General features: G+C 41.6%; 3 protein-coding genes across 3 annotated transcripts; 2 read left to right on the top strand and 1 right to left on the bottom strand.

The window, feature by feature from the left end:
- The first annotated feature begins 17194 nt into the window (after positions 1-17194).
- LOC142498084 (nicotinamide N-methyltransferase-like) lies at positions 17195-20751 on the top strand. Its single transcript, XM_075606591.1, has 4 exons — positions 17195-17390; positions 18088-18103; positions 19166-19306; positions 20469-20751. The coding sequence occupies exons 1-4, from the start codon at positions 17195-17197 to the stop codon at positions 20749-20751; spliced, it is 636 nt and encodes a 211-aa protein (XP_075462706.1).
- Positions 20752-26627: 5876 nt separating this feature from the next.
- LOC142496449 (nicotinamide N-methyltransferase-like) lies at positions 26628-33106 on the bottom strand. The gene is made up of 4 exons (XM_075603144.1): positions 32781-33106; positions 30619-30834; positions 28730-28937; positions 26628-27095 (listed from the first exon to the last, which is right to left on the bottom strand). The coding sequence occupies exons 2-4, from the start codon at positions 30812-30814 to the stop codon at positions 26666-26668; spliced, it is 834 nt and encodes a 277-aa protein (XP_075459259.1). The 5' UTR covers positions 30815-30834; positions 32781-33106; the 3' UTR covers positions 26628-26665.
- A 20448-nt stretch (positions 33107-53554) lies between these two features.
- LOC142496450 (nicotinamide N-methyltransferase-like) lies at positions 53555-58448 on the top strand. Its single transcript, XM_075603145.1, has 3 exons — positions 53555-53821; positions 55304-55511; positions 57918-58448. The coding sequence occupies exons 1-3, from the start codon at positions 53620-53622 to the stop codon at positions 58345-58347; spliced, it is 840 nt and encodes a 279-aa protein (XP_075459260.1). The 5' UTR covers positions 53555-53619; the 3' UTR covers positions 58348-58448.
- The last annotated feature ends 13641 nt before the right edge of the window (positions 58449-72089 follow it).

Below are 72089 nucleotides of genomic sequence, written 5' to 3' on the forward strand. Positions count from 1 at the left end.
TGATGCTGTTAGTTAGTCATAAATACAGAACATACAATAACTGTATGTTCAATATTTACACATGTAAATTTACAACCTATGTTATTGTTATATAGTTGCCCCTGGAGGACATGTGTCACCTGAGGCGGAACAAGTGTCTTCACCTGGGTCATGCAGCTCAACACACCTGGAAGATAAGTGTATGAGGTGGTGGACATATAATATGTTCACTTCTAAATGTTATGTTGTCATGTTCATTATTTGTTTTGCACATGTTCTTTAAATAGGATTACTTAGTGTCAGTGAAAATGAAGTTTTTAAACACAACATGTATTGTGTTTGTGAAGTTAAGTATCATGTAGGAGTTGAGAGTTTTGAGCAACTTTTCATTCATTCTTATTTCATACTGAGACCAAACAGTATTCGTAAGTCAAGGTAGTTTTTAATGTGACGTTATTAAACGTATGGAAACATGTTAGGTGTTACTTATCACACAGTAGAATTACATAGTAAAACAGCAGAGATTAACATGGCATTTCATAATGTGTACATTTATTTATAGCACATGATGATGATGATGATGATGATAATGATGATGATGATGATTGGCACATCTCCACAGAGTCTTCATTGAAGTGCCTAAACAGATGCAAAAAATAAACACTTCATTAGAAGCAATGGTTGTGCAGCAAACACAAGCTAATTACTTGAGAATGACTACTGTACCCAATTTCAACTTCAACACCTCACAGGCAGGATCTTTACATGCTGGTTATTTTTCACCACATGCATCTGATCTTCATTCCCCAGGTCCGAATGTTACCGGTCAAGTAGCAGACATTTCTGTGCAGGTTCCTGACGACATCCTACCGCTGCCATCTGTAGAAAATCAGGAGCTGACACCTACAAAGGAGGCGACAAAAACAAAACAGCACAAGCAGTTACTACTGACCAGGAAAGATGAAACGGACCAACCATGTGTTGTGCACGGTGTACCAACTTGCTCACATGTGTCACTGCCCACAAGCCCTGTCGGTGAACAGTCACTGCCCAAAAGCCCTGTCGGTGAGTCACTGGCCACAAGCCCTGTTGGTGAGTCACTGCCCACAAGCCCTGTCGGTGAACAGTCACTGCGCAAAAGCCCTGTCGGTGAGTCACTGGCCACAAGCCCTGTTGGTGAGTCACTGCCCACAAGCCCTGTCGGTGAACAGTCACTGCCCAAATGCCCTGTAGGTGAGTCACTGGCCACAAGCCCTGTTGGTGAGTCACTGCCCACAAGCCCTGTCGGTGAACAGTCACTGCCCAAAAGCCCTGTAGGTGAGTCACTGGCCACAAGCCCTGCCTGTGAAGTGCCAGAGGCCACTCAAAGTGGCTCTGTTGTGGCTAAAGTTGTTGCAAAACGAAAAAGGAAAATCCAAGAGACAACAAGCAGGCCTGTTACTCGCTCTCAAAAGGAAATATATATATATATTTTAATGAGAGATATATATATATATATCTACATATACACACGTACTTAAACTGATGCAGACAGGGAGTTAACCAGACTTTCAAATACACACAGAAATTTATGGGGAAAAAAAATTACTTTTGCAGGTGAGTGTGTATTTCATTATATGGCTGTGTAAGCACTATTTTCAGACAGTGGTCAATGTTATTTTTCCTCAACCCACAATGTTTCTTAATTAAAAGTCTACCAATGTTTTGAGAAATAAGATAAAATTTGCTACATGTTGGTCAGAAAAATGGCTATCACAAACCACAAATGTGAAACCAATTATTTCTACACATCCAATTGGTGCTTCAAACAAGGAGTACAAGTTGAAACTTTTTCTGACCTTGAAAAGGAAAGACAGCAAATAGTTAGCATTTGAACCGTTTCATTCTTATGAGCAAAGAACAGAGAACTGCAGACATCTTTTCTGTTAATCTGCAATGGCTGATGAATTATTAAAAAATATGCACCCGCACAGAGGCTACAAATTCATGATAGCAGAAGCGATTTTGTCCGCTTCGGGACACAAAGCCAACACGGGACAAATCTATGATTTGATTAGAGCCAAGTATCCTTATTACCAAGAACCTGGGCATGCGTGAAATTTTAAATCCTCAGTAAGATTCACTTTATCAACTAATGACTGTTTTGAACGTGTGCAGGATAAGCTACAAGACAGGTATGGTTTTTGGAAGATTGCTAAGGAAAAACATTTCACCGTGGAAGAGGGCACACATATTGTGCTAAATGGCATATTTATTCCTAATGCCAATAGCAATGGATCCGCTACTACTGTTCCGTGTGAATCGATACCTGCTGCAATATCTGCACCCTCCATTCCTGAAACCCACATTGTACAAGAACATAACTACTATGATTATGTACCAAGCCTTTCAGCTGAAAATGCATTGGAATGGGTACCCGAAGAAATGAACCTACCTCCGGACCAATTGTTTGAAGAAAGCAGTGGCGATTCCTATGAGCCCTTCATGGAGGAGATGTGTGTCATACAGGATTCAGCGTTTGGGTCAAGCGTGGATGCAAATGCCTTGGTTTTCTGGAGCGACCAGTTGCAGGCAGACGAAGTGTTAATTCTACAAGAATGGTAAATATAACAATCGTTATGCGTTGACTCAGCGTTTAAATTTTTTTTTTTTTTCTAACCACCATTTTCACTTTAAATGCGTGGATACAGCATAACATTGCAGACTGCATAACATGTAGCGATCACAAACAAATTGTTTCATATTACAATATAGTAGAACCTGAAAGAGTAGTACACATTGCTGACGGAATAAATATACGTACTGTCCTATCCCTTTAAACATATTAGCAACATGTTACCATAACTCTAACACATACCTGTTTTGTTATCATGCAACATCTACAAAATAAAAAACCGGGTCCACCACGTATGACGTGGGACCCTTGTCATGTGCCAAGGCGTCCTTAAAAAGGATTACGGATGTAAGTCCCGCCCCCAAGCGACGTGCGCGCGTCAAAGCCTATTGGCTGTGTTGTTTTGTTATAGTTACGGTGACTGCACTGTGTCATGCGTGCGGCTCAGTGTTTGTGGGCGTACACTGGGCGTTAGCCGAATGTTAATTGAGTGGGAGGAGTGTTTGCGTGCGCTTCACGCTGGCTTAACATGACGTCAGACGTATTGCATTTGCGCATTGTGTTATCGGCCGTGCTTTCTGTCCACACACGTCTGTTTAAAAAGAATACAGATGTACTCGTTTAGAACGAATGTAGTTTCGCCTTCATTGTATTTGAAATAAATATTTTATGGTTAATGGTATTTTCAACATGTATTGAACGCACAACATACGCATTGTTTTGCGCATGCGCTAACAGTTAGTCGACCCAAGCGTGAAGTGCGTGCGCACACTAAGATGTGCGCGCACATTTTTCATTATACAGGCAACGTTAACTTCATATACATAGTTATGCCTGCTACTAATTTAATGAACGATTACATAATGATGTACACTTGTACTTCTAACATATAAGTGACTGACGTGTGTATCTACACAATCATATAGAGCTGTGTAACGCATTGTCACGGATACATATATAGTAAGGTGCCATCTTTGACCATCATGTGTTTGCTGTATTTCAGAGATGTCGGGGAAGATACAATCGGATCAATGTATGATTTCAGAAGAGTCTACCTTTATATGAGATGATTGTGAGGAGGAGCCACCGACTACCATACTACATATGGAACTAATTTTATATTGCTTGCAGCGCTTATTAACAAACAATTAAAAATGTGATACCCTTATGCCTATATTGCATAAGCACTTAATTAACATAATGATGTTACAAAAGAGTGCCTCATGAATTTTTCTTGAGTGTTCTTTAATTACTACTAACATTTTATGGTATGGTGTGTTTTATATATAATAACCATTCCCACTCTGCTAACACATATGTGTATTCTATTGTGTAATGGAACGTATGACTGTCGAAACTATGTAACAATAATAATAATAATAATAATATGAGCATGTTCATGTATAGCGCTGCTAGTTGTACGCAGCGCTTTACAGACACATTTTTCAGGCTCAGTTCCCTGGCCCGTGGAGCTTACAATTTATTTTTTGCCGCCTGAGGCACAGGGAGATAAAGTGACTTGCCCAAGGTCACAAGGAGCCGACACCGGGAATTGAACCACACTCCCCTGCTTCAAACTCTCAGTGCCAGTGTGTGTCTTTACTCACTGAGCCACTCCTTCTCCCAATGTAAAGGACACTTACAACCAACTAGCCATTTCGTGTTAAAAATCTATTGTTACATGGGTATGTTAATAAAATGGTTTGGGACTGTAGCAAATAATGTTATTGGCTAGATGTTGTGGTCCCCTACAATGCATGATGTTCTGAATATTACATCAACATCATGTAATGAAGTACGTTTCTGTGTATATTTCATTCACCTAACTAACTATAGTTTACTGTGTTTATTAAACGTTCTATAAATAAATAGTACAGTTAATATGATGATATAAGCTACCATAATAAACCTGCTGTTATCATTTGTCGATGTTATACATGGATCCTACACAAATTGATACAGACACAAACAGTTGTCTTAAAAAGTGTGCCTATGCTAATGTGCACGTGATTGACGTTTATATTTAGAGAATACTTGATAATTATCATCATGATAATGATGAAGTGACGTGAATGACATTCCAAATATATTACCAACATTGTCATTGTGGGAAATTTGAAATGCAAAATTACAGTAACATTTGGGACAAAATTGTGGTTTTGTTTACACTTTGACACTTGTTACATGTAGGTCACATCCACACACGTGTGACTTATACATACACATGTCACAAATTTTAATTAATGTTGACTATTAATTTCTAGCATTAATAATCACCTACATTGCTAAATATAAGATGTACTACGCATTGTTGTGATTACAGGCATTCATGCATGGAGTGTTATGATCAGTCAATTGCATCCGTGATGAATGAGCTCCCGTAAGTAAACAAATAAGTACAGTTATCCCCTTTTCTACAAACACCTCTATATTACATTAATGGAATTTATAAGGGAACATACATAAAATGTGATGAAATGGGAGTAATCATTTTCTAATACAATGCACATGAAACCTCAATAGTAGCTAAATGCATTTACATGATACAGAAAGTACATGTATGTTACATTTTTCTTTAAACCAATATGTTGGGTTTTTACTTCAAATACTTATACGAATATTGAGGTAGGCACATCTTATGACAGATGTCAGCAAATATACATACTGTACCATGATCAGTCATACTGGAGATATACCTATAATGCAATGGAACAATATATAAATTGCAAACATTGACATGCCATCTTCAGTACCGTAAGCAACACAGCAAAGTGTGTATTTGGTGTTAAATGTGCAACACCATGTATATTTCATGACATTCAAAATGTAAAGCAGCCTGGTGTACACATCATATGGATGTACATGTTACACTGCACCAATAACATTGTATGTAAGCATACTAGAAGAATGAATGACTATGGCCATACTATGTGTATTGTGTTTGCATAAGGAACAACACAATGCTAAAATATTACTGCTTTGTTACCCCAGTTGTATTCACATACACACAACTAATGTACAATGGAAGAGGGATTATATAACCTGTGCAACAATAACATACCGGTGCCACATCCCTTTGTGCACACAGCAGAGAAAAGAAAGGTGTGCAACCCATATTCATCTGTGTCCTAACAGAAGGTTATATAAAAAAACATTATTGTTAATATAACATAATTTAACTATAAAAGTAGTACTAGGAACATATATGTTTTTACTTACAAGAAAAAAATGAATTGATGAGATTCTGGCGTGTCTGGCCACCACTGGCTGTTTGTTCATTTTCAGCAGCTACATGGGGGGGATGCTCGTCTACCAAAGGCTCAGCTAGGTCTGATTGTACATTGTGCCTGAGTGCAACATTGTGCAAAATGCAACAGGCAAGGATAATATCAGACACTTTTTGAGGCTTGTATAGAAGAGCCCCACCAGTTCTGTCCAGACACCTAAATCTGGTCTTGAGTAGGCCAAATGTCCTCTCTATAACAGATCTTGTAGAGATATGGGCTGCATTGTACCTCTCCTCTGCTTCAGTTTGAGGGTTTAGCACCGGAGTCAAGAGCCACGGCCTAATTCCGTATCCCGAGTCACCTATAATCAATGGAGCACACATAAGCTTACATTAGTGATAAGATTATACAATGACAGCATTCCTAAAGAAAAATGTGTTTTGTGTTAGAACATCTAAATCTGTACTCACCCAGCAGCCAACCATGTTCAAAATGTCCCTCTTCGAACGCATGGAAGACTGAAGAGTTCCTCAGGATAGAGGAATCGTGACTGGAACCAGGGAATTTTGGTACCACATGCATTATCCTCATCGTGGCATCACATACCACCTGTACATTGAGTGAATGGTAGTGCTTACGATTGCGGTAAACATGCTCACTCTGACTAGGTGCAATCAAAGCAACATGTGTGCAATCGATTGCACCCAGCACACATGGTATCCCTGCTATATTATAAAAGCCATTCCTGACTTCCAGCCACTCTGTTGCCTCTGTAGGAAAATGAATATAATTCCTAGCGCGTCTATTGAGTGCATAGAGAAACTGGGTAAAGGCCCGCGAGAATGTAGATTGCGAGACCCCGCCCACTATGCCCACAGTTGTCTGGAATGACGCGGAAGCAAGATAATGTAATGAGCACAGCATTTTAACAAGCCCAGGGACTGCACGACCTCTGGCTGTCAAAAAATCTAAATCTCCCCTTATCTCCTCATAAAGAGATAAGATTGCTGCTGAACTCAAACGATAGCGACTTACTATCTCCTCCTCACTCATCCCATCTAACAGGGTTCTCTCCCTGTACACACGCGGACGAGTCACAACTTGTCTCCTCTGTCTTCTCCTCTGATCTCCTGTCCCTCTACCTCTCCCTCGGCCTGTCCCTCTCCCTGTCCCTGTCGTATCCGCGTGCCTGTCCCTGTCACTGTCCCTCGGTCTGTCCCTCGGTCTGTCCCTCCCTTGCCCTATATCATTCTCTTGATCAGCAAGCATGTCATGAAAAAGAATGTTCCTCTGTCTCCTAAACAATCGCAACATTTTGAAATGAGTAGCTGTGAATGAGCAGGTAATGGGCGTCCTTTAAATAGGTATGTGATGATGTCAGGTGACATAGTAAAATGCAAGGTGTTACATTAACATAATAAAGTACTTCTGTGCCAAGCTGTGTGCAGTTGATCTTAGAAGTATTTGTTGTGTGTATTCTGCAGCGAATGATGATATTTGACAATGATGTCACGTGAAGCTTTGTACAAACATTGCTTGAAAATAAATAGTTTAATGTGCAATGCATGTAACACTTCTGAACGCAACAGTCAGTCATGTAATTAGACAAAAAGGCTGAGATTGACGTGGGAAAAGTTTGCTGTAAAATGTGTAATTAGCCATGTTATTGTCACATGTTGACAACAATGAATTGTCGTGTGCATATGCATGCATTTCTGTAATGAGGATAGTTGCTATAGAATGAGTTTACAAGGTGTCACAATGATTAATTACTGTACATGTGTGTAGAAGTTAGGTTGAAGTGCTTGTAATGCAACGGTTACAATGTAAACATGCAATGTGATTGAGTGTCCAATAAGTGACGTCATGAAAATAGGGAGGACCCAAACTAGATGTAAACATGAGAAGAAAGATGTACATGAACGTTTAAAGATGCGTCACACATTACAAGCATTGTGTAATGTATGTATGTATGTGTGACATGTGTGACATGTGTAACATCATGTAAATAATTGTCGCTCAGTTCAGTAAAATGTGTGATATGATGTGAGGTTCTCCTTTAAGAGTTAAGTATAGTATTTTCCCTTGACACATCATCACATGATGAGTAATGTGACACGCAAATGATGAAAACATGTAAAAGTACAATGTTATGCAAATAATACACGTCAGCTGTGACACAATGCAGGGAATGCCCCCCACACTGTAATGCAAATCACGTTTGTATTGTGAGCAATGAAACGTAAACAGTACTATACTGTTATACGTCCCCGCTCCATTGACTCCATTGATGTACAGAAGATTTTTTTTTTCTAAGTGCCGTTCCGCCAGCCTTAGCGATCGTTCTCCCCTCCAACCTGCCAACTTTTGTTGGCGGGAGAAATTGGCCATAACATCTCAATTTCGTAGTGCCGATCAGCCCCGATAAGCTGATTTTGGTACTTGAATCCAGCCGATTTAAAAAAGTGGCGATCAGTGGCGAAAACAGGCTTATCGGCAGCCGACTGGCCATAACAAAATTATCGGCTACGAAACCTGCCGAAATCAAGCACTTATCGGCGCTTACTGAATCTCATACCCAATTTTGGCTATAAAATGCCGAAAAAATCCTTATCAACGCTTACTGCATGAGGCCCTATGTCTCTAACTCTATTCATATATCTCCATTTCTCCTTCCGTCCCCACTTCTCAGTTCAGATGAACTCCTTTCTTACCTGCGTCCTCTGACACCACACAGCTATATCCCCTGCACTAAATCACACCCCTACAAATCATCCGCACATATTCTTTTTCTATCCATGCTTCTCCTCCTTGCTTCTGGGGATATCTCTCCCAATCCTGGTCCCTGCCTTATTTCTACTTGCTCTCATCCTCGCCTGCCAAATGCAATCTCTACTCCTTCTGGTTTTAACCCCGCCAACCTCATACCCATCCCCTGCCACCCTCCCTCCTCTCTCCCTTTCTCTTGTGCCCTTTGGAATGCTCACTCGCTTTCTAACAAGTTCCTCTCTGTACATTACATTTTCTCTCTCACTCTCTGCTCCTATTTACTATATCTGAGACCTGGCTCACTCAGTCTGACACTGCTCTAGAAGCTGCCCTCTCCTATGGTGGCCTTTCCTTCTCCCACACTCTGCGCACTGATGGCAGGGGTGGAGGTGTGGGTCTCCTGCTCTCCCCCCTCTGCCGTTACCGAACCCATCCTATTCCTCCATCTCTTGCTTTTCCCTCCTTTGAGGCTCACACTGTCCAGATCTTCTCTCCTCTCCCTGTCCATGTGGCGGTCATCTATCGCCCACCTACCTCTACTCATCCCTCTTCTGCCTTTCTCTCTCACTTTGAATCCTGGCTCTCTTTCTTTCTCTCCTCAAACTCCCCTGTTCTTCTCCTTGGGGACTTCAATTGCCACATTGATGACCCCTCTCACCCTTGGGCTTCCCGCTTTCTTTCTCTAACCTCTTCTTTTGGCCTTCAACAGTGGACTGCAGCCAGCTACCACAAGGATGGCCACTACTTAGACCTGGTTTTCACTAAAAACTTATCTCTCCAATTTCTCCATTTCCCCTTTTCCTCTCTCTGACTATCAACTCATCTCATTCTCCCTATCTCGCTTCTCCCCTTCTCCACCTCCATCTACCCACCAGTTCTGCAGAAACCTGCGCTCTATTCACTTACCTGAGTTTGAGCACACTTTAAGCCCCTCCCTCTCCTCTCTCAGCTCTGCTACAGACCCTGACAACCTGGTCAGGAACTACAACTCTGTCTTGTTCTCGTCTCTTGATATACATGCCCCGCTTTCTCTCTGCCGCACTCACCCTTCTAACCTTAGACCCTCGCTAAATTCCCACATGCGCATGCTGCATTCCTCCACTCGTTCCTCTGAACGCCTCTGGAGGAAGTCTCACACTCTCGCAGACTTCCTTCACTACAAATGTATGCTATCCTGTTTCAATTCTGCCCTCTCGCAAGCTAAACAAGCCTACTTTTCTTCACTAATCAACATGCACAAGTCTAACCCACGCCGACTGTTCTCTGTCTTTGATACTCTACTCAAACCCCTCTCAGCTGCCTCTCCTTCCTCCATCTCCGCTCAGGAATTTGCTGACTATTTTAAGGAAAAGGTGGAATCCATACGGCAGAACATCCCCTCTGTTTTTTCCTCCCATCCTACACCTCTTCCTAACTCTCCTCCTGCCTTCCTTGACTCTTTTTCCACTGTCTCAGAGGAGGATGTGTCGCTGTTGATCGCCTCTTCTCACTCTACCACTTGCCCTCTTGACCCCATTCCCTCCCATCTCCTAAAACCTCTTGCTCCTACTATAATCCCTACACTAACACACATTTTTAACTCCTCCCTCTGCTCTGGAACCTTTCCATCCTCCTTCAAACATGCAACCGTTATACCATTACTCAAAAACAGCAAGCTTGACCCTACCTGTCTTTCTAACTATCGACCTGTCTCCCTCCTGCCTTTTGCCTCAAAACTCCTTGAACGTCTTGCATTCTCTCGCTTGCTCCATTTTCTCAACACCTATTCTCTCCTAGACCCTCTACAATCTGGCTTCCGCACTACTATCTCCACGGAAACAGCCCTCACTAAAATAACTGACGACCTCCATGCTGCCAAAGACAGAGGTCAGGACATACTTGAAAACGAGAGGTAACTCTCAATGTATTACTTCCTGGTAAAATATTTTATAAATAAATAAATAAATAAATTATACTCTGCTAATATTACTCGACCTCTCTGCAGCATTTGACACAGTGGACCACCCTCTTCTCCTCCACATTCTCCATACTCTTGGTATTCAGAACAAAGCTCTATCCTGGATCTCATCCTACCTCTCCCATCGTACTTTCAGTGTCTCTTCTGCTAACACCTCCTCCCCCTCTATTGATCTCTCTGTGGTGGTACCCCAGGACTCTGTCCTGGGACCTCTTCTCTTTTCTCTGTACACACTCTCTCTAGGTGACCTAATAACATCTTTTGGGTTTAATTATCACCTCTATGCCGAAGACACACAAATATACTTTTCAGCATCCGACCTTACACCTTACACCTGCTGTACAAACCAAAGTTTCTGAATGTCTCTCTGCTATATCATCCTGGATGGCCCTCCGACGCCTTAAACTCAACATGGCTAAAACAGAGCTCCTCATACTTCCTCCCAAACCTGGCCCTACTACCTCCTTCGACATTACTGTTGGAACTACAATCATTCACCCAGTAGCCCAAGCACGCTGCCTAGGGGTCACACTCAACTCCTCTCTCACATTCGCCCCTCACATTCAAAACTTTTCTTAAAATTGTCGCTTTTTCCTCCGCAATATAAAAAAGATACGCCCTTTCCTCTGTTGCTCGACTGCTAAAACTCTGACTCAGGCCCTCATTTTCTCCCGTCTTGATTACTGTAACCTCCTGCTGTCCGGCCTTCCAGCCTCTCACCTGTCTCCCCTACAATCTATCCTAAATGCTGCTGCCAGAATCACTCTACTCTTTCCTAGATCTGTCTCAGCATCTCCCCTCATGAAGTCCCTCTCCTGGCTTCCGATCAAATCCCGCATCTCACACTGCATTCTTCTCCTCAATTTTAAAGCTTTACACTCTTCTGCCCCTCCTTACATCTCAGCCCTAATTTCTCGATATGCACCATCCAGACTCTTGCGTTCTTCTCAAGTATGTCTTCTTTCTACCCCCTTTGTATCTAAAGCCCTCTCCCGCCTTAAACCTTTTTCACTGACTGCCCCACACCTCTGGAATGCCCTTCCCCTCAGTACCCGACTAGCACCCTCTCTATCCACCTTTAAGACCCAACTTAAGTCACACTTGCTTAAAGAAGCATATGAATAGCACTGTGGATATTCTGACCACATGATACATAAAGCTTGGCCCCCTGCAGACGCACTTACCAGAACTCCCTCCTATTGTCTCTGTACGTTCTACCTACCTACCAATTAGACTGTACGCTCCTCGGGGCAGGGACTCCTCTTCCTTAATGTTACTTTTATGTCTAAAGCACTTATTCCCATGATTTGTTATTTATATTATCTGTTATTTATTTGATTACCACATGATTACTACTGTGAAGCGCTATGTACATTAATGGCGCTATATAAATAAAGACATACAATACAATACAATATATATATATATTACAGCAACAACCACTATACCCCCCTAACATACACATACAGTACAGTATATGCACATCAATGATACTATAGGCCGGGAGGGGAACCCTCGGGTGTTCCCCGCAGGCCTGCAGTACCAATTCAGTGCACCCCAAAAAAATTACAACACAGAAATACACCACTCTTGACACATACAGTATAGTAATGTGCAAAATTACTATTATCCACATATGGATAATAGTGCATTTGCCCATTTGAAATACATAAAGAACAATAAATACAATAAATACATATAGTACTCACCCATATCCGGCTGACACGATGAAGGCCACCCTCATCTTCATCACCGTCCATGCCCCCTCTGATGCTGCAAAACATGACCTAGAAAAAAAACAGCCAATGTAATGTCCCCTTACCCTTTAATCACCATAGTGGTTATTAACCGCTACAGTCATTAAGGGGTTAACCCACCCTCACCCACCACTCGGGAGGCCTACATACCCTCCCCCACTACCCCGCACCCCGTGAGGCCTAACCATCCTCACCCACTACCCAGTCAGGAGGCCTACCCACATACCCTTGGGGCCAAAAGCCCCTTCCCCCACCCCCAGTACCCACAATAAAAACAATACACAGCCCCACAATAAACATCATTATATTTATTAAATACATAACCCACCCCCTGTCCCCCCCCCCATAAATACATGATATATTATTTTACATACAGGGTTCATACCCCAGGCCCACGTGAGTCCCCTGTTGGCCTGACAGGTCACCTCACAGACCTACAGGTTACTTGCATCATGTTTCACACAGGGTCTTGATGCCTGTTGGTGGGTCCTGCCAGGCACCATGGCCCACCAGGTGGTCTCTGCGGGTCACCGTGGGCCACAATTGGGTCCCCATGGTTAGCCGGCGGATGTCTGGGGGCCCCAGGTTAGACCCACAGGAGTCTGAGGGGCCTTGGGTGGTTCCCACGGGGGTCAGGGGACCCACAGGTGGTCCCTACGGGTCTGCGGTGCCCCCACAGATGTGGGGCCACCGGTTCTTCCCCGCAGTGTCCCCCGTGGACCCGTCAGCCTGATACCCGTGAGAAGCCGTGGATACCGCAAGTGGTCTCCAGAGGTCTCTCGCAGAACAAAAGGAACCAACCCTGTATGTAAAAATAAACCGGACCTATATATTAAATACATCAATCCCCCCACCCCCCAACACATACAGTACAATAATGTGCCAAATAACTATTATCCAGATAGGAATAATAGATTATTTGCCCATTATTAAACACATTAACAAGCATAATAAAATAAATAAAGTTCTACTGACCGCATCAAGAAGAAGCCCCCGCCGCCAGCAAAATCCTTGTCCTCTGTTGCCAAAAAAATACATAGCCAATACATTGCAATTACATTCAGATATCAATTAACCCCTTAATCACCATTATGCAACTATATATATACGCACATATATATATATATATATATATATATATATATATATATATATATATATATATATATATATATATATATATACACATACATACATACATACATACATACATACATACATACAGTATGTAACCATGCTGTAAAATGGCTGCAGTCATCTCTCCTGCTGACAGTAAGGCCTGGTAAGTTATGGGCATGCCAGCAGTTATCATGGAGGTTTGCCCTCACACCCTGGTGAGGTGTCATATGTCTCATAGGAAGTGACAACATGCTGTGTGTCCACGGTTAGTGACATCAGAGATGTGCCTGTTCCTAGGTGATATAAGACACAGCACTGTCTAAAGTTAGTTGAGTTCCTGATGCTGTGCTGCCTCTGTTCAGTAAGAGGCACATGGAGGTCTGCAACATTGTTGCAGTAGTCTGATGCAGAGCTGTGAGTCTGCCAGCACAAAGCAGACAGAGAAAAGCTGTTGGAGTGTTATGTAAGAGCTATGAGACAAGGAGCAAGTCTGAGTGCAGGCTTGGGATGAGACAGCTTATAAGACTGTGACCAGGGACCTGGCACAGGGACTATCTTCCTAAAGGGGAGATAGGGAACCCACCAATTAAGGGAAGAGATACCTTTCAAAAGGAAGTGCGGTGAACATGGGAGGCTGAATACACCCCATTGTGGAGGGCAGCTGGCCCACCGTACTAATAAAGATGCATCTGATCAAAGACCCTCTCGTGTGTAAGTGTGGAGTCATTGCACAGAGAGAAGCACCACAGAGGAGTTCCTCATCAGAATCATCCCCAAGCGGACGCCGGGATCCTGATGAGGTGGAGGCGCTGCACTGGATCTAGGTAGGACTCAGCACACTACCTCAGCTGCCTGTCTGGGTTGGCAAATCCCCAAACACCATCATGCGGGAGACTCAGGAGTCCTGTAGCCAACAGGTGCACCACCAGACATTACACTGTAACGGGGACTGGTTAGACCACAGGGGCCAATATGAGATTGGGTGGGTCAGGCCAGTTCAGAAAATCCGTTACACATACATACATACATGATGAACCAATATACAAATAAATGTGTAGGGGTTATCAAAAACATGTTCTAATAAAAATACCACTTCTCCATATCAGCCACAGTCAAATAAAATCCTATTTCCGAAACAAATCAAATCTCATCTTCCAATCTAAAGCATCAAATGCCAATCAAAACATTGAATTTACATTGTATACATGATTCATACAATCTATGCACCATGTACACTCTGCAAATCAATGTTAACAATAAAATATTCCAAACAAAATACCATTAAATCCAATCCAAACAAGTATACTATACTATTTAAACCAAGCAAGTCACCATAAATCAATTAGCATTCATTAATCACATCCCAAAACAATTAAAATACCATCCATAACAAGTACACAATTAACTAATGCAACAGTTAAACAGAACAAGTTACCATCAGACAAAATATAAATTCCAAAAAGAATACAATATACAAAAGCAAGCCTCACCATGACCTAAAGTACACCATACAAGACCAAAAATTACATCTATCTAATTCGAAAATACATTACACATACATTTATGCATAGCAGCATAGCCAAAATAATTTTAAATACTGCAAAACAAGCTTTTCAAACAAAATCATTTCTTACTCTGTATGTATATATCGATCTAGACATACATACATACAGAGGCAAGAAATGATATTTTAATTTTTTTTTTAAAAACATCTAAAAAACAAAAATACATACAAGTTAAAAAAAATAAATTTCTTTTGTTCACTTACCATTACTTGACCCACTCACCGACTCCCGTTGAACAGCTTACTCTCGAACCAATCAACGCACAGGAACCCATAAAATAATAAACCATAAAATAATAAAACATAAAATAATAAACCAAAACAACCCAGGGGTCTTCTATTTGTAATCCATCTTCATCTGTATACTTCTTTCTTGTATCTTGCGCTCTCTTCCGAGGTCTTCTTGTCTTCTTCGGCCATGCCCTGGTCTTCTTTCTTCTGTTGGAGGTCCTTCCTCCTCGGCGTCTGCCTTCAAAACGAGACGACATAGGTTTTTATAGGCCTATGACATCACATTTTCGTCGTATGGTTCCCACAGCTCTGATTGGGCCATGCAAACCATGTGATTTGGGGGCAAAAAATTAATTTTTATCACGTCATTTAAAGGCAATGACACAGGCCAATTAGAATGGCTGTACTTCAATTGCCTTTAAGATGACGTCATGAAAAGAAAGATGGCCGGCCTCACATGGTACGGTAGCCAATCAGAGCGTGGGAACTACATCCCTACTCTGGTTGGCTCTAGTAGACCATGTGACAGAGGCTTTGGGGAGAACGGATGTGACGTCATTGAAAGCCTGTCAAGGAGTATACGGGGGCAGGTACAAAGGCAGCTAATATTGCCCCACCTTCTAACAAACACACTTGATAACAATTAATTGATTATCAGATGATGGCATGTGCAAAGAGAATACTCCCCTTGTCTTGAAATGAAATCACCAGCTGTATTGGTTATATATCAAGTAAAGAGTAAATTAAATATCTATGTAGCTATTTAAAAAAATAGACCCATATCATTAGATGGTACTTGGTTATATTTGTTACTAAAATAACCCAATAGGATAAGCTGGTGCAATAATTCATAACAAGAAAAAATGGTAGTTTAAAAAAAAAACGTTGATACAAAGTTCTAACTGAAAAATGTGCCCACATCAAAATAATTTGAGAATAAAGACTAACATATATTAATAGACAATCATAATAGCCAAAACCCATGACTGCATCCCTCTGGTATATTATCACTGTGCATTTGTCATTATTTACTATTTGGTATTCCAGCTAGCGCAGCAGTTTTTTTCTCTCTTTATATATATATATATATATATATATATATATATATATATATATATATATATATATATATATATATATATATATATATATATATATATATATATGTATATATATATATATATATATATATATATATATATATATATATATATATATATATATATATGTATGCAAATGTAAATACAACTGCATGTCTTAGGCAGGTCTGCAACCCCGCCTGAACCTGAACCTGTTACTGTTGCTGCAGTTGAAGAACAAGTTTTGGCAGAGACTGTAAAACCCCATTATCACCCAGCACACAGCACTTCCACTGCAGCAAGGGATTCTGGGAAATGACATGCAAATGAGCACACAGTGCTACTTTTTTCTTCAAAAATCATTTTTAACATGGTTCCCTATAGGCTTAAGCTTTCTGCATGGTCACAGCTTTGAGCACAGCCAGGGTTAATGTGCATACCCAGAAAACTACCCACAGACAGCTGTTTCGACCTTAATGGGTCTCATCAGTGTGGGGTTGATTAACTGGGTATGCAAAGAAGCTAAAGGATAGGCCAACCATAATACTGAGTTAATTTATGGTGAGTAAAAAAAGTGACAAAAACCCTCCACAGCAAAGCAAATATGCAAATGTAAATACAACTGTATGCTCATCTCCATGTCTTCGGCAGGTCTGCAACCCCGCCTTTCCCCATTATCACCCTGCATATATATTGTATTTATAGACCAGTGGAACACATGCAGATGCACTCATGGGTACATTGCTGCACAAAATAGAGGATACCTTGTGACCTGAATATTTACAGTGACTGAGTGATTTTTATTTATCTAATAAAATTCAGCATATTCCTATCTCAATGTCTGTGTACCTGATTAGTCAGCTGCTCTTTCCAATCAGATGATAAGATTCTCACACACATGAAGTTTGGAAGACACAGAGTCAGAGCAGAAGAACAGAAGTTAAACCCGATGGAATCCAACCACAAACAGTACCACCATGTGGACATAGATCCAAGAATAATATTGGACACTTATGCTTGTGCTGAAAATAATGATTTGCAAGATGAGATGGTGGAATATCCACTAAAACAACTGTATAAGGCATTCACATCAGGTATGTGTGTTTATTTCTGTTCTGGAAACTCAGGACTAGATTCACTAAATCAGGGCAAATAACATACATTTACCTAAAACAAGAATGGGCATTATTATCCCTGAGACAATGCCCTATTCCCTGAGATAGGGATAGGCTATAACAACAGACATAATATACTTAAAGCATCTGCGCTTTAATAAATATGTTTTATTATTTCCCCCTTAGGTAGGAACCAGGAGGTCTCCGGAGTAAAACCGCTTTAATTTGGGACCCCCTGCTTCCCGAGATGCTTCCAAAGTTGATGCCGGTTTCTCTGTTCAGTTTAAAGGTCCTGTGTCACGCGGGTCCATATTAAGCAGTAAGGAATGATGTCACGGCTTCCTATTGGACAGCGGGACATGGGACCTTTAAACCACCATATTGGGTGCTCGGCCAGAGCTGCTACCGGCAGCCCCTTCCTAGGTAAGTATCTCCAGAAACAAGGAGTCCACAGAGTTTAAATCAATGTGGTTCAGTTCCAGAGACTCCTTTTTTCAGAATAACATTACAGTATTTTAAAATTACTTGATGTTACTCCCATCCCTAGATTTACTGATAAAAGTGAATAAAACAAACTTTTATCAACTTTTTAATGGATTAACCACTTAGTAACCCATGGCTAGCTGCACGGTTAGGAATAAAAGTTAATTAAATCGACTTCTATTAACGAATTTAGGTATTCACTTTATCAGGTCAGTAACAACTCTATATTTAGTTATGACTTAAAAATGTAACATTTTTAAGTCATACAGTAACTAAACATAGAGTTGTTACTAACTTCTGATAAAATGAATATCTAAACTGTAGCAATTCCAACTGTTGGAAACTAATAAAAAACTTAAGTAAAATAAAAAAAGTAACATTTAATCTTCATGGAGCTAATATTATGTTCTGATAACATCTAATTTGTATATTAATTGCATATTCTTTTCACTAACAGCCATTAATATTTAAGCTATGCTTTTTAGGGAATAATGCTGGGGTAGTAATGCATTCTTAACTTTAGTAAATTAATTCAGGGTTACTATTAATGATATGTTAACTTAGATTAATGTCACATTACAGCATCAAATCTGGGTCTCAGTGCTTTGCTATTTGCAACTGTTATTCAATACATTTGATTTTAACTAGTATGTTTTAAATTAAATCTAAGAGGGAAATACTAGGATAATAAAACATGTCTCCTTGCTTTTATGTGGTAAAGTTTTTGCACCAGATTTGAAGCTGGGAAACTTTGATACATAACCCCTCTAATCTGAGACAGTCAGATATAAGTTCAACTTTTCATTTAAAATATCAGTAATATTGTCTTTTCCAGAACATAGGAATTCATCTTGTTATAATAACTAATAAAGATGGGTGACACAAGGTGTGAGAAATCAGAACCTATCAGCATCTCACATTGTAAACCCACATCTAAAACCCTTAAGAGACAGACAGACAGACAGAAAGACAGATGTTTGAATGGACGGAAAGTTAGATCCCTCACTATTCCTTATGTGAATTTGAATAATCATATTACACATGCTGCAAGCAGTTGGTGATAGATTTCAATATAAATACAATGTGACACAGAGACAGATACATGCCATTGACAGAATCCTCTGACAAAAGATTAAATGAGAAGATACTGGATACATTAGTGTTTAATCAGTATGATGTTCTGGACCTTTGTCTCTATGCTTTAGGTGGTGCCGGTGGAGATTCACTAATTGATATCACCATGGGTCCGGCAATTTTTAATCTCTTGTCAGCAGCGAACTCTTCAAGGAGATCATTGTGTTAGAACCTGTGGAAACCCACCACGCGGAACTGGAAATGTGGCTGAAAAAGGATCCAGGGTCCTTTGATTGGTCTCATCTGTCTAAATATTTCTGTGACATGGAAGGCAAAGGGTAAATAGTCATTTGAAGTCCATTATTTATTCCTAAAAGTTACAGTTTCTGCTTTACATCTTGGGTAACGATTGGTATAAATGCCACAAAAGTCGCCCATGCTCAGAACATGTGTTAATTTCAGTTTCCGGTCCAATCAATATGTACAGTGATTGCAAGGTGCATACCCCCAAAATATAGGGAAAGGACACAGAAAGAATCATGAAAATTGTAATCAGGTTTGAAATAATAAATTTTAAAAAAGCCTTACAAATAAACTATCCACTTACAGTTTTTTTTTTAATTATTTTCTGTTCAGTCCTCAGTTATTCGGCAGATCTATAAATATTGAAAGAAATTTGCTGTTATTTTGAAAACTTTCTAGATCCTGTTTAATTTATTTGTGAAATAAATTACTTGTAAAAATACATAGATATTACTACATTGCGGCTTGGGTAGTAATCCTGCGTCCTTCGTTGCCTTGGCTCCTCGGATGTGAGGAGGGAAGGCTTGTAAGCTCATAAGAGGTCTGAGCAGCCCCCGTAACATCGTGATAAGAGGAGGAACAATTCTGAAGTGCCGGATGACGTCAGACCCGACCGTAATGCAGAAGAAGATAGTGCTGGAATGCAAGCGCTGGCGATGCATGCGCAGAAGAGAATAGAGATGAAGGAGTCCAACAAAGAAGGAGAAAGGCGTCACCTAAACGCAACAGCAGAAAGAGGCTCTCAGGAGCTATTGTGGTAAAAGCATGATGATTGGACTGATCAGGGGAGGCAGATTGGGGTCAGCTGGGTTGATTTTTCACTTGTTTTCCCCTGTTGTATTGTCTTTGGTTGAGGGTATACATACTAGGTTTATCCTCAGTTGTTTCATGCCTCGTCACTTGAGAAAGAGCTATTGGTCGAAACGTTGTGTGGCACAATACATTTTCTTTATTCAGAAATCTGTAGAGCGTTGGATCCTTCTTTCCTGAGTATTACCTTGGAATATACCTGACAGGTACCTCCTTGAACCAGCAGCACCAGTAAACTGTATGTATTTATCTTTTCATTGTGGAGTGCAGCACACCCCTTTTAAATCACATTGCTAAAATGTGACCTCACCCAAGCCAACCCACCAGAACCAGTTGTATTGCCCAAGTGGACTGTCTGCTTAGCTGTGGATGCTTGGATATTTTTAGCAAACACCAAGATAATTATCGCAGCATCCTGAAGAACATGTCATCACTGCTAAAAGTGAAGGGGTATCTCTTACAGTTTGGCAGTCTAATTATGTCATATTTCAAGCTGGGTGAGCACACACTGCATATTCTGACATACGATGAAGAATTCTTACATCAGGCTCTCAGTGACACAGGTTATATCATCCAGAGCTTAGATGTGCTTATCATTAAGAAGAAATCAGATCTTTTGGATTATGATCACCTTGTGTTTGTTGTGGCACGTAAGGAGAGGGAGATTTAAATGTAGATAAGATTGACCCAATAGCAGGGACATACATACGGCCTATAATCCTGATGTTTGATGCCTTTAAAAACAAAGACAAATAAAGCTTTTGAAAAATAAATTTTTAATTGTTGCATTCAATGGGTGATGGTATTATTCCATTTGCTCCATAACCTTTGTGTGATATTAATGTTCATTAAACAGGTTGAACCATTCTGAATTTTCCTCCCCTCTCCCTTTGGCACAGGGTGGTAGTTACATAGTTTCATAGTGGATAAGGTTGAAAAAAGACATGCGTCCATCAAGTTCAAACTATGCTAAATTTAGACGACAGATACGTAGTTCTATATCTGCACTTACAGTATATTTATCCAGAGGAAGGCAAACAAAACCCCCCGTGACATATCATCCAGTGATATCTCATAAGGGGAAAAATAAATTCCTTCCTGATTCCATGAATTGGCAATCAGATGACTCCCTGGATCAACATTCTTCCCGTGTCTACCTATTTGGTACTGTATATCCCTGAACACCTTTCCATTCTATAAAGATTTCCAACCTTTTTTTTAACAAATCTATTGTATCTGCCATCACAGCCTCCATGGGTAATTAATTCAACATGTTATCTGCCCTTACTGTAAAGAACCATTTCCTTTGTTGCTGGTGAAATTTCCTTTCCTCCAACCTTAAGGGATGCCCCTGAGTCATTTGTTCTGCCCTTGGAATAAATAGTTCTTCTGAAAGCTCCTTATACTGTCCCCGAATATATTTGTATACAGTATAGTTATTATATCACCTCTTAGATGCCTCTTTTCTAATGTAAACAAATCTAATTTAGCTAGCCTGTCTTCATAAATCAGATTATCCATCCCCTTTATTAATGTGATGGCTTTTCTCTGCACTCTCTCTAGTTCCATAATCTCTTTTCTAAGGAGTGGTGCCCAAAAGTGTACTCCATATTCAAGTTGTCGTCTTACTAATGCTTTATAAAGGGGCATATTTATGTTTACTTCCCTTCCATCTATTGCCCGTTTAATGCAAGATAAGATCTTGTTTGCCTTTGCATCTCCTGCATGATGACTTTGGGCACTATTGCTAAGCCTGATGTCTACAAACACTCCTAAATCCTTCTCCATCAAGGATTCCCTTAATTTATCCCCATTTAATTTGTAAGTCGCCTGTTTATGCTTGTTTCCCAAATGCATAACCTTACATTTATCTGTATTAAACCTCATCTGCCATTTACCTGCCCAAGTTTCCAACCTACCCAAGTCCTTCTGCAGAGAAATTATATCCTGCTCTGATTCTGCTAAATTACACAATTTAGTGTCATCAGCAAAGATGGAGACTTTGCTCTCTGCCACCTCAAGGTCATTAATAAACAAGTTAAAAATCAGGGGTCCCAGTACTGATCCCTGAGTCACTCCACTCACAACTTTAGCCCAACCTGAAAAAGTTCCATTTATGACAACTCTCTGTTGCCTGACTATCCTTCAACCAGTTTTCAATCCAGGTCCAATATGCTTTATTTTGTACACTGACCTCCTGTTTTGAACCGTATCAAAAGCCTTTGCAAAATCTAAGTAGACCACATCAACTGAATTACCTTGGTCTAAATTCCTACTTACCCCCTCAAACAAAACTAATAAGGTTAGTTTGGCATGATCTATCCTTCAATAATCCTTGCTGATTATTACTAATAATTTTGTTTTTCAATACTGTAGGTATTCCTGAATATTATCATGTAGTAAACCTTCAAGTAGCTTCCCCACTATTGATGTCAGGCTTACATTTCTGAAATTCCCCAGTTGTGATCTAGCTTTCTGAGAGGAACCTTTCCTCTGCCAAAAGGGCTTGAGGCCTTGTGATTGGATACGAACACACAACACCGCCCTGCTGCAGACTCCCCCGGGAAGCTTTATCACGCACTAGCACTGTTATCTCCAATCTGATGAACGTACAGGCCCGGGAAAGCGAAAGAACCGACACACAGACAGCGTGTCAATCCTTCCGCCTCAGTTTATTAAGCATAGGGTAAAGATTTTTATACAGAAAAAAGAAAGGTTTGGTTAGAGGAGTAACGTAGGTGTAACCAGGGTGTAGCTTGGGTGTGGTTTAGATTAGAGACGTGATTTATGGGCAGGACATACAGTATTAGGGGAATGATTTTGGGGCGTAATTCTCCCTATACAGGTCTAAATGCATAGCCTGTTCATTGTCTGTTATCAAAAACCTTGAATTTCTTCGAGCAACTACAGAGGCGGCACACTTTATCCTTAGTTGGCAGCATCCGATCACATCAGATGAGCAGGCTTGTATCGTGTAGCGGCATTTTGATCCAGACTATCACTAAATGTCTATTGTTACAAGAGGGGACTCTGTTATGGCATTGAAGGTTTTGCTTTATTACACTGCCCTGATATCGCTAATTGCAACAACTCCTATACATACAGTGGTAATGTTCCCTATTTTTTCACATATAGAGTGCTAATTAGAGGTGGTAAATATCCTTGCAGTAGGGGTTTCACGGCTGTATATTATGGGATTTACTAGGTTTCTCTACTGCCCGTGAATCCCTATTTCCACACACCACCATTAATATAGATGTTTGTATTTACATTCTATACGTCTATGATAATATCAATGCTCTACTGCTACATGTTTATGGTTACAAAGGAGATTTTGTTATAACATAGAAGACTCTGTTACAATACTATGCATATATATTGTTACTTGTAATAAACCCACACACATGCAGTGTCTCTATCCCTCAGCTCACACACATGAGAGCTAATTAGAAGTGAGAAACACCCTTCTCTAAGGCGTTTCAAGGCTGTAATTTTGGTATTTACAGAGTTTTTCTATTGTTTGTGATCACCCTATCCTTTAACATCATAACCAACATAGATATGGGCAGTTATTTAGGGTACTATCATTGCTCCTAGATAAAATATTAGCCTACCTCTGAAGTTTCCTCCATTGCAAGCTATTTTTGTTTGGATGTTAAGATATGAATGGTTGAAGAGACTAGCCAATTATACTTACCTTATTATTCCAACTATTCATATCGGCCACAACAATATGGGGATTTTTAATATTGCATCTGTGTTTTTAAAGGTCGATATAGACATAATAATATGTTATTGTTTTTGATTTCTGCGGTGATTCTGGAATACTAACCAGTTTGTGCAGCATTTCTGCTGGACCATTTACTGTGTCCATCAGTACACTATATATGATTTGAGTGCTGTTTATAGAGGGTTGCCTTTCTGATCAAATTCTTTTTTTGATCAACACTGTTAATATCATATACTAACCCTTTTAGCACCAGTCATTTCCTTCCATTTGAGATATATACATACTGTATGGGGATTGCGGTTTAATTTACATATTCAATGTATACCATTGGGACCAGGTGCCTTATTTACTTTAATTTTATCAAGCCGCCTATGAACTCCTTCCTCAGTTAACCAACTGTTTGTTAATATAGAGGTTGTGACTTTCTCCTGTGGCACAACTATTGCATTTGATTCATCCCTGGTGTAAAAATAATTCAAACTACTATATTTGAGGTCGGAAGAAATAATGATATTGAAGTTTATTTATGTAGCTACATGGTGAGATGCGTTCAAGCAGGCAGCTGAATAGCATTCTGCCCCGCTATACCCATACATTGGTATAAATAATATAATGAGTGCCACATGCTGAAAATTGCATTCAACGTCATTACATACACATACCAAAAAGTATAACTACCATATAAAGATAAATACTTTTATGCATAGGACATAGGTCAAATCCCTATCAGTCACTCCCCCCCTCCTCCTGAGTCCACAACGGAAGTTTAGCCAGACAAAGAAAAGGCAGTCAGCAAGGAAAAATACTTTAACTCTTTACATGCCAGACTAACGTGAAAACCGGCATCCATTTTCGTTAAGGCACATTTTACGTAACCACACTGGTAAACACAGAGGCAAATTATTTTTTTAATAACTCTGCTTTTTCCTTATCTCCAATAATCTGCCTGACCATCTCACACAGAAAGGGTCCTATATTTTCTTTTCTGATTTTTTGTTATTAAGGTACTTACAGAACTTTTTAGGGTTGATATTACTTTCTATCGCAATTATTTTTGGCAATTTGATTGCCCTTTTGCAACTTTTGTTACATTCCTTATAATTCTGATACGATGCCTCTATCCCTTCTGACTCCAAGAATCTAAACGCCTTCCTCTTCTTTTCCATTTCCTCACCTAACTGTTTATTTATCCACATTGGTATAGACTTATTTCTTTTATATTTATTACCCATGTGCTGTAAGGCCAGTGGGAGGGGTTAAGGAAGGGGTACTTAAGGCAAAGTGGAGGTATCTTAGCTTCCTCTTTCTTTAATTTACTGGAGCACAGTCCCATCCACCCACCCTGTTTTTTCGGCATGAGGGATGTCAGCATTGTAAGAAAAGATCAGGATGTTTGCTTTGTTTTGTAACAGCTTGGGGAATGTGTTGCCAGGAATAATGTTACTTTGGGAGAGGGACTCAGTCAGTATTGGTTCCTGGAGGGAGATCGTAGACCTCAGAAGTATTTAGTTTTGGAAGGTGGTACCATTGAATGGTCGGAATGGTGATGACCTTCCAGATGGAATTTGGGGAAGGCGGTGCAATTTCACACTAGGCTCAGTTGGTGTGGTGGTGACCTTCCGATGAGGGCTCTGTTCATTCAGACGAAGGTACTGAAGGGCTAGATGAGCACGAGCTGAGCGTATCACCCAAGCTCTGGTAGGTGTGAAGCAGAGCAATCTGTTCAGGTCACTAGTTGGGGATAAATATGAGATATTAATATGTTGTAATAAATAAAGCTGTGGCCGTAAATTTCTCCCAAGAACTTGTATGGTGCATTTATTGGGAATAGGAGAGGAATCAAGCTCGAGGCATGGGTAAATCAAGAATTCCCTGGACTTCTACGGAAGGGGCTGCATGACTTAAGGTTGAGGGGCCAATCCCTAAGATGCCATGATGTCAGGCCAGAGGGGGAGGGGGGTTAAGTAAGGGGTACTTAGGGCAAGGGGGAGGAATCCTAGCTTCTTTTTTCTTCTAGGATCTATTGGACTGAAGTCTAACACACCCACCCTGTTTTTAGGCATGATTGATGTCGACGTATAAATGAAAGATCAGGATTCGGCTCTGTTGCTGTCGTAGCTTGGGATATGTGTTGGCGGGAGTAATATTACTCTGGGAGGGGGACTATTTAGTTGGGAAAGATGGTACCATTCCATGCTGGGCGGCTGGAATGGTGGTGACTTCCGGATGGAATTTGGGGAAGGCTGTATCTTTCCAAACTAGGCTCGGTTGGTGAGGTGGTGACCTTCCTGGAATCTGTGCATTCAGACTAAGGTACTGAATGGCTAGATGAGCACGAGCTGAGGGTATCTCTCGAGCTCCGGAAGGTGTGAGCAGAGCAATCTGTATATCCCTAGTTGTGGAAACATATGAGATATGTATCTGTGTAATAAATAAAGCTGTGGCCGTTAATTTCACCTAAGAAGTTGAATGGTGTGTCTATTGGGAATGGGAGAGGGGTCCAGCTCGAGGCGTGGGTAAGTCATGTTACCTATATCTGTATACCCTGAAATTCTGTTTTTCCCAATATGCTGCTTCCTCCACCTTTGACCCAGCTGGCATATTATCATACGTATGCAAACTCATCACCTTGTGCCCAAGTGAGAGGGAAGGAAAATTAAGAATGGTTCAACATGTTTAATGCACATTAATATCACACAAAGTTTACGGAGCAAACAGATTTATACCATCACCCATTGACGCAACAATTAAAAATTTATTTTTCAAATGCTTTATTTGTCTTTGTTTTTAAACAATCAAATCAGGATTATACGCCTTATTTATGTCCCTGCTATTGGGTCACTATGATGCACATTTAAATCTCCCTCTCCTTACGTGCCACAACAAACACAAGGTGATCATAATCCAAAAGATCTGATTTCTTCTTACTGCTAAACACATCTAAGCTCTGGATGATATAACCTGTGTCACTGAGAGCCTGACATAAGAATTCTTCATCGTATGTCAGAATATGCAGTGTGTGCTCACCCAGCTTGAAATATGACATATTGAGAAAGCCAAACAGTAAGAGATACCCCCCCACTTTTAGCAGTGATGACATGTTCTTCAGGATGCTGCGATATTCATCTTGGTGTTTGCTAAAAACATCCAAGCATGCACCACTATACAGACAATCCACTTGGGGTAACACAACTGGTTCTGATGGGTTGGCTTTGGTGAGGTCACATTTTAGCACACGCTTCACTGCTCTTCTTGTTTTATCTTCCTTCTCTTGCCAACCCTCACTGAAAAACAGTAGAAATAATGATGTTAGCGTTAGCATATCGTCTCACCTCTTGTGTTACTTATTCACAGGGGTCAGGAAGTGTAGGACATCACAAAAGGACTTTAAGTGTTCTCCCCTTGCACACACTTAACCCATCAAAGCACCATTTGGTGAGCTCTGCTCTATATTATTACTTATAGCAAAAACATTGACAAGTTCTAAAATACATTTTCCACTGAAGGAATGGTGTTTTAGGGCAGGGAACACAGGGTTATACACACAATATAGTTAACCCTTTCTCTCCCAAGATGATTTAGGGGACACACCGTTTAAAACGCTTTGCAGCTCGGAAATTCAGCTGCAATCTGGGAGAAATACACATGGTGAAGGGGAATGCAAGTTATTACGCACCGTTTACACATTAACCCCTTAAGTCCCAACACTATGTAGGGGCTCGATCGTCATAGGCATGCCCATGGAATCACTTGTGTGGTTCACCCTCATTGGCAGAACCGTGCACGTGACCAGGGCAAGCACGACAATTTCAAAAGAATTTGTCTAGGGAGGCAGCTGAGCGTGGAGCGCTGACGGCCACCTGCACCCGCACACTCAGGACAAACACATTATCACAATGTGTTTGATCCCACTAAGCACGAGTGCGCACGTGCGCTCAGCTTCACCCTGGACAGGACCTAAGAAGATAGGAACATGAAAATATTGTATCTTGCAATCAGTTATAATTCTTTATCATTAAATACACAAATGTAGTAGGGAAATTGTTCCTTTCAATAAAACAATATATCCCTTTGTAATACAGAATGCCATACAGTTTTAATAGGATTCAATGGCAGTGATAACACAGAATATCACAGAATACTGTACTGTGTGCCAGCATAGTGCAGCAATGTGAGTAAGAAAGACCTCTACGTCTGTAGACTGGCGCGCCTGTGATCATTGTACACATTCACAGAGCCGTGTAACTTTATATCTAGGAGAAACAGGCACTTCATGAGTTAGGATCCAGTACATCCCTGCAGATTCATATGTGCATTTTCACATACTTCACCAGATGGAGTCATTATTACAGAGTTTTTAGGGATTACTTAGTGTGGCTCAAGGCTTGTACTGATTAATGAAACAAATCTGGTGTTCAGGTTTGTACAACAAATACAGCAGAAAAAGTAAATACCTGTATTATACATATACCATTTGTTGTACCATTTCTGTTTGGTATCACATTTGACTTACCTGAAAATGAGACTAATATCTAAATGTATTTTTACAGGTAATATATTTCACAAATAAATTAAACAGGATCTAGAAAGTTCTCAAAATAACAGCAAATTTCTTACAACATTTATAGATCTGCTGAGGACTGAACAGTAAATAGTCAAAAACAGCACTAAATGGCTAATTTATTTTTAAGGTTTTATTTATTATTTCAAACTTGATTACATTTTTCATGATTCTTTCTGTGCCCTTTCCCTATATTTTTATATGCACCACGTGTACGTTTTGATTGGACCCGAAACTTAATTTAACACGTTCTGAACATGGGCGACATTTGGGGCATTTATACCAACCATACCCTAAGATATAAAGCAGAAACTGTAACTTTTAGGAAAAAATAATGGACTACAAATGACTTTTTACCCTTTGCCTTCCATGTCACAGACATATTTGGACAGATGAGACCAATCAAAGGACCCTGGATCCTTTTTCAGCCACTTTTCCAGTTCCTCATGGTGGGTTTCCACATGTTCTAACACAATAATCTCTTTGAAGATTTCGCTGGCTGACAGGAGTTGAAAAATTGTCGGACCCATGGTGATATCAATTAGTGTATCTCCACTGACACCACCTAAAGCGTGGAGACAAAGGTCCAGAAAATCATACTGATAAAACAATAATGCATCCAGCCTCCGCTTATTTAATCTTAGAAATATGAAGCTTCAATGTTGATCTCTATGTAGTGATTGTGTTAATGCAATTATAGACCTTACTATAGAATATGTAGGGATTTTATTAACGAACATATATTGTGCAGTCGAACTATACCTGGGTGTAACAGGCAGCATAGAATTTAGAGGTAATTATTCCTGATGACATCTTTTAAGTAAGAGGATTCTGTCACTGACACGTATCTGTCTCTGTGTCACATTGTATTTATATTGAAAACTATCACCAACTGATTACAGCAGGTGCAATATGATTATACAAATTCAAATAAGGAATAGTGAGGCATCTAACTTTCTATCCATCCAAACATCTGTAAGTCTGTCTGTCGGTCTCTTAAGGGTTTTAGATTTGGGTTTACAATGTAAGATTCTGGTGGGTTCTGATTTCTCACACCTTGTGTCACCCATCTTTATTAGTTATTATAACAAGATGAATTCCTATTTGCTGGAAAAGACAATATTATTGATATTTTAAATGAAAAGTTGAACGTATAGCTGACTGCCTCAGATTGGAGGAGTATTATATCAAAGTTTCCCAGCTTCAAATCTTGTTGCAAATAGAAAAGCACTGAGACCCAGATTTGACGCTACAATGTGACATAAATCTAAGTTAACATATCATTAATAGTAACCCTGTATTAATTTACTAAAGTTAAGAATGCAATGTTTCCCCAGCTTTATTCCCTAAAAAGCATAGCGTAAATATTAATGTCTGTTAGTGAAAATAATATGCAATTAATATACAAATTAGATGCTATCAGCACATAATATTAGCTCCATGAAGATTAAATGTTACATTTTAAGTCATAACTCAACATAGAGTTGTTACTGACTTCTGATAAAGTGAATACCTAAACTCGTAAATAGAAGTCGATTGAATTCACTTTTATTCCCTATTTAATATATTAACCCTTAAGTAACCCAACCATGCAGCTAGACATGGTTTGCTAAGTGGTTAATCCATTAAAAGGTTGATAAAAGTTTGTTTCATTCAATTTTATCAGCAATTCTAGGGATGGAAGTAACATTAAAATACCGTAATGTTATTCTGAAAAAAAAAGGAATCTCTGGAACTGAACCACATTGATTTAATCTCCGGGTCTCCTTGTTTCTGGATATACTTACCTAGGAAGGGGCTGCCGGTATCAGCTCTGGCCGGGCACCCAGTATGGCGGTTTAAATGTCCCATGTCCCGCTTTCCAATTGGAAGCCGTGACATCATTCCTTACGGTTAATATTGAAACGTGTGACACGGGAAGTTTAGTCTGAACAGAGAAACCGGCATCAAATTTGGAAGTATCTTGGGAAGCAGGGGATCCCTAATTAAAGCGGGTTTACTCCAGAGACTCCTTGCTTCCTACCCAGGGGGGAAATAATAATACTGTACATATTTTTTAAAGTGCAGATGCTTTAAATATAATATGTTTGTTGTTTTAGCCTATCCTTATCTCAGTGAATAAGGGTCATTGTCTCAGGGAATGTAATGTCAATTCTTGTTTCAGGTAAAATCACCATGTTTGCCCTGATTCATGGAGATGAGTGAATCTGGTCCTGAGTTTCCAGAAAAAAAATAAACACACATACCTGATGTGAATGCCTTATGCAGTTGTTTTAGTGGATATTCCATTGTCTCCTCTTGCAAATCATTATTTTCAGAACCAAAATAGGTGTCCAATATTATTCTTGGATCTATGTCCACATGGTGGTACTGTTTGTGGCTGGAATCCATTGGGGTTAGCTTCAGTTCTTTTGCTCTGACTCTGTGTCTTCCAAATTTCATGTGTGTGAGAATCTTATAATCTGATTGGAAAGAGCAGCTGACTAGTCAGGTACACAGACATCGAGGCAGGAATATGCTAAATTGTATTAGATAAATAAAAATCACTCAGTCACTGTAAATATTCTGGTCACAAGATAGCCTCCATTTTGTGAGTGCACAACTGTATATATATATATATATATATATATATATATATAAAAGGAAAAAAAAGCGCCAAATCCTAGTGCATTACTGTGCAAAATAGATATATTTAATCCCCAAAAATCTCAATAAAAATGAACTCACAAACATAAAACAATTAAAAGCATTGTATGAGTAATACTCATGCTCCTAGGACCAGGAAACGCTGCTTTGCTGCTGTAGTCCCTCCGTGACTCCACTGGAACAGATCGCTGCCTCCGTTGTTCACTGCCTGCAGGAACTGACGCATCAGGCACTCCATGATGGTCTCTCCCCCGGTATACACCAAACAGTTGATCTTTAGTTCCCACCGGGGACGGTTGAAGTCGCGGACCAGCGGGTGACGTCACGGGAACCGTTCTAATTACCGGTTAGTAATTAGAACGGTTCCCGTGACGTCACCCGCTGGTCCGCGACTTCAACCGTCCCCGGTGGGAACTAAAGATCAACTGTTTGGTGTATACCGGGGGAGAGACCATCGTGGAGTGCCTGATGCGTCAGTTCCTGCAGGCAGTGAACAACGGAGGCAGCGATCTGTTCCAGTGGAGTCACGGAGGGACTACAGCAGCAAAGCAGCGTTTCCTGGTCCTAGGAGCATGAGTATTACTCATACAATGCTTTAAATTGTTTTATGTTTGTGAGTTCATTTTTATTGAGATTTTTGGGGATTAAATATATCTATTTTGCACAGTAATGCACTAGGATTTGGCGCTTTTTTTTTTTTTTTCTTATATTTTTCTATGCAGGTGGAGAGGGAGGTCGTTGTGCCCTTTTAAGAAGCTGCCTGTTGGTCCTAATAGTGCTACTGTCACTCCCCAATTATTGGACTTATTTGTTGGACTCTAGAGGACTATCTGCATTGAGCAGATTAAGGCAACGTTCACAGCACCACACAAATTTTTTTTTTGTATAATTGCATGTTTTTAGCTTTTTTTTTTATCATTGGACATTCACAGTGCATTTTTGGTATATTAATTAATTTCATTATTTAGGATATATTGCATTGGTATATCATTATATTAATTCATTAATATCATGCTGATATATTTATGATTTATTACCGGTTCAATTAATTTTATATATCCTATACTTCTGGCTTTCCACACACGAGCGCAGACCCTTATTGTATATATTATATATATATATATATATATATATATATATATATGTTTGTACTGTATACAGTGTTTGACAAATCACCCAAAAATCGATTCGCCCAACCAAAAAATCTACTCGCCACTTTCTCTCCCATATATATACACACACACACACTCTACACACACACGGAGGGGGTCGAAGAGAGGAAAGGCCGCGACCAGCACCACCACCCCGCTCCCCCTCCTCCCGCGCCAATCCCCTGCCCTGCGCAGGCAGCGGGAGAGCCGGGCACGTGGGGTCTTCAGCTTGCAGTTATTGTACTTGTAACACCTCTACCCCTGGCCAATAGAAGAGGTACCACACCAAAGTGTTTCACTGTCTCCTAAAGTGATATTGTGTGTGTGTGCAGGGGATACTCAGCAGTTAAACAAAAAATAGCTATTCATAGCTCAAAGGTAACTCATATAAATGAACTAAAACAAGTCCAGCAATGTAGATCATATAAAGGTAAGTAATCAGTGTGTTTTCTGCAGTCTTGAGATGCAGGTGTAGTGAAATTGTTTAGGGGGAACAGCCTGTTAGTTGTCGCAGAAGACAAAGACAACGCAGTTAGTATGCGGGATGAGCCCGGTGGCTCTATGTGAACGAGAGCGGGGATATGTATTCAAGAAGGAAAGGGATTAATTACCTCTGAAACCCCGCTCGAGATGAAGTTCTTTTCCTGTTCTCCTGTGGTCACGGCGCTGCGTCCAACTACTTGCGATGATCCACCGTCTTCAATCAAACAATTGGCACCAGTCCCCAATGTCCAATCCTCCTGCACAACCGCTGTGCGTCCATCCAATCGTGAAGCGTAACATAGAAAAACTGCAAAGCATTGGTTTGACAGCAAACACTCCGAAAAAGATCTCAACAACTCACCGGGTGTAGAAAAACTAAGAAAAATGTATTAAACTAGATGATTAAAAACAAAGACATACTGTGGACAAAACAAGGGAGCTCTCCTCCCACGAGTTTCATGCTTAGAGAGCTTTCTCAAGGAGTATACTGTGGCAGGTGCAAAGGTAGGTAATATCGCCCTACCCTCTAACAAACACACTTGATAACAATTAATTGATTATCAGATGATGGCATGTGCCAAAAGAATACTCCCCTTGTCTTGAAATTAAATCACCAGCTGTGTTGGTTATATATCAAGTAAAGAGTAAATGAAATATCTATGTAGCTATTTAAAAAAATAGACCCATATCATTAGATGGTACATGGTTATATTTGTTACTAAAATAACCCAATAGGATAAGCTGGTGCAATAAGTCATAACAAGAATAATTGATAGTTTAAAAAAAAAACTTTCATACAAAGTTCTAGCTGAAAAATGTGCCCACATCAAAATAATTTGAGAATAAAAACTTATATATATTAATAGACAATCATAATAGCCAAAACCCATGACAGCAGACATTTCTAAACACCTTAACATGAAATCATATATATATATATATATATATATATATATATATATATATATATATATATATATATACCCTCCCCCCTCCACCCCATGTATATTAGCTATGAGCTTGAGTATCAATTATTGATTTTTGAAGCCCCTAGAAGAAGCAAAGGGTGTGAAACGCCACGTCGGCCTTGTCTCTGTGTGTACTCCCCTTGGATCCCTTTCATCGTCTGTGAACTCTTTTTGCCCTTCATACAATCCTAGCACTTCATTACAAGGACATTATTCTCATGATTATCTGCAAGTATACATAATGTCTTCTTTATTTCATCAGTGGTGACCTCATGTTATTTATTTGTTTCCTTGTGACCTAGGTGGTACTGTTTTTGGCAATTATTATTATCAGCCATTAATACTTCACAGCATACAGCTGTTGTAACAATATTTTGACCGGTCGGTCTTTATATATCTCAGGAGGTTATTTCTCTTTTTTCACCTGAGTAGTAAGATCCTGTTTTTTTCTATATTTACTTAGGGTCATAGTATTACCCGGATATTCTTATATTTCTCCAGTTGTAGAGATCCTTGGGGGATTTTTTTATATTTATATCTGTCTAGTGTTTTCCATGTCAATAAATAAACATTTTTTCATAATTATTGTTGCTAGAGTGCTTTCAGTGGGACACTTTTCATTTTTTTTCTTTATTTTTATATATATTATATATATTACTATATATTTTTCAAACCACTGTATGCCTGTCTGTCTGTCCTGTGTCCCTAGGGGAAATCACATTGGACCTTTGGCCCGTCACTCCGCCTCAGGCCAATGAGATGGCTCCCTTGGCCCACCCGCCCCCGCACACCTCTCATTGGCTGGTGTGCTCTAACAGTGTCTCAAACACACCCCTGTGCCCCCCTCACCACAAACACCCCGCCACCCCTAACCACAAACACCCCCCCCTTACCGCAAACCCCTCCTCACCGCAAACCCACGCCTGTCCGCCGCCAAGCCTCCTCCAACTTACCTCTCGACACGCCGCCAGCAAAACTCCCGCCGCCTCTCACACGCCGCTGCCTGCCCACTCGGCTCTTCTCCTCGGGGCAAGGTATTACCGCCGGGAGCGCCAGCAAGCAGGTAACATCCCCCCCGCTGGCGAGCCGGGAGCACCGCCTGGCGCAAGGAGTTAACCTCCATGGCTCTCTTTGGCCACCCAGAGCACGCTCTCTCCTCCCACAGGCCGCACCCTTACCCGGCGCTCTCACCTCCCACACCCGGCGCTCTCACCTCCCACAACCGGCGCTCTCACCTCCCACACCCGGCGCTCTCACCTCCCACATCCGGCGCTCTCACCTCCCACACCCGGCGCTCTCACCCTCTCACACCCGGCGCTCTCACCCTCTCACACACCAGCCCCCTCCCCACACCCATACACACTGAGCACGCTCTCTGCGGCTCTCACCTCCTACACACCGCTCACCATCAACGAGAGCGCTCCTCCGGCTCTCTCCGCCCCTCCCGTGAAGGGCACAGCACCCCCTCAACAGAGCATCTCAGCCTCGCCGGGGGTCATGGACACCGCCCGAGGTGGAGGAGGAGGGCGGCCGGTACCCGGAGGAAAAGGAGCGTGGCCGGTTGCAAGGTGAGGAAACGCAGGGGAATGGGTCCCTGACTCCCCCTCCCTGCCCCCCCTCCCGCTTCCCTGCCCCCCTCCCCTCCCTGCCCTTCCTTTGCCCTCCCTCCCTGCCCTTCCTTTGCCCTTCCTTTGTCCTCCCTCCCTGCCATTCCTTTGCCCTCCCTCCCTGCCCTTCCTTTGCCCCCTTCCCTGCCGTCCTTTGCCCCCCTCCCTCACTGCCCTTCCTTTGCCCCCCCTCCCTCCCTTCCCTTCCTTTGCCCCCCCTCCCTCCCTGTCCTTCCTTTGCCCCCCCTCCCTCCCTCCCTGACCTTCCTTTAAGCGGCCCTTCCTTTGCCCCCCTCCCTCCCTCCTTGCCCTTCCTTTGCCCCCCCTCCCTCGCTGCCTTTCCTATGCCGCCCCGCCCTTCCACGCCTGCCCCTTGCCGCCCCGCCCTTCCATGCCCCTTGCCCCCTGCCCCTTGCCACCCTGCCCTTGCCCCCCCTTCCACACCCCTTGCCCCACCTTCCACGCCCCTTGCCCCCCTTCAACGCCCCTTGCCCCCCCTTCCACGTCCCCCTTCCACGCCCCTTGCCCCTCCCCTTCCACACCCCCTTCCACGCCCCTTGCTCCTCCCCTTACACGCCCCTTGCAACCTCCACCCTTCTATGCCCCTTGCCCCCCCGCCCCGCCCTTCTATGCCCCTTGTCCCGCCACTCCATGCCCCCTGAACTTCCACGCCCGGGCAACGCCGGGTATATCAGCTAGTATATTATATATACGCATATTTCTGCATTTGCGTTTGACAAAGTGTCCTTGGGCATTAGAGGAGGGGACTTGGAGAAAGCCCTCCTCAAAAAAGAATGCAGCTGGATAGTTCTCCTTAATACTATGCAACCCAGGGGAATGAAGGACTCCCTTAGTTTTGCATTGTTCTTATAGCTTCACCTAGCTTCTCCTTTTTTCATTTGTGCTATATTGCTTAGTGAGGCTGTAGGAACTTCTTTATGTACACTTTTCTTTGGTTATGACTCTCTTTCTCTGCGCTCTTTCAATTCATCCTATTTTCCCTCTTCTGTTTTTACTATTTATTTTTTTAATCATTAGATACTATTTTCTTTTTGCTCATAATGTCATATGTTTTGTGCTTGCTTTCTTACTCTTTGTGCCTTACTGTATATTTTATAAGGCATACTGTATCACCTCATCTTTGTCTAATAATTATGTGTTTGTTCATGTAGATAAGAACTTTATATATGCTGCTCCTGTCTGTTTACAATGCTCCGATGACGTCACCCTGACTCTTGAATTGAGACGCTACAAATGGGAGTGTCTGCACATGTACAAAAGAGTTACAACATTACTTCTGGGGATTTCTCCTCCCCTAGACGCATCGTCATTGATTATCTCAACTCGGCACCTGTGCAGATGACGCCGCCCTCCGTTAACCTTACTGCAATTGGTTGCGGACATGTGCCGATTTTTGATTGGCCACAGTATAAAGCCCAGCAAGCCTCCACTATTCTTTTATCACTCCGGGATGAAGGCCCCCTAGGCTGAAACGCGTTGAGTGTTCATTTTCGGCAGTGTACATGATTTGCTAAGCGTGACCTGTGCATTATGGTGCTACTCCTGTGGACTGCTTGAGAGACTGCTACACATGTTGGAGCAATACTCCTTTGGATCCAGGGCAGGAAGGGAGCGATGTCATCAGGAACACCCAGAAAAAAACACATAAATAATCATAGTGTAGTAAATAAAATAAGTGTGAATCAAACTAAAATAACTTGGCTCTTATGGATGACCTACTTACAAAAATTAAGGTAAAAAACAGCAGGTTTGTTTAAGGAGCAATGATTACATCCCCTAATGGGTGTTATTTAAATAGCATACTCAATTAGGTCAATAATTAAAAACACAATCAAATAGTTAATTAATAAATTACACACAGGTTCTCCCATAAAGGGTACATAATCACTGTGGTCCAAAAATACGACGCATAAAATACATTAATATGTTTATTAACTCTATTTTAAGAGGATCAAAAATAATAAAATGTTAAAATGTATATAAAAAATAAAAATAATAAAATTCAATTAATAAGGAGGTATCAAATGGAGAGAGATTCATGGATTTAAAGGGGGAGAGAGAAAGAGACATGGGTTAATCATGGGAATATAGGACAGGAATCATAGAAACAGGCAGCAGCATATTATAAAATATACAGTAGAATCAACTCATAGTGTGATACTGACATGTATCAAAGCTGAAAGTGCAATTACATTGACTAGAGGAAAGGTGTAATCTCAAAGTCTACATTCAGACCATTAGGTGTGAGAGTATTGAGTTTATGTACCCAGTACATCTCTCTTTTACTTAAGTCTAAGTTTCTATCCCGTCCTCTCCAATGCTGTGCAACATGTTCTATAGCGATAAATTTTAGCCCTACTGTATTGGAGTTATGGAATATAGAGAAATACTTAGAAACATTATGTGTCTGGACACTGCGTCTGATATTACTTAGGTGTTCTAAGATGCGTGTCTTGATAGCTCTTGTTGTCTTTCCCACATATTGTAGCCCACAGGGGCATTCAAGGAGGTAGATTATGTAAATTGAATTACAATTCATGTACTGTTTTATTTTGTATTCCTCATTTCTATTATTGCACTTAAATCCCTTTTTATCTTGTTGTTTGTATTCGCAGGCTTTGCAGGAACTACAGCCGTAGAACCCTTCCAATTTCTGGAGCCATCCATTCCTATTTGTCTCTAGTTTTTTTATTGCACTAGGGGCTATCATACCCTTCAAATTTCTCGCTTTTTTGAAGATTACCTTAGGGCAGCGGTGCGCAAACTGTGGGGCGCGACCCCCAGGGGGGGCGTGACACTGCCGACGGGGGGCGCAGGGTTTACAGAGGCCCCGCGCACTTCCCGAAGGCACTTAAATTAAGTGCCGGGGGAGCTGCAGGGCCTCTGTAAACCTAACTTACCGTGGCTCCGGCGGCTTCCTCCCTGTGTCGCCATGGCAACGCGGCGTCAAAATGACGCTGCGAGGTCATGTGACGTCACGTTGCTATGGCAACGTGATGTCATTACGCCGGAGCGCGGGTAAGTTGGGGTTGGGAGGGGGGCGCGGGAGTGAGGGGACAGCCGGCAGGGGGGCGCAGGGAAAAAAGTTTGCGCCCCCCTGCCTTAGGGTTTTTTGGGATTTCATCCTTCAAAATTGGATCATTCAGCAGGACATGCCAGTGTTTATTTATTATTTGATTCTTTATTAAAAGAAGTTAAAAATGCTGTATCGAAGTTTGTATTTATAGTTTTATCTTTGTTTTTGGGCACTATTAGATCCTTTCTATTCAGACAATTGGCTTTTTCAAATGCTGTGTCCAGAAGGTCTGTCCTATAATGTTTTTCTACAAAGCGTTCCTTTTGTATATTACACTGATCACTGAACACTGCTGCATCAGTGCAATTTCTACGCATCCTTCTGAACTGGTTGTACGGGACGTTATCCATCCATAAATTGTGGTGATAGCTTGTGCGTAGAATATAGTTATTGCTGTCAACTTCCTTAAAGTAAGACCTAGTTTTTAGAATGCCGTTCTCTATATAAATATTTAAATCTAAATAATTGAGAGAGGTTGTACTTGTTATAGAGGTAAATTGTAGATTATACGTATTAGTATTTATACTTGATAGAAAGGAGTCTAAACTCTCCTGGCTGCCTCGCCAGATCAAAATAACATCATCGATGTAGCGCCGCCATAGGACAAGGTCCGCCCCCAGTACGCCGCCTGGCCAAATGTGGTGTTCCTCCCAGAGTCCCATAAAGAGGTTGGCGTAACTGGGAGCAAACCTCGTACCCATGGCGGTGCCACATCTTTGAATATAAAATTAATTTTCGAACCAAAAATAATTTTTATCAAGTATAAAGCATATTCCATCGATAATAAATTGGACTTGCTGTTCTTTCACATCTGGATTTTGTTTAAGAAAGAAATTCACTGCTTCACATCCTAGATTCTTTTCTATTGATGTGTATAAAGACGCAACATCTATAGTGGCCATAATATACTCATTTTTCCAGGTAAAGCTCTCCAACAGATGTAACACATCTGTAGTATCTTTCAGATATGATTTAAGGGATTTAACATGACTTTGTAGAAAAGTGTCAATATAAGATGACAGATTTGATGTCAGTGAGTTAATTCCGGAGATGATGGGTCTCCCGGGAGGTTTTTTCATACATTTGTGGACTTTTGGCAGTATATAAAATATCGGTAATTGGGGATATTCATTAAATAAAAATTTATATTCGTTCTCATTCAGTATACCCAATTCCCTACCTCGTTCTAAGAGCACTTTTAGATCATTTATAAAGGTTTTAGTAGGGTTATTTTTTAGAATTTCATAAGTCTTTTTGTCTCCTAAGAGGCGGTGGGCTTCTTTTAGGTAGTCATCTCTATTTAAGATGACTACCCCCCCTCCCTTATCAGCCTGTTTGATGACTATTTTTGTGTTATTTGTTATTTCTTCTAAGGCAGACCTCTCTTCCTTATTCATATTATTCCTGATTTTTGATTTGTTACTCTTTGAGAGCTCCTCAAAGTCTTTGACAATCAGATTATAAAAGACCTCTATATGATTGCCCTTATAGTAGGCAGGGTTAAAGGTGGATTTATTCTTTAATGTCGTGTGCTTGAATGTTTCACTTTCTTTCTCTATGATTGGGTTGAGATTAGACATTCTTGACTCAACATTCTTGCTTAGAAAAAACCTTTTTACTGTTAATTTTCTAATATATTTATTTGCGTCCACAAATAGTTCAAAGATATTAGGTCCACAAGTGGGCGCAAAGGACAAACCCTTGGAAATGACACTTAACTGTGAGGTAGTTAGATCTACATTACTAAGATTGAAGATGCTTCTATTCTTTTCAGGATTGGTTCTCACTTTTTTCTTTCTTCCCCCCCGTTTTCCTCTCTGTTTCTTTCCCCTTTGGGATAATGACTCTCCTCTTCTGTCTCTAAGAGGGGAGTGAATGGGTTTTTTGTTTCCCAAATGCTTATGGGGTCTTCCATATCTAGAAAATCACTTGTCCCTGTAGCTCCAATAGGGGAGCGGGATCTACTAGCTTTAGCATATTTAGCAGATTCATATCTCTCTCTCTTTTTCTATTCTCTCTGTCTTTTCTCAATTCTCTCTCTCTTTTTAATTCTTTTTCTTTTTGATATTCTCTCTCTTTTCTTTCTCTCTCTTTATTTTCTTTTAAATCCCGATTCCTTCTGTATTCCTTCTCTCTTAAAATATCTTTTTCCCTCTGTAATTCTTTTTCTCTATGTAGCTCTCTTTCCTTATATTCTCTTTCCCTTCTTTGTTCTCTCTCTTTAGCCATGTCTCTCTCCCTACGTCTTTCCCTCTCCACTGCTTGCTCCCTCTCTCTTGGGGGTACTCTCTCATTGTAATGTTCCCTTTCTCTATTGGGGTCTCTCTCCTTTAGTTCTCTTTCTTGAATAAAATGTTGTTTAGGCATAAAATCTTTCCTTGGAATATAATGTGTGTGATTAGAGTCATAATTATCTCTCCATGGTAATCTAGTTATAAAATGACGTTTATTATTATCTAAATATGGTTTAGTACCATTCTGCTCCAAAGTAGTCTGAGGCTCTTTAGCTAATCTTTCCTCAGGTCTGCTCTGTGGTTGATAGCTTTTCTTTTTCTTCCAGTCTCTTTGTTCCCCTCTGAGGTAATCTTCCTCATCTCTCAGAAATTTATTGGATTTGCTAGTAAAAAGTTCTTGTTCAAGTCTATCAATTTTCTTTTTCAATTCACGATCTTTGATTTTAAATTCAGTGGTATCTTCCATATGTGCCAGTTTCTCTTCTATTATAGTAACCTCCTCATCAATTTTCTTAATATGCTTTTTATGTTGATTAATCAGGGATGTCATCAAATTAAAAGAGCATTTATCTATGGTCTCATGCCAATTTTTCACAAATTCCTCATCATCCAAATTGGATGATGGGTTTTTTGTGAATCTCAAGCCTCTTGGAATACGCTTACAATCCATATATCTATTTAGGAATTTAAGGTCTAACCATCTCTTGTGTCTTTAATTAGTAATCTCTCTAGTTTGATGAATTCTTCATCTAGAAAATCATCCTTCACCGGGCGAATGTGTTGTATTAATATCATTAAACAATAAATGTCTATTTTGTCTTTTTGCAAATATATTGGGTGAAACAACTTCCATAGTGTCAGAAAAATATATATATATATAGATAATAAAAGTGTACAGCAGCCACCAAATCAAGTGCAGAGAAACAATGTGAAACCCAGTGATTTGGAACGGCGCTATAACCAGCAGTGAAAGTGGTCAAAGAATAATATAAAAATATGGTGATTCTGAAAGATTCTCAACCTTCCAGGGAATATGCACTGATTCCCTTACAAACAGTTAGGATCTAGGGCAGGAAGGGAGCGATGTCATCAGGAACACCCAGAAAAAAACACATAAATAATCATAGTGTAGTAAATAAAATAAGTGTGAATCAAACTAAAATAACTTGGCTCTTATGGATGACCTACTTACAAAAAGTAAGGAAAAAAACAGCAGGTTTGTTTAAAGATGAGTCTTTAGGCACCTCAGCTTGAGACCGCAGCACACAACAGTAAACACTGGTAGCAGGCTGGATGATGTTTTCACGGAGGCTTCAGCTCCCAGTCAGGTATAATGTAATAAATGAGCACAATCACATAGGGGTTTTCTTTAGGCAGTAGATATGACGGATCGGCGGATGAAAGAACCTCCACTCCTGTCACTGTCCCTCCTCGAGGGTGCCCCCTCGTCCGGTGTCGGATGGATGGCGTCTGTCGTCACGTCCTGGCCTGGGGGTGACGACTTCCGGTAGGAGCGGATAGATCGAAGGGTAGGAGGATCGCCGCACCGCAACTATGCCTCCGGGGATGAAGCAGGTAGTCAGACAGCCAGACTGCGATGCAGCTGTACTCTGCTTACTCTGCTTGCTTGGCTCAACGCGTTTCGCTGCGTACCGCAGCTTCCTCAGGAGCAATGATTACATCCCCTAATGGGTGTTATTTAAATAGCATACTCAATTAGGTCAATAATTAAAAACACAATCAAATAGTTAATTAATAAATTACACACAGGTTCTCCCATAAAGGGTTCATAATCACTGTGGTCCAAAAATACGACGCATAAAATACATTAATATGTTTATTAACTCTATTTTAAGAGGATCAAAAATAATAAAATGTTAAAATGTATATAAAAAATAAAAATAATAAAATTCAATTAATAAGGAGGTATCAAATGGAGAGAGATTCATGGATTTAAAGGGGGAGAGAGAAAGAGACATGGGTTAATCATGGGAATATAGGACAGGAATCATAGAAACAGGCAGCAGCATATTATAAAATATAGAATCAACTCATAGTGTGATACTGACATGTATCAAAGCTGAAAGTGCAATTACAGTGACAAGAGGAAAGGTGTAATCTCAAAGTCTACATTCAGACCATTAGGTGTGAGAGTATTGAGTTTATGTACCCAGTACATCTCTCTTTTACTTAAGTCTAAGTTTCTATCCCGTCCTCTCCAATGCTGTGCAACATGTTCTATAGCGGTAAATTTTAGCCCTACTGTATTGGAGTTATGGAATATAGAGAAATGCTTAGAAACATTATGTGTCTGGACACTGCGTCTGATATTACTTAGGTGTTCTAAGATGCGTGTCTTGATAGCTCTTGTTGTCTTTCCCACATATTGTAGCCCACAGGGGCATTCAAGGAGGTAGATTATGTAAATTGAATTACAATTCATGTACTGTTTTATTTTGTATTCCTCATTTCTATTATTGCACTTAAATCCCTTTTTATCTTGTTGTTTGTATTCGCAGGCTTTGCAGGAACTACAGCCGTAGAACCCTTCCAATTTCTGGAGCCATCCATTCCTATTTGTCTCTAGTTTTTTTATTGCGCTGGGGGCTATCATACCCTTCAAATTTCTCGCTTTTTTGAAGATTACCTTAGGGTATTTTGGGATTTCATCCTTCAAAATTGGATCATTCAGCAGGACATGCCAGTGTTTATTTATTATTTTACTAATATTGTTTGATTCTTTATTAAAAGAAGTTAAAAATGCTGTATCGAAGTTTGTATTTATAGTTTTATCTTTGTTTTTGGGCACTATTAGATCCTTTCTATTCAGACAATTGGCTTTTTCAAATGCTGTGTCCAGAAGGTCTGTCCTATAATGTTTTTCTACAAAGCGTTCCTTTAGTATATTACACTGATCACTGAACACTGCAGCATCAGTGCAATTTCTACGCATCCTTCTGAACTGGTTGTACGAGACGTTATCCATCCATAAATTGTGGTGACAGCTTGTGCGTAGAATATAGTTATTGCTGTCAACTTCCTTAAAGTAAGACCTAGTTTTTTAGAATGCCATTCTATATATAAATATTTAAATCTAAATAATTGAGGGAAAGACAACAAGAGCTATCAAGACACGCATCTTAGAACACCTAAGTAATATCAGACGCAGTGTCCAGACACATAATGTTTCTAAGCATTTCTCTATATTCCATAACTCCAATACAGTAGGGCTAAAATTTACCGCTATAGAACATGTTGCACAGCATTGGAGAGGACGGGATAGAAACTTAGACTTAAGTAAAAGAGAGATGTACTGGGTACATAAACTCAATACTCTCACACCTAATGGTCTGAATGTAGACTTTGAGATTACACCTTTCCTCTTGTCACTGTAATTGCACTTTCAGCTTTGATACATGTCAGTAATACACTATGAGTTGATTCTATATTTTATAATATGCTGCTGCCTGTTTCTATGATTCCTGTCCTATATTCCCATGATTAACCCATGTCTCTTTCTCTCTCCCCCTTTAAATCCATGAATCTCTCTCCATTTGATACCTCCTTATTAATTGAATTTTATTATTTTTATTTTTTATATACATTTTAACATTTTATTATTTTTGATCCTCTTAAAATAGAGTTAATAAACATATTAATGTATTTTATGCGTCGTATTTTTGGACCACAGTGATTATGTACCCTTTATGGGAGAACCTGTGTGTAATTTATTAATTAACTATTTGATTGTGTTTTTAATTATTGACCTAATTGAGTATGCTATTTAAATAACACCCATTAGGGGATGTAATCATTGCTCCTGAGGAAGCTGCGGTACGCAGCGAAACGCGTTGAGCCAAGCAAGCAGAGTAAGCAGAGTACAGCTGCATCGCAGTCTGGCTGTCTGACTACCTGCTTCATCCCCGGAGGCATAGTTGCGGTGCGGCGATCCTCCTACCCTTCGATCTATCCGCTCCTACCGGAAGTCGTCACCCCCAGGCCAGGACGTGACGACAGACGCCATCCATCCGACACCGGACGAGGGGGCACCCTCGAGGAGGGACAGTGAGAGGAGTGGAGGTTCTTTCATCTGCCGATCCGTCATATCTACTGCCTAAAGAAAACCCCTATGTGATTGTGCTCATTTATTACAATACTAGCTGAGAAACCCGGCGTTGCCCGGGATGTGAAGTGTGAATAAGTATGTGTAAATGTTGTATGTGAAAGTTGTAATGTGATGCCAATGTTATGTAATATTAGTTAGAATTGTGTTTGTAAATCAACAGTAGTAGAAAGCACATGTATATGAGGGCAAATGTTTGAAGTGTATGTTAGTTGTTACGGTAGTTATTTTTGAAAATGTTATTGTTGGAAATGCTTCTTGAAAGATGTGAATGTCCATTGTTGAGAGGAGTGTATTTGATGTAATGTTAAAGTGTGTGTTGTAAAATAATGTAGTAATAAAAGATGACAGTAGTGTATTGAGTGTCTTTCATTTTTTTGTAATTTCTTATGGCAATATGTAGAGTTCATGGAAATTGAGGAAAGTCAATGTTCATTGTAATGCTTGTTTGTAAACGACATTTTTGGTAGTTCCAGTTGGAGCAAAGATGTACAATTGTTGGGGGGATCCAACTCTAGAGCACGCAACATATAACTGGCCGTGGGAGAAACATGGTGATTCTAAGTTGATACCAGTGCACTTTATAGATTGTCCTTGTGCTTTGTTAATGGTGATAGCAAAAGCTAGTTTGATGGGGAACTGTAGCCGTTTGAAAGTAAAAGGCATGTCTGTAGGAATGAGTGGAATGCGGGGGATGAAGACATCTTGGCCTTTGGCGTTGCCAGTTAAGATAGTAGCTTCAATTAGGTTGGGCATCAATGTTTTTATGCACAGTCTGGTTCCATTACAAAGGTTAGGTGTGTGTAGGTTGCGAAGTAGCATGATGGGTGCTCCAACTTTGAGGCGAAGATGATGTGGTGGCATCCCTGATGGTTCGAGGGAGTGTAGGAATTCAGGTGGATAGTTAACGGCTTCATCGCAATCCACAACTGTATCGATTGAGTTGTATTGAGTAATTGTGTTTGGAATAATGTCTTGAATTTGATGATTGATGTCATTGACAGAAGTATTTTTGGCAGCAAGGATGGCTCTTTCACAGAGCCACTGGTGGTTTGTGTAATTGTGTAAGAGATTTGGATAGATGTATGAGATCTTCAAGTGATGTCATCATGTGACAAAAATGTGTGGGAAAAGCAATTTCACCTGATGTTAAGTCAGTAGGTAAAGTGCCTTCACCTATTTGAAGAAGTGTGTGTGCAAAAAGTTGTTCATTTGAGTGGCCGAGAAGTTGGACTCGCATATTGGTTGTTAATGGAAAATGTTTGACATGTCGCCATAAAATAGAGGATTTAAGGCATGCATGAAGTTCGTCTGCTGGTGTGGATCGTGGTATGACTGGAAGTGTTTGTCTGAAATCACCAGCTAAAAGAATGACAGCACCACCCATTATTTGTTTATTGTTACGCAAGTCTTGCAAGGTTCTATTAAGGGCTTGAAGTGCTTTTTTATGCGCCATGGTACACTCATCCCAAACAATAAGTTTGCAAATTTGAAGAACACGGGCTTGGCCAGATGTCTTGGTAATATTACATGTTGGGTTTTCTTCATGAACAATGTTTAGTGGTAATTTAAGAGCTGAGTGCACAGTTCTTCCTCCATCCATAAGAGTGGCTGCAATGCCAGATGATGCAAGTGCAAGTGCAACATGATTGTGCATTCTTATTTCTGCAAGGAGTAAATTTATGAGAAATGTTTTGCCTGTTCCACCTGGAGCATCAAGAAACAGGATTGCACCTTGTTCGTTGTTTATGTGCTGCATGATGTTGTCATAGGTGTTAAGTTGTTGTGGAATTAACATTGGTTTTCTTGTGGCAACATACAGTATTCTTGTAGTATGGAAATATTGTATTGTTTCTCTCGCATAAGGTCTGTATTGAGTACATCGTGATGATGACGTTGGGGAGCTTCTAGACCTAATTGAAGTAGTGTTTTGTTATTGATAGAGAGACATGTATCTTCTAACAATATGAGTACCTCGTTGAAAATGTCAGGTGAAAAGGTAACATTGAGTGATGGGTTGTGTCTCTGTGCTTTGTGAAGTATATCTTCACTCATGTGAGGTAGCGGGATAGGGGGAGGGACATTGGTGGCATGGTGTAGCGGGGTAGGGGGCCTCGCGGTCCGGTTGCGGTAGGGAGATGTGTGAGGTGCAGGAGATGTGAGGCGTGCTGTGCGGTTCGCGGGAGCTACACTGTGTGAGGTGAGGGGTATTTATTTGTGTTTGGTGTGCGTTTGTGTAGGTGTTGAAATGTTGTGTGTGTTTTTGTTTTGTGTTAATGTTGGCTGTGTGTGTGGCAGAATAGTGTGTGTATGTAATTATTGTGTGTGATTGTTGATTGTGTGGGGTGTGTGTGTGGATGAGTGAGTGTGTGATGTGATAGTGAGTGTGTGGTGTGTGAGTGTGTGTGTCAGTGTTGGTTAGTTGAGTGTTTGTGTGCAATAAATTAGACAGATGTGTAAATAGTAATGTTTTGTGTAAAATATGTTATTGAAAGGAAGAGGTGATTTATTGTGCTAGGTGTGTTAGTAGCGGAGGTGTTGTGTTGTTGTATATGTTTGTGTGTGGTGGGATGTTGATGTGCAATGGGAGTGGGTGGTGAGACGTGTAAATGTGCATTGTATTCAGTGTAGTGTGTATGGAACAGTGTAATTGGAACAGTGGGTTGGGTGTGTGTGTTTGTTTAGTGGTGGTTGTGTTGTGTGTGGTAGTTAAGGTTATGTTGAAGTGTTGTTTTGTGTGTTGTATCAGCAGAGGAGGTTGGTGTGTGTGTGTGAGTACGTGTGTTGCGTGGTTGAGGGCGTGTGGCGTTGCTGAGTGCGTGTGTGTGTGCATGTGTTTGTGTATTTGTGTGTGTGTTGTGTGTGATGGTGTGTGGTGTGTGTGAGAGCATGTGTGTATGTGGCGTGTGTGATGGCATGTGTGTGTGTATGACGCATGTTGTGTGTGTGACGTGTGTGAGTGCGTGTTGTTGGTCATAGACATGTTGTAAATTGCATGTTTTTGAGTGTAGTGTGTGTATTATGAGGGTGAAGGTGAGGTGTGATTTGTTGTTATGTGTGGCATAGAATGACAGGATGTTTGCGTGTGTGTGTGTGTGTGTATGAGGGGGTTTTGTGTGGGTGAGTGTTGTGTGTGAGTGGTGGTGTGAGAAGTGTTTTAGAATAAATTATACAGACAGTGAAATTGTTAGGAAAACATATTTTATTGTAAGGAACAGCTGAGTTTCAGTGGTAGGTGTTGTCATACAGTGTGTGAGGTAGCGGGAGTGACATTGGTGGCATGCTGTTTGACTGTAGTCCGCGGCGTCGCGGTCCGGTTGCGGAGGGAGATGTGTGAGGTGCAGGAGATGTCAGGCGTGCTGGTTGTTCCGCAGGAGGTAGAGTGTGTGAGGTAGCGGGATAGCGGGAGTGACATCGGTGGCATGGTGTGTGGTGTGTGTGAGAGCATGTGTGTGTGTTGCTGGTGTGTGATGGCGTGTGTGTGTGTATGAGGCATGTTGTGTGTGTGACGTGTGTGAGTGCGTGTTGTTGGTCATACACATGTTAAAAATGGCATGTTTTTGAGTGTAGTGTGTGGCATAGAATGACAGGATGTTTGCGTGTGTGTGTGTGTGTGTATGAGGGGGTTTTGTGTGGGTGAGTGTTGTGTACATTATACAGACAGTAAAATAGTTAGGAAAACATATTTTATTTCAACGAACATCTGATTTCCAGTGGTAGGTGTTGTCATACACTGTGTGAGGTAGCGGGATAGGGGGAGGAACATTGGTGGCATGGTGTGTGAGTGTAGGCCGCGGCCTCGCGGTCCGGTTGCGGTAGGGAGCTGTGTGAGGTGCAGGAGATGAGGCGTGCTGTGCGGTCCGCGGGAGCTACACTGTGTGAGGTAGCGGGATAGGGGGAGGGACATCGTTGCCATGGTGTGTGAGTGTAGGCCGCGGCCTCGCGGTCCGGTTGCGGTAGGGAGCTGTGTGAGGTGCAGGAGATGTGGCGTGCTGTGCGGTTCGCGGGAGCTACACTGTGTGAGGTAGCGGGATAGGGGGAGGGACATCGTTGCCATGGTGTGTGAGTGTAGGCCGCGGCCTCGCGGTCCGGTTGCGGTAGGGAGATGTGTGAGGTGCAGGAGATGAGGCGTGCTGTGCGGTTCGCGGGAGCTACACTGTCTGAGGTAGCGGGATAGGGGGAGGGACATTGGTGGCATGGTGTAGCGGGGTAGGGGGCCTCGAGGTCCGGTTGCGGAGGGAGATGTGTGAGGTGCAGGAGATGTGAGGCGTGCTGTGCGGTCCGCGGGAGCTACACTGTGTGAGGTAGCGGGATAGGGGGAGGGACATTGGTGGCATGGTGTAGCGGGGTAGGGGGCCTCGCGGTCCGGTTGCGGTAGGGAGATGTGTGAGGTGCAGGAGATGTGAGGCGTGCTGTGCGGTTCGCGGGAGCTACACTGTGTGAGGTAGCGGGATAGGGGGAGGGACATTGGTGGCATGGTGTAGCGGGGTAGGGGGCCTCGCGGTCCGGTTGCGGAGGGAGATGTGTGAGGTGCAGGAGATGTGAGGCGTGCTGTGCGGTCCGCGGGAGCTACACTGTGTGAGGTAGCGGGATAGGGGGAGGGACATTGGTGGCATGGTGTAGCGGGGTAGGGGGCCTCGCGGTCCGGTTGCGGTAGGGTGATGTGTGAGGTGCAGGAGATGTGAGGCGTGCTGTGCGGTCCGCGGGAGCTACACTGTGTGAGGTAGCGGGATAGGGGGAGGGACATTGGTGGCATGGTGTAGCGGGGTAGGGGGCCTCGCGGTCCGGTTGCGGAGGGAGATGTGTGAGGTGCAGGAGATGTGAGGCGTGCTGTGCGGTCCGCGGGAGCTACACTGTGTGAGGTAGCGGGATAGGGGGAGGGACATTGGTGGCATGGTGTAGCGGGGTAGGGGGCCTCGCGGTCCGGTTGCGGTAGGGAGCTGTGTGAGGTGCAGGAGATGTGGCGTGCTGTGCGGTTCGCGGGAGCTACACTGTGTGAGGTAGCGGGATAGGGGGAGGGACATCGTTGGCATGGTGTGTGAGTGGAGGCCGCGGCCTCGCGGTCCGGTTGCGGGAGGGAGATGTGTGGCGTGGAGGGGAGGGGGGGTTTGAAGAGGCAGTCTGCAGTGTTTGGTGTTGTGTGAATGTGTGTGTGTGCTGTGTTTGTGCGTTGTGTGTAGATTCTGTACCTCAGTGGTTCCCAAACTTTTTCGGTTCAAGGCTCCCCAAGGCAATCAGAATTTTTTCAAGGCTCCCCAAGGCGATCAGGATTTTTACGCGGCGCCCAAAGTAAAAACAAAGGTGTAAATACATACCTAACAGTTGCAGTGCGCAGTTGGTGTCTCCCTCACACACTCTCACTCTCTCTGACCTCACTCTCTCTCTGACCTCACTCTCTCTCTCTCTGACCTCACTCTCTCTCTCACTCTCTCTCTCTCTGACCTCACACTCTCTCTGACCTCCCTCTCTCTCTCTCTGACCTCACTCTCTCTCTGACCTCACTCTCTCTCTCTCTGACCTCACTCTCTCTCTCTGACCTCACTCTCTCTCTGACCTCACTCTCTCTCTCTCTGACCTCACTCTCTCTCTCTGACCTCACTCTCTCTCTGACCTCACTCTCTCTCTCTCTCTCTCTCTGACCTCACTCTCTCTCTCTGACTTCTCTCTCTCTCTCTCTGACCTCACTCTCTCTCTCTGACCTCACTCTCTCTCTCTCTGACCTCACTCTCTCTCTCTGACATCACTCTCTCTCTCTGACATCACTCTCTCTCTGACCTCACTCTCTCTCTCAGTCTCCCGGTGCTGCTCCTCCAGCGTGCGCGCCGGGCCTCCCTCTCTCAGCGTCGCTGAGCCGGGCTGAACAGATGCACAAAGCCCTTGCATCTGTAATCAGCGCTGCCTGGCAGAGGAGACAGCAAGCGCGCTTGGTAGGCGGGTATCACTGTGTGTGTTTGTCACTTGGTAGCTGTCAGTGTGTGTGTGTGTGTGTTTGTCACTTGGTAGCTGTCAGTGTGTGTGTGTGTGTGTGTGTGTGTGTGTGTGTGTGTGTGTGTGTGTGTGTGTGTGTGTGTACATTATATAATATTTAAAAATGAAAAAAAAAAGACATGTGAGAATAAATTATTTATTAACATTGTGCAACTTTGATAAATATATTCACACGCACACACCACACACACATCACACACATCCATATACACCACACATACATATATACACACACACACACACACACACACACACACACACACACACATATATATATCACACATACATATATATATATATATATATATATATATATATATATATATCTATATATACATACATACACACACACACACACCACACATATATATACACCACACATACACATTATATATATATATATATATATATATATATATATATATATATACACCACACATACATATATACACACCACACATTATAAATATATATATATATATACACACACACCACACATACATACACACACATATATACATATATACACACACACACACACCACACATATATACACACACACCACACATATATACACACACACACCCACACCCTGCAGGCCGTTTTTCACACACACACACAACACACACCCTGCAGCCCGTTTTTCACACACACCCTGCAGCCCGTTTTACACACACACACACACACACACACACACACACACACACACACACACACACACACACACACACACACACACACACACACACACACACACACACACACACACACACACACACACACACACACACACACACACACACACACACACACCCCTACACACACACACACACACACACCTTGGTGCTGTCTGGTGGCTCTGCAGTTGCAATGCCGGGCAGGCTGCAGCCCCATTGGATGGGAGCGGTCACGTGACCGCTCCTCTGCTTCCCCTCAGAGGTTTTTTTTTTTTTTTAAATGAGCTAGCAGCCCTTGTTTCCCGCTGCTGGCGGCCCTGATCGCGGCGCCCCTCTAGCCAAGCCACGGCGCACCAGGGCGCCGCGGCGCACAGTTTGGGAAACACTGCTGTACCTGATTCGGCAGTCTGTGGTAGCAGACGTGAAGGTTTTGATAGCTGTGAAGCGTGGCCCCAGCGTTCCCAAAACTCAGTGAGGGGTGGGACAGTGTGGAAGTATTAGGGCATTGGTGTTGGACGCAGGCCAATGAGAGGTGTGCGGGGGCGGGCATTGGACGCAGGCTAATGAGAGTCAGTGAGGGGTGGGACGCAGGCCAATGAGAGGTGTGCGGGGGCGGGCATTGGACGCAGGCCAATGAGAGTCAGTGAGGGGTGGGACAGTGTGGCATTGGTGTTGGACGTAGGCCAATGAGAGGTGTGCGGGGGCGGGCATTGGACGCAGGCCAATGAGAGTCAGTGAGGGGTGGGACAGTGTGGCATTGGTGTTGGACGTAGGCCAATGAGAGGTGTGCGGGGGCGGGCATGGCCTGAGCAAGAGTGACAGGCCCAAGGTCCAATGCGATTGACCCTTGGGACGCAGACATACAGTGATTTCACAAATATATAGTAGATACCTGACTGGGAGCTGAAGCCTCCGTGAAAACATCATCCAGCCTGCTACCAGTGTTTACTGTTGTGTGCTGCGGTCTCAAGCTGAGGTGCCTAAAGACTCATCTTTAAACAAACCTGCTGTTTTTTACCTTACTTTTTGTAAGTAGGTCATCCATAAGAGCCAAGTTATTTTAGTTTGATTCACACTTATTTTATTTACTACACTATGATTATTTATGTGTTTTTTTCTGGGTATTCCTGATGACATCGCTCCCTTCCTGCCCTGGATCCTAACTGTTTGTAAGGGAATCAGTGCATATTCCCTGGAAGGTTGAGAATCTTTCAGAATCACCATATTTTTATATTATTCTTTGACCACTTTCACTGATGGTTATAGCGCCGTTCCAAGTCACTGGGTTTCGCAATACTCCTTTGGACAGACTTGTATACTATCTTGGACAGCTGAGCATTACTATCCCTGCTGCCCAGAGTCTCTTTCCCCTCAGTGGGATCTAGGCATATGCTTATCTGATCATGCACTCAGCACTGGCTTTCATTGGTATTCTATACAGCCATGTGTTTTTCCTTTTTTGCAGAGTCCACAGGCATATCTTGCATTAAGGCTTTTTGATATTTTTATTATTTTTTCTTTGGTTATTGCTGTACAGGGCTTGAGTATTTTTCATCCTATTTTCCCCTGTCTCCCCCCCCCCCTTGGTTTAAGATATATTATTTTTGTCTTATGTTCACCTTTGTGTATATAAGTTTATTCATCTTATATTTCTTATTTTTCTTTTGCGCTTAGTTATATTATTTGTAGCTAGGATCCTTAGGGAGGTTTTGTAATCTTTTAGCTCATTTGTATCACCTCATATATTTGATAGGTTAATTATCGTATTTTTGATACATTTTTTGCTTTAGGGTTTACTTGCAGTGATTATACCTTATTATTTGTTTATATTTTTTTTCTAGTCACAGCTTTTTATTTTCATCATACTGCCTTTAGTGTGTTTATGTTTTTAATGTTAGTGTGTCTTATAGCTCGCAATTAAAATATTTCCTTTTTTCTACTTTGACTCAGAATCCTGGTCTTTGCCTTTATACTTCTAGATTTATTTTGTGGTAAATTTAGAGTGCTATTTTTGGGGATTGTCTTAGTCTTCTGTGTGATATATATATATATATTTATATTTATATATATATATATAGTATTTAAAGACGGTGGAACACATGCAGATGCACTCATGGGCACAGTGCTGCACAAAATAGAGGATACCTTGTGACAAGAATATTTACAGTGACTGAGTGATTTTTATTTATCTAATACAATTCAGCATATTTCTGTCTCAATGTCTGTGTACCTGACTAGTCAGCTGCTCTTTCCAATCAGATGATAAGATTCTCATGCACATGAAGTTCGGAAGACACAGAGTCAGAGCAGAAGAACAGAAGATAAACCCAATGGATTCCAGCCACAAACAGTACCACCATGTGGACATAGATCCAAGAATAATATTGGACACCTATATTTGTGCTGAAAATAATGATTTGCAAGAGGAGATACTGGAATATCCACTAAAACAACTGTATAAGGCATTCACATCAGGTATGTGTGTTTATTTCTGTTCTGTAAACTCAGGACTAGATTCACTGAATCAGGGCAAATAACATACAATTACTTAAAACAAGAATGAACGAATTTTATATTATGGAAAATGTGAGTTTGTTACTTTTTATCTTAAACCTTTGAATACATTTGATGAAACATTACACACTATTGTGGCATCTTTCTCTCATTGTATATTTGATGACTACAAACCATACACATTGAGGGATATCCTGTGACTACACCATCTCTCTACAAAAGGGCTCCAGTCAGAGAGAGAAGAATCTCTGACATGCCTTTTATACCTGGAAGTTTTATGAGTGCAACAACATCGGAGCCTTATTATTTATTTAACTATTGGCATATACCATCTGCACTATCTTGTTTTCTTTCATTCCACATATTACTGGATATATTCAGCGCTCCTCTTCTCAAAGAAGAAAACTGTTACCATTGGGACAAAGAACAGTCCCACCTGGATGTTGAGCAGCTTCATTTCACATTGTTTATATTGTTTCATTGCTATTCTTCAATATGGGTTGGTGAAAGATATTGGTTGATCACATATTTAAGTTTTTTCACTTTGCATTTTGTATTTCATTACATATGTCTATTATCACTATAAAATCACTTTAGAAGCGCCCAGTCCACCCCCCCCCTTTTTGAACTTATGTTAATGTCACATTACAGTGTAAAATCTGGGTCTCAGTGCTTTGCTATTTGCAACTGTTATTCAATACATTTGATTTTAACTGGTATGTTTTAAATTAAATCTAAGAGGGAAATACTAGAATAATAAAAAAACGTCTCCTTGATTTTATGTGGTAAAGTTTTTGCACCAGATTTGAAACTGGGAAACTTTGATGCATAACCCCTCTAATCTGAGACAGTCAAATATAAGTTCAATTTTTCATTTAAAATATCAGTAATATTGCATTTTCCAGAAAATAGGAATTCATCTTGTTATAATAACTAATAAAGATGGGTGACACAAGGTGTGAGAAATCAGAACCCACTAGAATCTTACATTTTAAACCCAAATTGAAAACCCTTAAGAGACAGACAGACAGACAGATGTTTGGATGGACGGAAAGTTAGATCCCTCACTATTCCTTATGTGAATTTCTTCTGATCATATTACACCTGCTGCAAGCAGTTGGTGATAGTTTTTAATATAAATGCAATGTGACACAGAGACAGACACATGCCATTGACAGAATCCTCTTTCTTAAAAGATATTATCAGGAATAATTACCTCTAACTTCCATGCTGCGTTTACATCCAGGAATAGTTCGACTGCACAATATATGTTTGTTAATAAAATCCCTACATCTTCTATAGAAGCATCTATATTCGCATTAACACAATCACTACATAGAGATCAACATTGAAGCTTGCTATTTCTAAGATGAAATAAGAGGAGGCTGGATACATTATTGTTTAATCAATATGATTTTCTGGACCTTTGTCTCTATGCTTTAGGTGGTGTCAGTGGAGATACACTAATTGATATCACCATGGGTCCGGTAATTCTTCATCTCCTGTCAGCCAGCGAAATCTTCAAGGAGATCATTGTGTTAGATCCTGTGGAAACCCACCACAAGGAACTGGAAATGTGGTTGAAAAAGTATCCAGGGTCCTTTGATTGGTCTCATCTGTCCAAATATGTCTGTGACATGGAAGGCAAAGGGTAAAAAGTCATTTTTAGTCCATTATTTTTTCCTAAAAGTTACAGTTTCTGCTTTACATCTTCGGTACGGTTGGTATAAATGCCACAAAAGCCGCCCCTGCTCAGAATATGTGTTAAATTCACAGATTCCGGTCCAATCAATACGTACTGTGATTGCAAGGTGCATAACCCATAAATATAGGGAAAGGGCACAGAAAGAATCATGAAAATGTAATCAGGTTTGAAAAAATAAAAACCTTAAAAATAAATTATCCACTTAGTGCTGTTTTTGACTATTTTCTATTCAGTCCTCATTTATTCTGCAGATCTATAAATGTTGAAAGATATGTACTGTTACAGTATTTTGAGAACTTTCTAGATCCTGTTTTATTTATTTGTGAAATATATTACCTGTGAAAATACATTTAGATATTAGTCTCATTTTCAAGTAAGTCAAATGTGATGCCAAACTGAAATGGTACAACAAATGGTATAAGGATAATACAGGTATTTACTTTTTCTGCTGTATTTGTTGTACAACACTGAACACCAGATTTCTTTCATTAATCAGTGCAAGCATTGAGCCACACTAAGTAATCCCTAAAAACTCTGTAACAATTACTCCATCAGGTATGTGAAAATGCACATATGAATCTGCAGGGATGTACTGGATCCTAACTCATGTAGTGCCTTTTTCTCCTAGATATAAAGTTTCACGGCCCTGTGAATGTGTACAATGATCACAGAGAGGCCATTATTGACCAGTAATGCCCTGTTCTGAGGGGATTATTACTATTATAGGCTAAATGTAGCTTATTTCATAAATAATAGACACTTTTGTATAGTTAAATAGATTTTTTTTATTAAAATAAAATGGTAAATACATGAAACCACCTCTATATACGCTTACACTGCAGATATCTATATACACACACTGTCACCCCCTCTGTGTACACACACACACTCACACACACACACAGCAGCTCACACACAAACTGCTGCTACACACACACACAAAACAGCACAACACACACAACACAGTGCCTATACACACACACACACACTGGAGCTCTAGACACACAACACAGCACCTCTCTACACTCACTACACAGCACCTCTACACACACAGCAGCAGCTCTACACACACAGCAGCTCTACACACACACACAGACTCTGCTGCTACACACACATGCTATACCCATAAACACTGCTACTGACACACACACACACACACACACACACACACACTCCAGCCACAATAAAAAATGCAGCCACTTTTAAACTTTGCACGCTCCCTCCCAGCTCTACACACAACACAGCACAACACAGCACCTCTACACCAACCCCCCCCCCCCCACACACACAACACTAAACCTCTATACACAACACACTTATTTCTTTGCAGTCTCCTCCCCCCCAATTCAACTGAATCTGCTCAGAAAATCTCAGTCAGCTCGGGAGAGAAGGAGTCAAACCGTGACTGATACTTTTTGACCAATCCCATGCCATGTCTCAGCTGTTCTGAAAGCTGATTGGCTGGAAATAAACAGATTGAAAACTGCATTTTGCAAGCTGCTGAAATTCAGGGCATTACTGTGGATAATGCCCGGAATTTTAACCAATCAGAGAGCAGGGTTTTCAATAATGCCCTGACTTTTACTGCTTTAGCCTATAATCTGTGTTATCACTGCCACTGAATCCTATGGAAACTGTATGGCATTCTGTGTTACAGAGGGATATGTTGTTTTATTAGAAGGAACAATAACCCTTAGTACATTTGTGTATTTAATGATAAAGAATTATAACTGATAGCAATGATACAATATTTTCATGTTCCTGTCTTCTTAAGTCGTGTCCAGGGTGAAGCTGAGCGTGCGTGCGCACTCGTGCTTAGTGGGATCAAACACATTGTGACAATGTGTTTGTCCTGAGTGTGCGGATGCAGGTGCCCCTGAGCGCTCCGCGATTACCTAGACAAATTATTTTGACATTGTCCCTCTTGCCCTGGTCACATGCACGGTTCAGCCAATGAGGGTGAACCGCTCATGTGACTTCATGGGCATGCTTCCGGCACGCACCTCCCTCCCCCCGCGCACACCTACACTGGACACTAATCACCCCTGCTCTCACAGCACGGCTCAGTCGCTCTCAGCCTGGACGAGGACTAACATATAAGAATACAAGTGGTTATCTGTATCTAATTGAAGTTATTTCAAGGCACCCTTCTCTTGTACTGAAGGGGTACTGTACAAATGTAGCAAACTTTATTACAGTGGGACATACATAATATGCATAACGCTGCAGTGTGAGAAACCTTTATTTAGTAGACTTGGCCAAGTGCACAATGGGGAGATGGTCAATAACATGACTACATCTGTATATGTGACATAAGGTTATGCTAACATCATTATTTCTACTGTTTTTCAGTGAGGATTGGCAAGAAAAGGAAGATAAAACAAGAAGAGCAGTGACGCGTGTGCTAAAATGTGACCTCACAAAAGCCAACCCATCAGAGCCCGTTGTGTTACCCCAAGTGGACTGTCTGCTTAGCTGTGGGTGCTTGGAAGTTTTTAGCAAACACCAAGATGAATATCGCAGCATCCTGAAGAACATGTCATCACTGCTAAAAGTGGGGGGGTATCTCTTACTCTATGGACTTCTCAATATGTCATATTACAAGCTGGGTGAGCACACATTGCATGTTCTGACATACGATGAAGAATTCTTGCGTCAGGCTCTCAGTGACACAGGTTATATCATCCAGAGCTTAGTTGTGTTTAGCAGTAAGAAGAAATCAGATCTTTTGGATTATGATCACCTTGTGTTTGTTGTGGCACGCAAGGAGAGGGAGATTTAAATGTGCATAAGAGTGACCCAAAAGCAGGGACATAAGTAAGGCCTTAAATCCTGATCTTTGATGCCTTTAAAAACAGACAAATAAAGCTTTTGAAAAATAAATTTTTAATTGTTGCTTCAATGGGTGATGGGATAAATCAGTTAGCTCCGTAACCTTTGTGGGATATTAATGTGCATTTAAACAGGTTGAACCATTCTTCATTTTACTTCCCTCTCCCTTTGGCACAAGGTGATGAGTTTGCGTATGTATGATAATATGCCAGCTGGGTCAAAGGTGGAGGAAGCAGCATATCGGGAACCAGAGAATTTGAGGTTATACAGATATAGGAAACATGACTTACCCACGCCTCGAGCTGGACTCCTCTCCCATTCCCAATAAACACATTGTACAACTTCTTGGGTGAAATTAACGGCCACAGCTTTATTTATTACACAGATAAATATCTCATATGTATCCCCAACTAGGGACCTATACAGATTACTCTGCTCACACCTACCGGAGCTCGAGAGATACCCTCAGCTCGTGCTCATCTAGCCAATCAGTACCTTAGTCTAAATGCACAGATTCCCAGATTGTCACTACTTCACCAACCGAGCCAAGTTTGGAATGAAACGTCCTTCCCCAAATTCCATCCAGAAGTCAGTACCATTCCAGCTGCCGAGCCTGGAGTGGTACCATCTTTCCTAACTAAATAGTCCCCCTCCCAGAGTAATATTACTCCCGCCAACACATACCCCAAGCTGCGACAACAACAGAGCCGAATCCTGATCTTTCATTTCTAAGTCGACATCAATAATGCCTAAAAACAGGGTGGGTGTGTTGGACTTCAGTCCAGTAGATCCTAGAAAAAAAACGAAGCTAGGATTCCTCCCCCTTGCCCTATGTACCCCTTACTTAACCCCTCCCTCTGTCCTGACATCATTGCACTTTAGGGGTGGGCCCCTTTACGTAAAGTCATGCAGCCCCTTCCTTAGAAGTACAGGGATTTTTTATCCCGAACTAGGGACCTTAACAGATTGCTCCACTTCACACCTACCTGAGCTTGAGGGATACGCTCAGATCATGCTCACCTAGCCCATCAGCACCTTGGTCTGAATGCACAGAGCCCTCATCGGAAGGTCACCATCACACCAACCGAGCCTAGTGTGAAATGGCACCGCCTTCACCAAATTCCACTTGGAAGGTCATCACCAAAACTAAATACTTCTGAGGTGTACTACCTCCCTCCAGGAACCAATACTAACTGAGTCCCTCTCCCAAAGTAACATTACTCCTGCCAACACATTCCCCAAGCTGTTACAAAACAAAGCAAAAATCCTGATCTTTTCTTCCAATGCTGACATCTCTCATGTTGAAAAAACAGTGTGGGTGGATGGGACTTCACTCCAGTAGATTAGAAGAAAGAGGAAGCTAGGATACCTCCACTTTGCCTTAAGCACCCCTTCCTTAACCCCTCCCACTGGCCTTACAGCACATAACCTTAAGGGAAGGGGCACCTGGCCTTATGTCAAACTGCCCGGTCTTACAAGTCCAGTGCTCTCTTTTTCTGTTGCACTGTATTTGTTGTACAATACTGAAAAACAGTTCTTTCATTAAACAGTGCAAGCCTTGAGCCACATTGAGCCCTAAAAAAAACTCTGTAACAATGACTCCATCTGATATGTGAAAAAGCCAATTTGAATCTGACGGGATGTACTGGACCCTAACTCATGTATTGTCTGTTTCTCCTAGATATAAAGTTACACAGCCCTGTGAATGTGTACAATGATCACAGGTGCGCCAGTATACAGTTATGGTGGCATACAGTATGCTGTGATATTCTGTGTTATCACTGCTACTGAATCCTATGGAAACTGTATGGCATTCTGTGTTACAAATGGATATTTTGTTTTATTAGTAGAAACAATAACCCTTACTACATTTGTGTATTAAATAACAAAGAATGATAGCTTATAGCACTGATACAATCTTTTCATGTTCCTATTTTATATATATGTATAAGAATAAGAACGGTTATCTGTATCTAGTTAAAGTTATTTCTAGGCTTCCCTTTTGTCCTTAAGCGGTACAAATGTAGAAAACTTTATTACAGTAGGGCATACCTAACATATGTAAACCTTCCGGCCCGGCTTCTAGGGAGATTACATCGGAATAAAATATTTAGCTACTCAGCATGGATTACCTTGACCCAGGGTGCAGTATTCAGGCCGGCTGAGTGATGAGGTAGCAAGGGTGAAAATAATGGGCACAAGAAACATTTTTAGTACAACATCATCTTTATTTGGTGATATTTATGAATACTGTGCTTCTTTAAGTGCCCAGTCGTAACACTCAGAGAGAGGTATATCTGCTTAGTTTCTTTACTGGTATTGGACCCGGACCCCCTTGTTTTTCGGTGTAACTTCTGTAACACCCAAATTTAGCTGGACCCTTACTGGGATCCTGATTGTTTCGATGCAGGTGAAGATTATACCTTTGTCCTGTCTGGTAACTGAACCTTCAATACAGGCTGAACCAAATACTGGTATGGACCTGGTGTTATAGCCGATCCGCCGACAACTGTGAATCCTCTGTCTAAGTCCCTCTGTGGCATAGTTATATATGTAACTATGTAACTATGTTGCTTTCCCCTCTCTGGGACCTGCTGGATTCCACTAGCAATCTTCTGGGATCTTAACTTAAAGGGCACTGTCCCTACAGATTCAGCGGCCGTTATTCGAACATTTCACATATTGTTTACCTCGGAATACCCATGTCATGTGATTTCTTCTAATCTTACCCCCCTAAAAAGGCTTGTTGACTCACGTTTTTATCGAGTGCAGAAAATGGCATTTTAGTGTTCTGGTTTTTAAACACCTGCAAATTAACACAGTAGCACAGTATTGTACACATTACAATTAATTAATTTCTGCCACGGATACGTGAAGAATTGCACTCAAAGAAATCAGAATCCATGAAATTCAAACAAATCAACCTCGGTAAAAACAGGTGTGCCTGGTGTTATTTGCAGCGGGAATGCTGCGTGGAATACGGCAGGGCGCACGAAGATGGCTCAGTGAAATGTTCGAATAACGGCCGCTGCATCTGTACCTACAACATAATAAATAATGGGGGCCTGGTATGTTTAATTACTTCTTAAATATATCCCTATCTACTCTCCCACGTGGCTCTTGTCCTCTGGGAACCTGACTCTCCAGAACCTTCCTTCTATCCGAAATACTCTATTGTGACGTCAGGACCCCTTTAGCAAAACATTGTGGACCAGCATAAACAAACCAGCTAGTAACCCCTTAGGAGGGGGGTTACACATGCAGGATGCCGCATGTGGGGGAAACCCTCTTTTCGCAGAATTGGCCACACGCACAAAGCGGATATGGGCAATAACATGATATCATCTCTATAGAGTATGTAAAGAAAAAAATGGTGATGTAGAATAGCGATAATGGAGATTAATATTAAACCCTATTGTGAGGGTGGCCCTAGTGGCAAGCTAGGCAGCCTGATGATTTTCTGATGGTACAATCAGAACACAAGAGTATAACAAAAAAGGGATACCGGCGCCTAATTAGTCCAATTAGGTGGATTCCTTGATTTCCAGTGAAGATAGTTCAAATTTCAGAATGATCAGCAACCTGTTGATTTTGTGATGACCAGATGCAGCCTCATTCGTAGGGAGTGGAACATGAAATGAAAGATATTTAGTGCAACACAGCTATGTTAATTTATACAGACATAAACTCACAGAACATACCAACAACACAAACAGGACTAATAAACACAGACAGGACTAACAGCCACAAAAGCAAAGCTATAAAATAAAATTAGTTTAATATAACTATAATAGATAAAAAGTGGTGGACAATAGCAGGAACGGCAATCCAGAGACGTCACTTCTGGGTGCAGGGAACCAGGACACACGGGAGAGCTTACTGTGATCTGGAAGCCCTGCGAATCCTCTACACGTGGATGATAGAATTTATCATCTCAGCTGATGTACATTGCCTTTAACTTTCTGCCTTCCTGTGAGTTTTACTCAGGTTTTACCCAACCGGATTGGCGTTCCTGCTATTGTCCACCACTTTTTATCTATTATAGTTATATTAAACTAATTTTATTATATAGCTTTGCTTTTGTGGCTGTTAGTCCTGTCTGTGTTTATTAGTCCTGTTTGTGTTGTTGGTATGTTCTGTGAGTTTATGTCTGTATAAATTAACATAGCTGTGTTGCACTAAATATCTTTCATTTCATTTCATGTTCCACTCCCTATGAATGAGGCTGCATCTGGTCATCACAAAATCAACAGGTTGCTGATCATTCTGAAATTTGAACTATCTTCACTGGATATCAAGGAATCCACCTAATTGGACTTATTAGGCGCCGGTATCCCTTTTTTGTTATGTTGTTCTATACAGTATGTGAAACATACTGTAATTGTTACTACTGTTTTTCAGTGAGGGTTTGCAAGAAAAGGTAGATAAAACAAGAAGAGCAGTGACGCGTGTGCTAAAATGTGACCTCACCAAAGCTAACCCACCAGAACCAGTTGTGTTACAAAAAGTGGACTGTCTGTTTTAGCTGTCGATGCTTGGATTTTTTTTTAGCAAACACCAAGATTAATATCGCAGCATCCTGAAGAACATGTCATCACTGCTAAAAGTGTGTGTGGGGGGGGGGGGGGGGGGAGGGGAAGGGCTACTGGTTGGCGGTCTCAATGCCTCATATTTCAAGCTGGGTGAGCACACTGCATGTTCTGACATACGATGAAGAATTCTTGTGTCAGGCTCTCAGTGACACAGGTTATATCATCCAGACCTTAGAAGTATTTAGCAGTAAGAAGAAATCAGATGTTGTGGATTATGATCACATTGTGTTTGTTGTTGCATGTAAGGAGAGAGTGCTTCTGAGTGACCCAATAGTAGCGACATAAGAAAGGTGTAAAATCCTGACATTGAAAAGGAAAGTGTTTAAAAAAAAAAAAAAACATTTTTCATTGGTACTCCAAAGGGTGCTGGTATAATTCCTCTAGCTCCCTAACCTTTATGTACTGTCACTCTGTGTAAAACAGGATAAACCATGCTGCATCTTCATCCCCTCGAGCATGCATTGGTGAGTATAATAATAGGCCAGCTGGATAAACAGAGGAGGAAGCAGCATATTGGGAAGCACATAATTTCAGGTTATACACTGATAATTATCTTTAATGCTTATGACCACGGTAAGTTTAAAAAATATCTGGGACTGTCCCTTTACACAGCCAGTATGGCTCTTAGTTTTTCCCAAACTTAGAGCTAAGTTTGCACTTTACTGCCATTAGCCAACTCCAACTCACCCCACTGAGTCAAGTTTACAGAGCAATGGTCTACCATCATTCAAAAGGCAATGTACTGTATAGCCCATGGACTTTATTGTGTTGTAAGGTATCTTCCAGCTTTAGAAGATTGCTTATTACCTATAACCCTAATACTTACAAAAGTCTATAGACTTGATGCACTCCCAAAGTACCTTTGAAGCATGTCGGTTAGGCACTAGGCATGTTTTAATAGAAACACAGCACTTGACGACAGACGCTGTAAGAATCACTTGTCCCACTGTCTGCACATTCTCTTATCTGCTATAAAACCTCAGACCCGATTTGATGTTTGGCTTTCTATCATCTTTAGGAAATCCTTACCTATCCCAAGTTTGTTTGATTCCCTTACTGTACTAGCCCCTGTCGCCTTTGCTGGGTGCCAGTGTGGTCATGCAAGTATTAATTGTGTTAAATACAAATTGTATCTATCTTAGGAAATATTGAGTTATTCTTAATTTCTCTTCTGTTTCATTAATCAAGGCCGACCTCAAAAGGTAGGATAACCTGAGATGGGGATAAAATCCTTTGGGAAATTTTATATCTGACATAAAAAATGATGAATAAATTATATAAAGAGTTAGTATAAGTTAGTCACAGGTAAAAGTGCACAGTGAGTAAAATGATAAAACATATTACTATAACAGCATGATTAGTGATATAACAAGTAATACCCACAAATATAAACTATACAATGGTGAGGAAATAAAAGACCCTTCAACCCTGCTGCCTGTTTTAAGATTGCCTAAAAGATCTATAAATGTACAGAAATAGAATATAAAGTCCTATGGTGGTTTATTGGGGTAACATAGCAAAAGGTACAAACTCACTCACAAATTCAAAGTGTGAAATGTGCATATGAAATATATCTCCGATTGGACAAGGTTGTACCTGGGAGGCTCGCACAGAAGGTAGCGCCCATCAGGTGTCTCCTCTGCTGACTTCCGCGAGTGTGTCTACTGTCACTCCGGTGATGTGGTTCAGCCTCTGCTTGTTGTGCCTCATCTCTCTCCATCAGTTGGCTCCTCCCAGAGCATTCCGCCAAAAGACACTGAAGCGGTGCTATTACATAAAACGCGTTGGAAGCAACGCATCTCACATCAAATTAATTAATGAGATCCCCACTTTTACAATAGCATGTTCCCCATATAAATCAAGTTGCACTATTGTTTTGGTTTTCTTTAGCTATGCATTTTACCGGACCCCACTCATTACATCTGGAACTCCATACTACATAGGAGCCAAGCACCACCGGGGAATATGCCCCGAAAACAGATAAAAACTTCCCTGATGGATACTAATAAGTACTTTATGTATACTGTGTAAGGAATCGGGGAGCACGGCCTCTGTGGAGTGCTTCTCCTTACCTGCTGCTTCACAGACGCCCGTGCACCTTACAGAGCGCGCGCACCCACTGAGGGTTTTCAATGATCCCACGGAGTTGGTTCCGCCCCCCACTTGTGACACGCTGACGCCCTGCACGGTGCTCATACGTGACGCGCATGCTCCGCTCCGCTCCCAAGCTGTGCGTCAGCACTCGTTATCGCACTCACCTGTCTCCTGCACCTCACAGCCTATCCCTGCCACCACAGAGGCCGCTCCTCCTCTCCACCCCCCTGTCTCATTGGACTCTCACTCTCATATATGCTCAGCTGTGTCACTCCTTCATTGGCTGAGCATAGTACATTGTAGCCTTGCTGTTTCCACGTTCCAGTTCCTGTTGCCTTGCCTGTCTCTGTGTTGCTTTCCTGTGTACTGACCCAGCTAGACTTTGCACCCTTCTCTGGATAACGACCCCGGCTTGCCTCTGACATTCCGTATCTCTCCATCCCTGACCACGGCATACGAACAACTACTGTCGCGGCCCCTTTTATTCTCCAACATCACCGCATTTTTCCGGGATTTTTTTTCGAATGCCACGCACATCACCACGTTTATGCCGCACTCATAACGCATTCATGTTGCATTCACAGCCGTGGTTGATGCGCGGTTTATGTGTTTATTGAGAATGGTTTGGATTTAATTTTAATTAAAAACCCGACAGAACGTACGCTTATTTAATATGGGCCGCGATTAATGCAACAGATGATAAGATGGCAACAGTTGTTCAAATGTATCAGTATTTTATCGAAAACTATGACTTTTACAAATTTTCGCCAGCTCCTCATGTGTGGAAGCGTGCAATAAGGAAAACGTTATGTAGCAATCCATGTTTTTTTCGTATTGATCCCGAATTTATTGGAGGGTATTGGTGTGTATCACTGGGTTTTTCCCGAATCTATGATCATGCAGACGGCAGAAGGCGAAAGGTCGTGTTAAAACCAAGTAAGAAACGTCAGTCGCTGGCAAGCAATGTGCCAGCACGAGCACCGGCTTCCAATAACGGTCCGACCGTCAGTGACAACCCTTGCTGTCTGTCCATGCACGGATACCTGCAGCCTCAACCGGATTTCGCGTACAGTTTCGAGCACGCTTGCATGTACCTAAGCGATTTCCAGCCTCATCAGCTGACTACAGGTGTAGTAGTCCCGCTGTCACCTGTCAATGTGTATGATCAAGAATACTGGACTGGCAGTGGCCCGGCGCCGGCGCCAGCTCAATGGGAAATTCTATGGTGAGTATCAATATCAGTGCGATTCAAAAGTCAAGCGATTCTCCTGTAAGCTATATCATTGGCTGAGCTGCTTCTACAGTACTGTAGATACTGAACAATTGGTGGAACGCTAGGCGCATGCACATTGGAACCTTCTTGCAACGCATATGCGTGTCATCACATCGACGGTAGGCGCATGCGCATGTGAACAAGAGACGTCCCCCGAGAAAATTATTGGTGGGACTGACTGGGAACTTCTTTAGGGGACTGACCATTACAGTAAAACTTTTATTATTTTTTTTCCTCAGAAAAGAAAACTTTGTCATCTCATGCGGAAAACGGCAAATGGAGGGATTTCGATGGATAATATCGCTTTGTGTAACAATGCCTACACATTGCTGAATGGGATTTTAAAAAACACGTACCGGAGTCTACAGTTTAGTGGCCGTTGTTATTGATCAGGATAGAATACCTGAAACAGTATGCTGATGTTTTCAGACGTATACTGTACAATACTTCTTTATATATATTGTATAATAAACCCGAGAAAATAAAAAGTAATATTTATTCTACATGTATTCCAGTACAGTACTGAGCATGCCTATAGTATACAGTACAGTATGCAGTACAGTACTGTACATTCTAGAAACACTGTATTTTGTTAGAGTATAAAAGGAGACAATGGAACAATTTAAAACAAATCAACATTTTCTTTTGGTGGAGTAAGTACAAAAACATGTATTTACAAATACTGTACAATGTAAAAACATTTTAAGTGCACAGCAATTCAAAACGTCAACAGGTGTATGGTTTACTGCTAGTGAAAACATTTATGTACCGAAAGTCAAAACATTTACAGTCAGTCAGTATGGTTTACAGTCACATGTTGTTATTAAAAAAAAATTCTTTATTCAGAAAATTTAAAAAAAGCAACATCTCCTTTATTAAAGTACAGCAAGTCAAAACATTTACAGTAGGATGGTGTACAGAACAGTCAGTCGGGCCTGCACAACTCTAGTCCTCGAGGGCCGCAAACAGGCCCAGTTTTCAGGATAACCTTTAAAAACTGGGCCTGTTTGCGGCCCTCGGGGACTGGAATTGTGCAGGTCCTGTGTGTACAGTAAGTAAAAACATTTCTTTATTAATACCAGTTAAAACACGCAACATCTCCTTTATTTACAGTAAATACAGCAAGTAAAAAAAAAACAACAGTTGAATACTCACGCAAATGCGTACCCCACCAGATTGTCCTTCCAGGGCCGATGCCTTGTATGGCGCAAAATGCCATTAATGCAGTCTCGAACGCTTTTCATTAAAGGATCTGTAATTGAAAAAAAGCGCCGCAATTCCTTCACAATAGTCTTTCTTAAATTATCAGGAAGCGCCTTTTTTTCACGATTTCCTTCATAGTTCACTTTGTAGGCCCACTCGCAGTACACCAAGTAGGACATGTGGTGCTTAAAAATTAACATGGCATAGTTGTGGGGTAAACCAGCACTCATCACCCTATACACAGGCGGCACTCTTTATTCGACTGCGGCTCATTCCGCAAGCCGGGATATGTCCCGGCTTGCGAGCCGCAGCCCCTCGGCGTGCCGCGCATCACCGATGCGCGGTCACGCGTCATCGGGTGCCTGTGCCGCCTGTACGCGTGCCCAGGGCTCCCCGAGGGAGCCCTGGTGTCCGCGGATGTGGGGGACGGCGGTGGGACGTTCCGGGGGACCCGGCGGACCCGGAGAGGAGAGGGGGAAGCCCCGATCGGCGGGCCTCTCCTCCGAGGTTACTGTCGCGGCCGAGACCGGCAAATGCTCGAATAAACTCGGCCGCGACAGTACTTCTCCCTGAGGGGCTGGGGCAGCTTGCACAGGATGATGTCGGGCACCGTCTCGATGCAAGCGTGTGTAGGTTGGGTTCTGGGAGCGGGTGTGCTTCTGTGAGCGGGTTGCTTGTGGCGGCGGGTGAGGGTAGGTTGTCTGGGAGGAAGCTTTTCCTCCTGTCTTGGTCGCCGTGTTGTCTCCTGGCTTGGTCTTGACAGGGTTGTCATGTTATCCTCCTCTTCAACGGCATACATGTACACAAAATCTTCTGGTGGAGGGGGTGCGCTTGCTGATGGAAGGTGGTCGAAAGTCCCATTCATCACATCCATGCCACCCTCCTGCTCTGGCGTCGGGGATAGAGGGGCATGAACACCGAGCATATGATGTAACCCCGCTATGTCAGTCTCTATCTTCTGCATCCGTTGATCCATAGTTAGCATGGTCTCCAGAAGCAGATCTATCTTTGCCAGCACAATAGAGTTCCCGGGGATATCCACACTTATCCCATTCAGCATGCGGTCTAACGAGCTGGTTCTTGTGCATGGCGTGCTGTGGACATCTGGGTGATGGGTGCTATGGAGGATGAGATGGGGGTTCCATGGAGAGAAGCGGCAGCGTCACCGAAGAATGGTGGAGGAGGTGACCTGTGGATTTCCGGGAGAGGAGAAGCGGCAGCGTCGTCGAAGAGGGATAGAGAAAGTGACCTGTGGATTTCAGGGGCACCAGCGGCAGCGTCGTCGAAGAGCAGTGGCGAAGATGGCCTGTGGGTTTCCGGGAGAGCGGCGGCAGCGTCGTGGACGAGTAGCGGAGAAGATGGGTTGTAGATTTTAGGGAGAGCGGCGGTAGAGTCGTCGAAGCATAAACGAGGAAGTGGCCTGCGGGTTCGATGGGTTGGCTGCCATTTGTTTTGCGTTGTGTGTACATCACCGAATTTCTTCCTGACATAATAAGGCTTACGTGTTTTAAAACCCTTAGCCTTTGGGGTCAGCAGAAGGTTTTCTTTATAAGCCTTAGCCTGTCGCTTTGGCCTTGGCTTGGAAACGGCTGTCACCGCCACAGCCTTTCGATTTTTCTGCATGACAGGCACGGCAGAAGCGAGTGGGTTCCTGCGTCCGTAGAATCGGGGTTGATCCATGGAAGTAGATGGCACGATGCAGTATCTGGACAAGTGCAAGTTCAGATAAAGATCATCGAGTGGTGGGCTATGCAAAGTGTGTAACCTTTTATGCATGGTGACGAGGTACAGGTGTTGAAAGTGGGCGTACTCTAATGTGAGTCATTAACGTATAAATACACCATCCATTTTGTGGATTCACTGCACATTCAATACACATCGACTAAACATCGAATATGCATTCTTGTGTTTGTATTTCTTTCTACTCGCAGCAATGCCTGTTAATAAGATAGATCTATCTAATTTTATAGTTATTTCGGTATATTTATATAACAACAGTATATATATTGTTTATATTGCTGCATATTAATAGAACAATATATTGTGTAGATCTATCTAATTTTATAGTTATTTCGGTATATTTTTATAACAACAGTATATATATTGTTTATATTGCTGCATATTAATAGAACACTATATTGTGTAGATCTATCTCATGGTATACTATTTTTACTGCAAATGATGTGCTGTGCTTGTGGCCTACTGCACTGTAATTTACCGGATTGTTGTTTTTCTGTACATTGTAGGGAGACAACTCTTCTGGTCGACAAAATAAGTGAGGAGAATGATGAGAAGAGTGCATTAGGGGCCAAATACACTCTGCAGGAAAATCACAATCTCACTGTATCCGAGACCATCATAAAGAAGATGAGACGCAGAATTGGAAGGAAATATGGATGTGTGAGGTTAGTACTGGACAGTACAGGAGGTAAAAGTGTTGTTTAAGAAACTGTACTGTACCTATAAAATTATTTATTCCTTGTCATTACAGAGCGTACCCCACGATAAGGGACGTTAACAAAATCAAGAGAGTGGTCAAGGCCCAGGCATGGATCGACAGTGGAGAAACTTTCCAGGATTGCATCTTCACTGACTAGTCTACTATTTCGCTGGAGAGATTTGCCACCCTTGCATTCCACAAAAAAAGTTGCATATCTATGAAGCCGCGTCCAAAACACCCAGTGAAGATGCATGTGTGGGGTGCCATCTCTAGGTGTGGACCAGGATGCATCGTCATCTTTGAAGGTACAGTAAAATGTATGTCACACGCTTTTGCCTTACGCACTGTACTGTACTAGTGTGTATTTTTTTAAGCACTTTTCTTTTCTTGTTATAGGAATCATGAATAAAGCTTTCTTCCAAGACAAAATTGTGCCTGAGATTGTGGAATACATCACACGTGAGTTCCCGGATGGTTACAGTTTCTACCAGGACAACGATCCGAAGCACACTGCGTCAACAGCGCATATCCGTGAGCGCGGTATCAACTGGGTGAAGACGCCAGCGGAGTAAGTGCAGTAACCGTGTCTCATTTTTTCCCACTGTTTTTACTGTGTACTATATCTCTTAAACTAATTGTCCTTTTTTCCCCCCTCCAATGACAGATCGCCAGACTTCAATCCGATCGAAATGGTCTGGCATCAGCTAAAGGACCATATCCGAAAAGTCGTGAAACCCTCCAAAAAGGATGAGTTAGCGCAAGGCATACTGAGTTTTTGGAGCGATGTACTCACCATGGAACGATGCAATAAATATATTGACCATATTGCGACTGTGTTGCCCATTGTGATCGCGCGTAATTGTCAAGCATCAGGAAGGTAGTATGGTATAGTACTGTACTGTTGTATTGTAAGTACAGTATGATACAGGTAAGTATGGCACAGTTTTTTTCTTTCCTAGTAGTCAGAGTATACTGTAGTTCCAGTATAGGCTAGTTTGACAGTACTAACTGCATACAGTGGTCCAATATGGAGTAGCTATACAGTACACAATGCCATAATACAGTATGCACCTACAGTAACTGCTCAATTTTTTTCCTTTCCAGAAAGAGCAGCACCAGCCATCTGGTTACAAAGTATTTAACAGTAGTCACAGTATACATTAGTTCCAGTATAGAGTAGTTTGACAGTACTACACAGCACACAATGCCATAATACAGTATGCACATAACTGCACTAATTTTTTGTTTTCTTGTCTTTTCTGAAAAAAAGGATGGCCTGGGAGAGAGAGGGGGTATCGTGTAAAGTCTGTGAACTGTTTATACAGTTAAGTGTACAGTATCTAAAATGCAGTCATGATGTACACAAAACCTCTCCTCTCTCAATGAACTACAGTACTGTACTGTATACAGAATGAGGAAGAAGATAAAGACGGAAAAAATTATATTACTATATATACATATTATTATATATTATTAATTAATATTATTATCATATTATCAATGTGCATTATTAATGATTATCCACCTGCCCTCAATTTCCATCTGACAGAAGAACTTAATAAAGACTGCATTATGTATTATTCATGATTATTTTTATATTTGTTTTTTTTCCTGATAAAATAAAATAAAAATGTATTTACATTCATGATAATCATAATCATTGACAACAACCCCCCCACACCTACAGTACACCAAAGAAAAAGAAAGAATGACAAAACAACATGAATCAGTTAATGGTTTTTTTAACTCTCAATTCTCACAGTGCTGTGCAAATCAGATTTACATATCAAATTCAAGAAGGGATTTTCCAAAGCGTTACCGTAAATAAAGCCTCAAAGGGTTGGGGGGGGGGGGTCATACGCAGTAATCAGCTAGCTCCCATCTCAAAGAGTATTACATGCAGGCGCAGTGAGGTGACGCTCGGCTAGGGACGGATTAAAAACACAATGGCAAGCTTCAGAAAATGAATGACTCTGTAGAGGTGTCTGTCGATAAGAGTTTCAAATCCTTGAGCGAGCCTTGTGTGTGTGCGTGGGGGAGGGGGCTACAGGGTACAGCTGCATGAAGGATTAGCTGTGCAGCAGTTCAAA

Source organism: Ascaphus truei, chromosome 6 (assembly GCF_040206685.1).
Source record: "Ascaphus truei isolate aAscTru1 chromosome 6, aAscTru1.hap1, whole genome shotgun sequence".
In the NCBI taxonomy this organism is placed as follows: Eukaryota; Metazoa; Chordata; class Amphibia; order Anura; family Ascaphidae; genus Ascaphus; species Ascaphus truei.

What these genes read in the sequence shown, in the direction of transcription:
- LOC142498084 (XM_075606591.1), top strand. Translation starts at nt 17,195, where the DNA reads ATGAAGTTTGGAAGACACAGAGTCAGAGCAGAAGAACAGAAGTTAAAC. An exon ending in TGTGACATGGAAGGCAAAGG is followed by an intron (nt 19,307 to 20,468) that starts GTAAATAGTCAT and finishes GGATATTTTTAG; the next exon opens with CAAACACCAAGATAATTATC.
- LOC142496449 (XM_075603144.1), bottom strand. Translation starts at nt 30,814, where the DNA reads ATGAAATTTGGAAGACACAGAGTCAGAGCAAAAGAACTGAAGCTAACC. An exon ending in GCATAAGGCATTCACATCAG is followed by an intron (nt 28,938 to 30,618) that starts GTATGTGTGTTT and finishes TCCACGCTTTAG; the next exon opens with GTGGTGTCAGTGGAGATACA. An exon ending in TGTGACATGGAAGGCAAAGG is followed by an intron (nt 27,096 to 28,729) that starts GTAAAAAGTCAT and finishes ACTGTTTTTCAG; the next exon opens with TGAGGGTTGGCAAGAGAAGG.
- LOC142496450 (XM_075603145.1), top strand. Translation starts at nt 53,620, where the DNA reads ATGCACATGAAGTTCGGAAGACACAGAGTCAGAGCAGAAGAACAGAAG. An exon ending in GTATAAGGCATTCACATCAG is followed by an intron (nt 53,822 to 55,303) that starts GTATGTGTGTTT and finishes TCTATGCTTTAG; the next exon opens with GTGGTGTCAGTGGAGATACA. An exon ending in TGTGACATGGAAGGCAAAGG is followed by an intron (nt 55,512 to 57,917) that starts GTAAAAAGTCAT and finishes ACTGTTTTTCAG; the next exon opens with TGAGGATTGGCAAGAAAAGG.